This window comes from Macaca thibetana, chromosome 4 (genome assembly GCF_024542745.1).
Source record: "Macaca thibetana thibetana isolate TM-01 chromosome 4, ASM2454274v1, whole genome shotgun sequence".
Lineage (NCBI taxonomy): Eukaryota > Metazoa > Chordata > Mammalia > Primates > Cercopithecidae > Macaca > Macaca thibetana.
Window position 1 is genome coordinate 77,708,365 of NC_065581.1, and position 72,089 is coordinate 77,780,453.

The 72,089-nt window shown below is 36.5% G+C and overlaps 1 long non-coding RNA gene and 1 pseudogene across 1 annotated transcript; both read right to left on the bottom strand.

Moving 5' to 3' along the window:
* Positions 1-15,368: 15,368 nt before the first annotated feature.
* LOC126953913 (uncharacterized) lies at positions 15,369-56,154 on the bottom strand. The gene is made up of 3 exons (XR_007725407.1): positions 55,866-56,154; positions 39,274-39,343; positions 15,369-15,462 (listed from the first exon to the last, which is right to left on the bottom strand). It is a non-coding gene; the product is annotated as an uncharacterized LOC126953913 (long non-coding RNA).
* Positions 56,155-63,203: 7,049 nt separating this feature from the next.
* LOC126953900 (citrate synthase, mitochondrial-like) lies at positions 63,204-64,599 on the bottom strand (annotated as a pseudogene).
* Positions 64,600-72,089: the final 7,490 nt, after the last annotated feature.

The following is a 72,089-nucleotide window of genomic DNA, read 5'->3' on the forward strand; positions in this document are numbered from 1 at the left end:
TATATATCTGAGAACTTCTCAATTTCAAATCAGATTTCATGAAATGGAATATTGATATTTTTCCTTCAAATAAAAGAAAAAACACTTTTTTATAATAAAGCTACAGAAGTAGTAAGTTCTGGTAGAGGAAAAAGGTTTCATCTATAGTTAGTGCCCTCTTGGCTCTTTTTATTACTCGGAGAAGTCTTGTCACAGACTTTTTTTTCAGAATAAAAAAAGATAAACCTTGAAGTGAGGAGCAGAGTACTATGAGAAAAGTTAATTTTAATTTTCTATGTCCCAACATATTGAAGTTCCTGTGAATCTAAAATACCTCAAAGTGTGCTTTGAAATAAATTCTAACATGAATAAAGAAAATGAATGGACATTTGGATTGAATTATGTTATTTTTAGAAAGTGGCTTTTTTCTTCCTGTTATTTCACTGTGGATTTTAGTGGGCAAAACCTGAAGAAAACCCTGTGTGCTGTCACAGAACAGAAGTACTTCTTCACGTCCCACCTCTTCAAAGATATTTTGATACTTTGAAGATAATTCTAGGTTTAGTATATAAATAAAGAGTAAAGTCCTAAGCTGGGCAATAGCATCTTAGTTTGAAGACAGATGAACTCTAGACTGAAATCAAATAGGAAAATAACTAGAAAAATTGTCATTTTCGTTATGTATTTTCTATCAAGAGCATAATTTTTTTCTTTTCTTCAAGGGCTCAATATCATCATGTAATTACATAGTATGGGCATGTACTATAGCTCAATCTACAGAGTAATATTGCTTTATACAATGACATTAGTCTAGAAAAAAATGACTCCATTTAAATAATCAGATCAACCAATATTCACAAAGAATCTTTAGAAGAACAGGAGAATCAAACACTCTTTACTTGTAAATATATGACTCTTGGAAATTAATTAATTAATTTACTCATGTATTTATCAAAAACATATTTATTGCATGTTCACAATAGAACCTGTACTAGGTGCAGGAATATAGGTGGGGAGAGAGGCAATATATAAAAGAAGTAAGTAAAATATAAAATGTGTTAGATGGTGATCAGTGATTTGGAGGAAAATAAATTTGAGAAGGTGGGTGGGGATTCTAGGAGTATGTTGCAATTTTTGAAAGGACGGTCAGAGAAGGTCTTACTGAGAGATGTCAATTGAGTTACCACCTGAAAGAGGGGAGGATGTGTTCACATGGAGTTGTTGTTAAGGAATTTGAATTTCTAAATATGAGTTACAGAAGAGAAGCCTGGATTGGAGATAATGCACATAAATATATTTAGAGAAACTTGTTAGAGTGTCCTGTGTTGTTAAGCGTTTTGTATTTATTTGCAGAAGATACTGATACTCTAGACTAGCAATATAATTCCAGTTTATTCTGAAGGTTTTTCTTTACCAACGTATAGTTGTTGAAGAACTGGTTATAACAATTTAGCCAAAGGCTTCAATCACAGGCCATTTAGATATATTAGGGTAAGTATGACCTCAGATAGCAAGTGTATAATTGTGTTGTGGCTTCAGGTGTAGTCTACACTTCGTAGTCCTGGCAACTTTGTGATGTGTCCTGGTTCACTCAAAATGACAGGAATCTTAAGCAAGGCACTGTGTTACAATTGCTCCTTAGGGACTCCACCTGCAAAATAAAAGGACTAGACTAAATGTTTTTCACAAAGTCACTTTTGGTTCTAATATCCCATGAATATATAATATTTGCTTTGATTGCTTTGTGAAGTGTTTTAAATTGTTAGCACATTGCCTAATTCAGCAGATTTCTCACGAAGAATTTTCTTTGCTTTTGTTAGGAATGGATCTTCTTTATATACTTTGGTTATAGGGCTTTCTCTCATTGAGAGAACAGTAACTTACAAATTTAAGTCTGGACTCAGCAAAAAATAATGCTATATTGGATGACCTCAGAATATTTTATAGAGTGCTTATGAAATTTTCTGTCTTGTTCCCCATGATGTTTAAACCAGAATTAATGCAGACCTATCCTATTTTTAGATCATAGACATTCATTAAATTTAGAAAGATTTTATGATTTTAGGGCCTTGGAGGTAAGTATTATCTTCTGGTTCATTCTAGTTGTTATTATTGTTAAAGTAGTCACCACTTTGTCAACTTCTGAAATTCATAAGGCAGACTATAATCTTTCTGCTTTGTATGTTTCTACTTCTTATCATCACTTTGCAAGTGTATTTCCATCATTTGAAAGTAAAGATGTACACTCTCTGAGCTTTAAAAGTATAGGATTTTTTTGTTAGTTATCTCTGGTTATTGCTTTTCTTTGATATGCTATCAATAAATCAACTGAATGATGATATTCTTCTCTTTCTAACAAGTAGTGCATAACACTGGTTGAATCAGGAGAAGCAACGTTTAGGAAAACATGTGTCCCAAGTAGTATTGTGGTGGCCAGTCACATGCTTTAAATCCTCCCAGGAAGTTTACATTCCAGGAATTATTGAGAACAAGAAAACCATGTCTCTTAAAACACTAATGAAGTCAGGAAGCTCTTTTAACAGGTTGGAGAATGATAAGCGCTTAATAAATACTAGCTGAATTTATTATTGAATGGAATTAATAGCGTACTTTGTATACTTTTATCCACTCTTAATAAAAATGTCAGGACAAACTCTTTTTTACATTAGATGTATTCCTTGTCACTCTATTGAATACATTTTGGTAGAATGTATTCTACCAATTTTAATTGGTATTATTATTTAATTGGGATTACCAATTAAAATTGGTGATTTTAATTTACTTGAAACTTTGTATTCACATAACAATTGTGGTGGTGGCCACAGAATATTTTTCATCCAGAATGAATTCCTGAGATGTAGAATAAATCAAGTGACCTTCCATTTTACTCAAAGCCTGGCAAACTAAGATGAAGAGGTATAGAGACTTCAGGCTTAAATGCTACAAACCTATCTTCTTGGACTTTGCAACCAAAATAGACTTGAAACAATAAAAATGGAAACAGTATAGAATTGCTGTATTGTATTACAAACTCAAGCAGAAATGGGAGGAGAAAACCTTACAGAGAGAATACACTGACGTGCATATACGATGACCTAACAACAATGATGATTACAATAATCAGAAGTAGTATTTGCTGTTTATTAACTGCCAGGCACTATATAAAGCATTTTCAGAGATTATTTCACTTAATCCTCACAACAAACATTGGAAGGTACTATTGTTATCCTCTTCAAAGAAGGTTTAGAGAAAACTTTATTATATCTAAAAACTTTTCTTATGGTTACATAGCTAGGAAGTAGTAAAGCTGGATTCAGGAACCTATGCAGATATCCACTGTAGATTTGTGACATAAAGAAGAGTTCTAAAAAACTAAAAATCAAGAATATAATTAATTATATGAATGAACCCATTTATTAGAGGAAACAACAGAATTGATAGTGTTAAAAAATTTGAATCACTGATGTGGAGGACCCCTTGAAACTATTACTGTTAAACAAAAAGGTGAAGTATAAAGGGACATGCTGATGCAGAGGTCAGATAATGGAGATCCAGCCTAAGAATTACATATGCTTCTGAATAAGTCACAGTTGAGACAGAGGATGAAGAAAGATATTTGAGGTGGAATTTTTGTAAGGGTAAAAAGACCTAGAAATACAAATCAAAAGGACCAGTTAAATTCCAAAAAAAAAAAAAAAGAAAGAAAAAAATCAATGAAAATAGACTTTATCTCATCCTGTAACATTTTGGATTTACAAAGTTTATTTTGTTTTATATTTTACAAAAGGCTTTTACAAGCATCTTGGTATAAAACTCAGGCTGACGTCAAACTTCACCACCCTGACACTAAATATCAGGAAACTATGAAGTAATCTCTACAGAGTCATCTATGAGTGAAGACAAGAGAGAAATATCATTTTCCCATAGGTTCAAAAAAATGTAAAAACTATACCCTCTTTAAAAATTACTTGAAGATATACACTAACTCATCAATACAGGATTTTAAGATAAATGAACTCATTGAGTGAACATTAAGCATTTTCTCCCCTCTATACATCTATTTGAATAAAATAAATCACAATGCTGGAAATAATACATGTGAAAATATGTTCACCATAGCATTATATGTTACAGTCAAAAATTGAAAATAACCAAATATTTCCTATTAAAATAGCATGAGATATTATTCAGTCATTAGATGATGTTGGAAAACACTTTTTCAGTTTTCATGGTGTGTGATCTCAATTATGTATGGACAAATGCATTGAGCAATAATTGAATTAGTTAATTTTAATTATATCTGGGGTGGAGAATATTTGTCTGATTTCTAACTTTTTATTTTTCACATATAAGACAATACATGACAATGAAAAAATAGAAGAAAGGAGTAGGGATTGGTACTCTCAAAATTAGTTTGGGATTTATTTATAAAAAGAAAACTCAGATATTTATATACTGACCACGATTGACATTGCACTGAAACTTTTTCAAACAACCTGCAAAAGTATAAGTAATATAAATCTTTCACAGGCCATAGGTCACATGTCTCAGAGGTCTTTGGAGCAAAGTTAGCTTTGGCTACCAAGCTTGGAAGAAAATGTTCTTCTTTTGAAATATTTGCTGTATTCTTCCCTCTATGCTTCATTTTTTTTCCTTCAAACTGAATTGGAACTTTCACTGTAGTTTCCTTCAACCTTGCAATTTCTTCAAACCGTTTGGAGACTAGCATCTCAAATAACAGTGAGATTCCCAATAGTTAACTTCATAGTAACTTTCTCAAAGGTAAAATGTGCTTTCATCCAAAGTCATTGGGATTGCTCCACTTTCAGCACAAATCTTTCCTTTCAGTGATATTTATATAACATAAAAATTTGCTGTTTTATGCAGAAATATTTTTTCAAATGGACCAGTTTGTACTCCTTTTTCTAAACTACTTATGCAAAAAATATATCATTTGAATGAAGTAAGCCAATGTATCTGCTCTTCCCAGAAATATTGCAAAGGATTTGTTGAAATGATGCACTGTCATTCCAATCCTACTTCACATCCTAAAGGTTCATAAAAGGTAATGACTGGGTGGAGGTCAGCTGCAGAGGAAACCAGACACTGCTTAGCCTTTATGTTGATCTATAGAGCCTTGAAGACATATGTGACGAAACAGAGCAAATTCTGCAACAACAAAAAAAACCTCAGTATTTTCTGAATATCTTAAAATAATTTCTCAGTTTCTATTATTTCAGTGAGCTCTTTATATTTCTTCCCTAATAATACTTTTTGCCGTGAATAGGTTTTTCTCCTTTTTATGTCTTAAGTGTCTGGTTTTGTACTTTGCTGGTAAATGTCACATTTCACTTCTGTCGTATTCCTCTTGACTTCACATCTTCTTTCTTTTCCTCTCTAACCCAGCAATCCTATGTACTAGCAGCTAACAAAAACACTGAAATAGTGACTTGATGCTCTTAATAAAGTCGGCCAAACTATCCCAAGGCAATTAATTTACGATACTGTGTAATTTGTTTACACTTACACCATGTTAAAACAAAAACAAAAAGCAAAACTGAAGCCACATGTGAAGGTCTCTTTGAGGGATTAGGGGCATTTATTTTTAAATATTTGCTTTATTGTCCATGAAAGTAATAAATTGATATCTGTTTTCTCTGGAGTTTTTTCAGACCAAAATATCAATATTACTACCAGTTGTAAAAGTCCTGTGATTTGTATAACACTAAGACTTGAAGTTGATATTGAAGTAATTTGCTTTTTTAAGGCAGAATAGTATAGGGGCTAAATTCATTGACTCAGGACCCAAATTACTTAGGTGTTAATCTGTCTCCCTTTCACTGCTTTCTAGGCGTGTGAACCTGATCCAGTTATTTACGATTCTGTGCCTGTTTGCTTGGTTATACAATGAAGATAACAATAGTTTCCACATGATGGTTAATTAATGTAAGGCACTTAGAAGGTTGCCTGGTACATGGTAAGTTACATGTGTCCAATACATAATTATTATTAAAATTAGGATTTTCTTAGAATGCTCTAGGAATTAAAAGTGAATTAATTAATTAAATGAAATTAATAAAATCTACAGAAGAGTTGTTACTATTTTTTTTTCTTTTTTAGACAGGGTCTCGCTCTGTTACCCAAGCTGGAGCGCAGTGGCATGATCTCAGCTCAATGTAACCTCTGTCTCCTGGTTTCAAGCGATTCTTGTGCCTCAGCCTCCTGAGTAGCTGGAATTACAGGTGCATGCCACTACACCCAGCTAATTTTTGTATTTTTAGTAAAGACGGGGTTTTGTCATGTTGAACAGGCTGGTCTTGAACTCCTGACCTCAAGTGATCCACCTACCTTGGATTGCCAAAGTGCTTGGATTACACACGTGAGCCCCCTACAAAAGAGTTGTTGAGAGTAATACTACTCAAACTTTATGTTGAGAATTAAGTAAAATGTAATACTACAATCATAACAGCTCACACTTTATTGTGTACTAACTAGTTACGGCTTTAAAAAATTTTCTTCTTAAAAAGCGTTTTGATTTTTTTTTACATTGCAGTGATTGATGCACACCCTTCAAATATACAACTTCTAACATGATTGATGCACACCCTTCAAATATACAACTTCTAACAGGCAGAATTAGAGGAGGCGGTGTCATGAACAATGGTTTAATAATATGCAGGCACTGTACCCGTGTATCTAACTATACTGAAATTTGTTGACACTGCAAGTCAGCTACATTTAGGGCAACTCTAGGGGCAGCTAGATAGTCATCCTGATGAGAACAACTGGTTGTTCTAGAGCAAGTTTGTCCAACCCGTGGCCCACGGGCCATGTGCGGCCCAGGACTGCTTTGAATGCAGCCCAATGCAAATTCCTAAACTTTCTTAAAACATTATGATATTTTGTTGAATTTTTTTTTTCTCATCAGCTATGGTTAGTGTTAGTGTATTTTATGTGTGGCCCAAGACAATCCTTCTTCCAATGTGGCCGAGGGAAGCCAAAAGATTGGACATCCCTCTTCTAGAGTATAAATAGGATGTTTAGGTTATGCCTTTGGTCAGTTACTGGTACAAGAAAAGAGTATATATAGCCTGTATCTAACTACAGTAGGTATTCAAGCTTATTATCCTGTCACAAGTCTGTAAAGATGAAGAAGGGATCATTTGAGAGTCATATGGTCAAAATGGCCAGAATGCAACTGTGCTGTTGCACTGTGTAAAATCGGGTCAACTGTCCTGCAGGTCCTTGGGTGTCTATAATATGAGACAATTCTAATAACAATTCTATAGATTTAGTTCATCTTACAATTATTTATCCTCATCTTATATACAGATATATAGAATGCCTTACCTAGTGGATTACTCTTGATAAAAATGGGATTAAAATTTTAAGCCTTCTACTCCTAATTTGTATTTACCTAATATTTTTTACACTTTTTGATGTTTTTCCTTTAATGATCACACTACACCTTAGTTGGAAGTACTTGGAAACTTTAGTAAATATGTGTGTTTTGTTACTGAAGCCTTTTTTGGAAAGATTAGATATTATAATTATTTTGTCTTGTTTGGAATAGAGTCTATTTCATCTGCAAGATCTAGCAAAGGAGGAAGAGAATTGAGAGAAAAAGAGAAAATTAGAGGGGAATGGAGGTGGATCTTAAAGAAAATATAGCAGGAAATTTCTCTTGTCAGTGGTTCCTTCTTTGTTCATTCAACCAACATGAGAAAAAAAAAAAAAACCTATTCAAGAGATGAGTTGTAAACCCTATGGACTGTCCTCAAGGTGGCTGTCACACGTTGAATAACTTGTGATAAATGTTACTGTGGCATCTAACACATTGTCAGAAATGAGTCTTGTTGGCTGGGTGCGGTGGCTCATGCCTGTAATCCCAGCAGTTTAGGAGGCTAAGGTGGGCGGATCACCTGAGGCCAAGAGTTCCAGACCAGCCTGACCAACATGGTGAAACCCCTGTCTCTACTAAAAATGCACGACATTAGCCAGGCGTGGTGGTGGACGCCTGTTAATCCCAGCTACTCAGGAGGCTGAGGCAGGAGAATTACTTGAACCCAGGAGGCAGAGGTTGCAGTGAGTGGAGATCATGCCACTTGCATTCCAGCCTGGGTGACAGAGCAAGACTCTGTCTCAAAAAAAGAAAAAAAAAAAAAAAAAAGAAAAAAGAGATCAGTCTTGTTAAATATAAGATAGAGTTATTGATTTAATCCAGAGAGGAGTTTTTCGGACTTGAACTTTATGAAATCCACGAAAGAGGTTGTTGGGAGTGATGATATCCAAACTTTACATTGAGAATTATATAAAATTTAATACTGTAATCATAATAGACAATAGTTTATTGTGTGCTACTTGCCCCTTATTGTGTGCTAACAACAATTCTGTAAATTTATTTCATCTTATAGTTACTTAAATAGAAACACAGGAAAGAGAGGAGCTTACCTGGGGTCAGGTAGCCAGTCAGTGGCCTCAGGGTAGTAGGTCTTCCTAACCATGATATCTAAAGCATGTCTCAACTGGAACCCTCCCTCTCTGGAACTTGGCATTGTTCTGTATCCTTCATTTAAAACTCGTTTGTTGATTTATTTACTTATTTACTTTTGTCTCCATGATACTATTTTGTAAGTCACACAAGAGCAGAACAGTGCTTAGTACCTAATAGGTTCTCAGTAAAATGTTATTAAGTGAAGGAACATTTAATAATCCTCTATATAATCCTCAAAGTAATCCTGGGTTGTGTCCATTGTGATTGTTAATTGATGTGTCAATTTGGCTGGACTAAGAGAGGCCCAGATAGCCAGTTAAACATTATTTCTGGGTGTATCTATGAGGGCACATCTGGAAGAGATTAGCATTTGAATTAGTAGACTGGGTAAAGAAGATGCCCTTGCCTAAACAGCTGGACATCATCCAATCCACTGAGGGCCTGAAAAGAACAAAAAGCAGAGAAAGGGCAAATTGTCCCTTTTTTCAAGCTATAATATTCATCTTCTCCTGCCTTTGGACATTGGACCTCTTGGTTCTTGGGCCTTCTGACTCCAGAACTTACACCAGTGTTGCTCTCTCTCCCTTTCTGGCTTAACTGATTGAAGAATTTCTTGGCTTCCACAATCCATAAACCAATTCTCCTATTGTTTCTGTTTCTCGAGAACCCTGACTAATACACCCGTGATTTTAGTATTATTTTCTTTCAAATGGGGAAAAGGAAACCGATGAGAGAAAAGAGGAGACCCAAGGACCTAGTATAAACTTTGAATTCAAAGCTAGATTTATTTTTCCTGAAAGCCCATTCGCTTTCCTCCATTTATGCCAATAATCTCTCCCAGGAAACATCCTTGGAACTATGCTAGTAAAATATAGTAATAACAATTGAGGAAGATGAAACCAAAAGTTTGAGCATCAATTAAAACATGTAAAGAACTGGAAGTAACTGATATATTTTTGAAAAGTGTCATTTTTTGTCTGGGTATTAGATCAGTCTTGTTCCTTTGTACTGCCAAACCAGTGATTGACACCATCCTGTGATTTATGCCTCTCAGCTGTGCCTCTGAGACACCAATCATAGAAAAACCACAGAACACACATTTCTCATGCACACATGTTGTGACCAGTTATTTGAATCAAATGACAGATTTATATTTAATGGATTGTTCCTTATACATTTCATACAGTTTCCCTGATATAGAATAAAAGATGAAAAGTATCGGATATATTTTTGGTTACCTTTTCTTTAAACTTTAACTTCTTGACCTTTATTTTCTAGGAGAAGAAATAATTATCTAATATAGTAAAGTGGCAATTTTCTCCCACCCCCGCCACAAAAATGGGACATTTGGCAGTGTCTGGAGACATTTTTGGTTGTCAAAACTAAAGGACATGCTACTGGCATCTAGTGGGTAGAGGCCAGGGATGCTGCTAAACATCCTGCAATACACAGGACAGCCCATCCAACAAAGAATTATCTGTCTCAAATGTCAATAGTGCTGAGATTGAGAAACCTTGATATATTACAGTGATTCTGAATCCATCTTCTATTTTGTCACCTTCTCAACTTTCATATATAGAAATTTGGAAGTTCTTTTTATTAGTACATTAGAAAGTAAAGCATAAAATGAGTCTGGATTCTGATTTTGCTCTTGCTGTTTACTTTCTTCCTGTTTCTTGCCTGATTTTGGAGATAGAATTCAATCCTATGTAACTTCAATTTCTGTATTTAGAACCCAGATTATTTTTCAAGTTTTTGCTATGATTGCTAAATTACATTTAAAAACCCTTACATTAATTTATATCTTGCTGAGAAAGAATTAGACAAAGTGGATGGAAAGAGTTATTATATGGAAATGCCTATTTAACATTCAATGAATAACTCTTTGCTTAGTGAAAACTTAATTTGATAAATTTATAGCATTGAGGAAGTATGGATGTTATTTATTTTACCTGAAGCTTTTTTTGAAGTAATATTCAAGCTGTATTAAAATATGGAACATTTAGTGTGATTCTGTAGTCTCTTTTAAATGGCATTCGGAGATTAAAAATAAAACACATGAATAAACAACCTAATTAAAAATGGGCAAAAGATTGGAACAGAAACCTCACCAAAGAATACATAGGGATGTCAAACAATCATTTGCAAAGATACTCAACATCATATGCCTAAAGGGATTGCAAATGAAAACAATAAGATACAACTACACATTTATTAGAATGACCAAAATTCAAAACACCAACAACATCAAATGCTGGTGAGGACGTAGAACAGGAACCCTCATTCATTACTGGTGGAAATGCAAAATGGTGTGATCACTTGGAAGACAGTGCAGCAGTTCCTTATAAAACAAAACATACCCTTATGATATGATCCAGCAACAACACTCCATGATATTTATCCAAATAAGTCAAACATCTATGTCTACATATTAACTAGTACATGAATGTTTATAGCAACTTTATTCATAAGTACCAAAACCTGGAAGCATCCAACATGTTCTTTGGTAAGTGAATGGATGAATAAACTATGGTACATTCAGACAATAGAAGATTATACAGAGCTAATAAGAAATGAGCTATCAGGCTAGAGAAAGATGTGATAGAATCTTAAATGTGTATTACTAAGTGAAAGAAGCCAATATGAGAAGGCTGCATGCCATATGGCTCAAACTATATGACATTCAGGAATAGGCATATGGTCAACGGAGACAGTAAAAAGATCAGTGTTTTTCAGAGGTTAGGGAGAGGGAGGAATGAATAGGTAGAGCACAGAAGATTGTTTGGACAGTGAGCTGCCCTGTAGAATATTCTAATGGCAGATGTATATCATTATGCAGTTGACCCTTGAACAACATGGATTTGAAATGGACAGATCCACTTATATAGGAATTATTTTTTCAATAAGTATATTGAAAATACTTTTCAGTTTTGTGACAATGTGAAAAAAACTCACAGGGGAACTGTGTGACCTAAAAATAAAACAATTAAGAAAACGTTATTTTATGAATGTATAAAATATATATATGTAGATACCAGTTTATTTTATCATTTAAAATCATTAAATATACACAAATATATTATAAAAAGTTAACATTTATCAAAAAATATGCATACAAACACTTACAGACCATACATGGTGCCATTCTCAGTTAAGAGATAACAGAATTAAAGATGCAGTATTAAATTATAACTGCATAAAATTAACTGTAATAATTTTGTACTTGTGACACTCATCTTGCATGGCCTCCATGATCTCCTCATACTCCTCAATGTTCAGCAGCTTCTCAGGCAGCACCATATTCACAAGGCATAGGACCTTTGTTGGGTGGCCGCCCATCTGCACCTGAAAGCACATCAGGCATGGCACTTACAAAAATTGTTTAATGAGCAAATTCATCTAAAAAAATATGAAACTGCCACAGACAGTGAGAGAGGGATGGGGCCATGAGGCTGAAAATGGGTCAGGGGAAGACCACAGAGGAAAGAATCAACTACATTAAGTAACCATGGAGAAGATCAGAGAGGACCAGGGGCGAGAGAAATGGAACCATGATCCTGGTAAGGATAAGAACAAGGCACTGAGGGCCAGACAACAAAATTCCAAATAGTTTGACCATAAAATATAAACATACTGTGTTTCTAGTGTGCAGAAGGAGTGGAGAAAGGGGATATAAAGGAGAAGGAGAGGCTGTTTTAGAATATATGGGGGTCCTATTCTGTCCTGCTGTGCACTCTATCCCTATTTCAACCCTTTCCTTCTGTGCCTGTGTGGGTGCATGTGTCTGTGTGGGCCTGTGTGTGTATTTCCCCAGTCCGCTCCATTCCCTGACCCTCCACAAATCTCTTCCTTTCACTTTTTTTTTTTTTTTTTTTTTTTTTTTTTTTGAGACAGAGTCTTGCTCTCTCACCCAGGCTGGAGTGCAGTGGCGCAATCTCTGCTCACTGCAACCTCCCGGGTTCAAGTGATTCTCCTGCTTCAGCCTCATGAGTAGTTGGGACTACAGGTGCACACCACCACATCCCCACCAACTTGTAATTGTTTTTATTATCTCTGTTAAAGAAATGCTTTATTAACACAAACACATACACCACAAACTATAAAGAACTAAAAGATTTAAATATCTCTGTCATAGTAATCAGGAGCTAATTCAGCATCCAGGGTTGGTGAAATGCTTGAAAGAGACTACAGTGGATTGGACTGTCATGGTGGAGACAGCATCTTCACAGGTGAAGGGGAACCCAGCTACAACAGCTTTTTAAATTCCCTCTCCTCTTCAAGGATCATAAGAGGCATTCCATGGAAAGGAATGTGCAATCTGTGCTCTTCAAGCAGGTGAAGACTCTCAAAATCCAATTATTCCTGTTCTCTGATGATATGATCTTATAACTAGAAAAATCTAAAGACTCCACCACAAAACTCTTAGATTTGATAAATGAATTCAGTCAATATCAGAATCTAAAATCAATGTACAAAAATCATTTGCATTTCTATACACTAATAATGATCTGGCTGACAACCAAATGAAGAAACCAATCCCATTTAGAATAGCTACAAAAAATTAAAATACCTAGAAGTATATTTAATCAAGGAGGTGAATCTCTATAAGGAAAACTACAAAACACTGATGAGAGAAATTGTAGTTGACAGAGAAAAATGAAAAAACATTCTATGCTCATGGATTAGAAGAATAAAAATCATAACCTGACCATACTTCCCAAAGTAATCTATGGATTCAATGCAATTCCTATCAAAATATCAATGTCATTTTTCACAGAATTAGAAAAAACAATTCTAAAATTCGTATGGAAGCAGAAAAAAAAAAAAAAAGCTGGAGACCTCACACTGCCTAAGTTCAAATTATACTGTAAGGATATAGTAATCAAAACAGCATGATACTATAACAACAGACACATAGATCAATGGAATAGAATAGAGAATCCAGAAATAAAGCCACACATTTACAGCCAACTGATCTTTGACAAAACCAACAAAAACATACACTGGAGAAAGGACACCTTTTTCAATAAAGTACTGGGAAAGAAAAATTGAATCACCATTTGCAAAAGAATGAAACTAGACCCATATTTCTCACCAGGTATACAAGAATCAACTCAAGGTGGATTACATATTTAATTGTAAGACATGGAACTATGAAAATACTAGAAGGACACTAGAAATAAACTCTTGTAAACATTGGTCTAAGGAATAATTTATTACTAAGACCTCAAAAGCACAGGCAACAAGAACAAAAATAGACAAATGGGAGTTAATTAAATGAAAAAGTGTCTGCACAACAAAAGAAATAATCAACAGAGTAAGCAGAGAACCTGTGGAATAAAATAAAATACTTGCAAACTATGCATCTGACAGGGGACTAATATCCAGAATTTAAAAGGAACTCAAGAACAGCAACCAAAACTAAATAATCCCATTAAAAATGGAGAAATGACATGAATAGACATTTTTAAAAAGAAGGCGAACAACCAACAGGCTTACTCAGAATGCCAATCATCAGAGAAATGCAAATCGAAAGCACAATGAGGCCTCAACTTACGTCAGTGAGAATGGCTATCAATAAAAAGACAAAAAGTAAAAGATGTTGGCAAGGATGTGGAGAATAGGAAACTCACATGCCATTGTTGGGAATGTAAACTGGTACAACCTCTATGGAAAAATCTATAAATATTTCTCAAAGAACTAAAAATAGAACTACCATAAGTTCTAACTACCATATTTTTGGTAGTTTACCAAAAACATAAACTACCATAGCCAGCATAGATAGCCAGCAATCTTACTACTGACTATATCCCCAAAGGAAAATAAATCATTTTATCAAAAAGACATCTTAACCTGTATGTTTATTATTGTGCTATTCACAATTACAAAGACATGGATTCAACCTAAGTGTCTGTCAACATATGATTAGATAAAGAAAATGTTATATATATACATATATACGTACATATATACATATGCATATGTATACATGTATAGATCATGAATATGTACATGATTTATATGTATATGGATATATGGATATATACATATAGATACACACCTATATACATATATACAGAGATATATATATCATATATTGCCACTCACAAGTGAGGTTAAATAATGTGTACACATGGATGTAGAGTGTGGAGTGATAGATAATAGAGACTCTGAAGGATGAGGGGGAGGAGGGAGAGTGGATGATGAATTACTAAATGGGCATAATGTACATTAATCAAGTGAAGGATATACTAAAAACCCTGACTTCACCACTACACAAGGTATGCATGTAACAAAATTACACTTGTATCCTGAAGTTTATACTAAATAAATAAATAAAAAGTTGGGGCTAGTCACAATGGCTTACACCTGTAATCCCAGCACTTTAGGAGGCTGAGGTGGGTGGATCGCTGGAGCACAGGAGTTTGAGACCAGCTTGGGCAACAAGGCGAAACCCTGTCTCTACTAAAAATACAAAAAATTATCTGGGCTTGATGGTATGCATGCAGTCCTAGCTATTCGAGAGGCTAAAGTGGGAAAATCACCTGAGCCTAGGAAGTTAAAGTTGCAGTGAATTGTGATCACTCCACTGCACTCTAGCCTGGGCAATGGGAGTAAGACCCAGTGTAAAAAAAAAGACTATTGCTTTTTTGGTGAGCCCAAGTGTTGAGAAAATCCACTTAAAAATGCTGTTTGTGCCTAATCATCTTTGCTTGGGCAGTTTGTGTCTCCAGTAAATTGTGTATCATAGTAAAAAGTACCTTCTAGCCATTCTCATGTATTTTTCATCATGTTTAGTGCAATACTGTAAACCTTGATCAGCACCATGGGATCCATAGAAAGTGCCAGTAGTAATGCTGGAAGTGCTCTCCAGAAGCAAAGCCATGACTTACAATAAATAGTTGAATTGCTTCATACATACTGTAGATTGAGGTCTGTGACTGCGTTTACCCACCATTTCAAGATAAATGAGTCCAGCTTAAGGGCCACTGTGAAAAAAGAAAAGAAAATTTGTGAAGCCCTTGCTGCACTGTGCCATCAGGCACAAAAACCTTGCACTTTTTACAAAATAAATTTTTATCTCATATTCAAAATGCAGCTATTATGTGGGTGCAGGAAAGAAAGGCATACCTAGAGACCCTAATATGATATGAAAAATGAAGTCATTGTATGGCAACTTAAAGCAAAAGAAAGGTGAAGGATCTAAAGCTGGAGAATTTAATGCCAGTGAAGGATGGTTTGATAATTTTAGAAAAAGGTGACTTTAAAAATGTTAAGACAACAGAAGCAGCAGCTTCTTCTGACTAACAGGCAGCAGAGTTTTCAGACACCATTAAGAAAATCATGGAGGATAAAGGATATCTGCCTGAACTGGGTTTTAATGAAGACAACATTGCCCTATTCTGGAAAAATAAATGCCAAGAAGGATATTTATTACTAAGGAAGGGAAGTGAACACCAGGATTTAAGACAGAATGGGACAGGCTAACTCTACTCTTTTAAGCAAATGCGGTTGTGTTTATAATCAGGACTACTCTTATCTATAAAGCTACTAAATCATGAGCCTCCGAGGCAAAAGATAAACACCAGCCTCCAGTCCTTTGGTTGTACCTTGAAAAGGCCTGGACAATGAGAACTCTTTTTATGGATTGATTCTCTCCCTGAAGTTAGAAAGTACATTGCCAGTAAGACACTGCTTGTTAAAGTTCTTTTGATATTGAACAATGCCCCTGATCATTAAAAACCACATGAGCTCAATAATGAAGTCATCGAAGTGGTCTACTTGCTCCCAAATGTGTCTAATTTAGCCTCTAGATCAGGGGGTCATAAGGATCTCTGAAGCTCATTACACATGGTCCTCTATGGAAAGGATTGCCAACGCTATAGAGAAAAGAACTCTGAGAGAGAGAGAGAGAATATAATGAAAGTTTGAAAGGATACACCATCAAAGTTGCCATTGTTGTTGCAGAAGAATCCATAAAAGCCATCAAGCCCCAAACAATAAACTCCTGCTGGGAAAAACTGTGTCCAGATGTTGTGCATGACTTAACAGGATTTATAACAGAGCCAGTAAAGGAAATCGTGAAAGAGATTGTGGAGATGGCAAAAGAGGTTGCAGGGGGTGGGGTGAAGAGTTTCAAGATATGAGTCTTGGAGAAATTCAAGAGTGAATAAACACCACACCAGAAGAGCAAACAGATGATTCCCTGATAGACATGAATACTTCCAAACCAGTGCAGATGATGGGGAAGAAGATGTAAAAAAAAGAAGCAGCACTATAAAACAAGTTGACGTTAGATATCTAGCAGAATGGTTCTGATTATTCAAAACTACCTCTTTTACAGCACAGACCCTTCGATGATACTGGCACTAAATCTGAAGCAAATGATAAAAGGATTGGTGCCATACTGAAACATTTTTAGAAAAATGTCAGAGAGAAATTATGATCGTTTTCCATAAAGTGACACCATATACCTGCCTCCACTGCCTCCCCTTTCACCTCCTCCACATCTTCTACCCCTGCACCTCCTTTGTCCTCCACCTCCTCCTCAGCCTACTCAATGTGGAGGCAATGAGGATGAAGACCTTTATGATGATCCACTTTCACTAAACGAATAGTAAGTGTATTTTCTCTTTCTTATAACTTTCCTCAATAATATTTTATTTTCCCTAGCTTACTTTATTGTAAGAATACAGCATATAATACATATAGCATTCAAAATATGAGTTGACTGTTCATGTTATTGGTAAGGTTTTGGGTCAACAGTAGACTATTAGTAGTTAGGTTTTTGAGGAGTCAAAAGTTGCATGTGAATTCTTCACTGTGCAGGGGCCCCATACGGTACCTAACCCATTGTTGTTCAAGGGTCAACTGTATATTTGGCAAACTCATAGAATGTACAGCACTACAGACTTTGGGTGCTGATGGGATAATGTAGGGTTATCAGTGATCACAAATGTACCATACTGGTGCAGGATGGTAATAGCAGGGGAGGCTGTGCATGTGTGGGAATAGGGGGTATGGGAGAACCCTGTACTTTCTACTTGATTTTTCTGTGAACCTAAAACTGCTCTAAAAAATAAAATCTATTTTATTAAAAAAAGAGTAAAACATAGAGATCATTAAAGACAAGAGAAAAGTCATGTTAATTGAAAGAAATTGAGAGTGTTGAAAGAGGAGGGAATCTAGAATTTGGAAACTCTAGCACAACAAAATGCCTGCTAGACAGGTCTTCATATTCCAGGTGATACATAGGCACTAAGTGACCATAGTGCCCAGCAAGCTCTGACACTGGCTAAAGGGTTTTCAACCCGATCCTTTGAATAATTTTCTACTGTTTGATAGGTCTGTATCTCCAAATTTATAAGTGAAATCAATGAGTAAATTCTACGTGTATGTGTATAATTTTAAAATTGTTTTAAAAAATTGTATAAAATCAGGTAAATTCAATTTATTAGTTCTTACATGTATTAAATGATAAAAATCTATGCATATTTTATATTTTTATAATTGAACTGTTATTATTATTATTTCCTCATGTATAGATTCACCATGATAAAAATGACAAGATATAGATTTTTGGAAAAGCAATGGTTCTTACACCAGGAAGGCTTTTTCAAGCAGATTGCTGGGCCCCATCCCCAGAGTTTCTGATTCAGTAGGTCTGGGGGCGGGACCTAAGGAGTTGCATTTCTAATAACATGTTGCTGAAACTGCTGGTGCAAGATCTCACTTCAAACACTACTGACATGTAATTAGTGTTGAATAAAGTGATTTCTCATTCATGAGTTAATCTTTATCACAACCAATGCACATCATTATTCTCATTTTATGCAAGTAGACTCTGAGCCTCAGAGGGTTAAATAGATGTCCCAAGATCACTCAAATAATGTGTCAAAAAGAACAAGAGGGAAGTCTTTTTTGTACCTACAGTTTTCTGGTATCCTTCCTTTGATATCTAGGATTATCTCTAATATTGCATTTGATTGTGCTTTATTTCAGAAGGTGGAGTTTTGGTCTACGTATTATTTCCTCCATTATTTACAGCAAGTGCTATATTCATGCCTGAGTCAGCATTTTTGTTACTTTTTCATTCATGTGTAAAACATTGTCTGTGAATGGAATAAAACATTTATAATAATAGACAGAATATAAATTTCAGAGACGGAGTGGGTTAAAATTTTTATTACATGTTTTAGACACAGTGGTCCTTGGCCCTGTGTCATATGTTCAATTATTGCTACACTCTCTTTATAACTATGAACTTGAATTTCAGAGACTGAAGCAAAAGAAATTTGGAAGAATGAAAGTGAATTAACATTTATTCAGGACCTACCTGAGATAGACACTTTATTAAGCCTATTATCTCACTTTTAATAAGGATAGAGGGAAATTAGAATACAGGAAGATATGAATATGCAGGCAAAATTAAAATATTATTTGTGACAAACTAAAACAAATTTTAAGTTTCAATATATAAAATATTGTCTATGAATGGAATAAAAGCCTTTATAACAATGGACAGATCCAAATTTCTAATATGCTATGATTCTGATTCAAATTAAGTACTGATGGATCCACACTTTCTGCAATATCACTTTGCAAAGCAAAATTATGCCAGTTGACTCGTGTCTTCAGAGTTTGAGAGTTCTATTTCTTCAAGTCTATAGTTTTAAAATTTTAAAATTATATGTATATTCATATTTATTTCCAGGCATTCTGCCTACTTTTGTTCTGGTCTTTCCATGTTTTTTTTCTTTTTCTTTTTCCCTCCTTCACTGCTTGAGTCCAACACAAATGATTCCCTTTCAACGCACGGTTCTGCTCATTATTTAAGATGGAAATATGGCTAAAAAGGCATTTTTCTCATGCTATTTCTAGGATACCTCAAATTCAGCCTTGCTTCTAGTCCAATTCTGATGGAAAACCCAACCAACAGCTTCTGGAAAACCTAACCAGCATCTCCAGCAAAACAAGTTTATATTCCGTGGCCCATTTACCATCTACTCCAGTAAAAAACAAATTGGTTGGACTGTATTGCCATTATAAGTCTATTGTAGCAGCAAATTTTATGGAATAACTCAACCATAATTACAAAGAAAAACCAACATAGCAATAAAGCAATTTTAAAGGGTATTTCTTATTTAGCCCAGATTTTCTATTCTCGGAAAATGGTCATCCTAAACCCAAGAAGGGTCAGCACTGGCAGGAGACAAACAACACACTGCTGATGTGTTTCTTAAAAAGTCACCATCTTCACAGGAGGACTTGACTCCAGGCTGTAAAAATGTATTCTCAAATTTTATAAGAACAAAAATCTCTCCAGAGTGGTGAGAGTGTAGAATATGTTTTCACAAGATGGATCTTCCAGGAGTATAAATGGATGATTGCCCTTTGTATGCAAGGTTTCCACTTGCCTTAGGAAGGTTTGTAGTTTACATATAGACTCTGGAAACACAGGGATCACTATTAGAACAAGAACTTTAGTCTACAAATAGCATAGCTTATCCTCTGTTTGGTCTGGTGGGGCAGTGAGTGTGTTGGCACCTTTCTCTTTCATCATCTGCTCATCCGAAGTTCACGACTAATTGCTTAAAAAGTATGCAATCACCTTTTTAATGTATTTAATTTTCTTCTTTATTACTCTGACAACCTTTTATTAAATGCCTTTTTTGAGTACAGTTGACATTATAAAAATTTTTTTCATCATGATCCCATTGAGCCTTATGGCTGAAATTTCCTGGTCTATATTAACTTTTAAAATAAACTCACACTGCTTTCCCAATGAAATAGCCATTTCTTTTTGTTTTGACTTGGCATTCATCATATATTCAGTTTTCATATCCATTGTTTTTAATTTTTGCCTTTTAAAAAGTTCTAGCACAGAATTAACTGTGCTGAGATGTAAGGATATGTTTGTTCCAGCAGTATGAAAAATAAAACTAGACCTGTCTTTCAAAAAGGATACCAGTCTCAGATACTTCTTTAAAGCAATGCAAAAACAAACTATTATGACTCAGTCATGGGATTGCTGGATTGTCTGGCTTTGAATTCCTAGTTAGTCTCAGTTGCTTATTTTTTAAAAAATGGGATTATATAAATTGCTATTCAAAGCATTATTTTGATTATTAAATGTGAAAATATTTGTTTTGAGCAAGCCCTCAATAAAGAATAACTCCATCGTGTACAAGTTACTTGGTTCAGTGGCGGTATTGTTTTAATTTATATTTTAAAATTCTATGGCAACAAGAATCACTCAGTATTGCCCTACTTTTCTTTTTATTTCTTTATTTCTCCAGACTTCTGATGTATTTCTGTCATGATGCAATTTGACAAGTAATTAATTTGTTGATGGCTAGGGAGGAAGGCAGTTTCCGAGCCCTCCCTGTATACACGGGTCTTTGGCAGAATTGGTCCCCACTTTGCTTTAAAGGGACAATAAAGGGAAAGCTGGGTCTTCACAACCAGGTATGAAAATATTAGGCGGTGGATTAATTTTGGTTCGTGTACGTTGGTGGGTAAGTGACACTGCCTATCCTCTCAGGGCATAGGATCCACCTATATAGAAATAATTGAGCAGCCCACCCAGTTTGTTGACCTAACCAGACTTTGAGAACAGGACTGAATTTTGTCCAATTTAGGGGACAATGAGTTTTCAGGCCATGAGAACATTTCAGAGTCCAAAAATGTTAAGGGAACTTTGCCATTATTCTGAGTCAATGTCCCATAAATGTATGGGCCATGTATTAGGAGGACGAAAGGGCAGTGTGGTGATTGGAAAAGTAGAAAGAAGGTGTGTCCCTGTTTTTTCCCTCAAACCTCTTTGACTCTGCTGGCTCATCTCCTTTAGAGTCCTGTTCCTCTCCCAGAACATTAAACATGGGGATTTACAGGGTTCCTTCCTTACACCACTGCTCTTCTCACTAAACACACTCTGGAGTGATCTCATCTACTCTCAGAATCTTCATTACCACCTATATCTCCCTTTCAGATATTTCCCCTGACACTCACGTTCTTCATTCCAACTGCTGGTTGTATTATTTCTGTCAATGAGTTTCATGGGCTGTTCAATCTCAGTGCATGTCAAATTAAAATCTTCATGGTACCAACTCAGCAAACTCCCATCTCTGTAGATTCTGTGTTATCACTGTGCATCTGTTCCTCAACTTAGAATTATCTGTGGTTCCCTCCTCCCCTTCAGCTTCCACATTCATTAGGACTTGACAATTTTACTTTTTATTTCTGTGTCTTCTAGTCTATGTCCAACTTCCATGCATTATCTTTTTTTTTTTTTTTTGCTGTATTTACAGTAGCCTTCTAACTAGATCCATTCTCCACACAGCCACCAGAATGGTGGATATGAAATGTAAATCTTATTATGTTTCTTTCAGCCATAAGGAAAAGTTCAAATCCTTAGGGTGACATAAAAAGCCTTCCATGATCTGCTACTGACTGAACACTCATGGTCCATCCTGAGTGCTCCAGTTTTATGCAGCAGCTTCTGGGCCTCTGCACACAGCAAACTACTTTTCTGTGTCATTTGTTGTTCTTGCTATCTCCTTGAACTTTTGTGCCATTCCTTACCTCTCCACCTACATAAATCCTACAGCTTCTTTAAATCTTAGTTGAGATGATCACTTCCTCCAGGAGCCTTCATTGTATTGATTTGCCATTTAAGTTCTGTTATCCTTTGTCATAATTCGAGTTCTTTAGAAGCAACCTATCAGAGGAAAATTCATGGAAAAGTGTTAAGAAGCATTCCCTGGAAAAACCAAGTGGGAAATGAGGAAGCTGGACTAATAGGGAAAAGGAATCAGACAGATAAAATTGTGTTATCAAGCAAAATTCTACAGTAACTTTGGCTCAGTCTCACAGGGAAGCTCTGAAAAGAAAAACATGTAGGTCACATCTCAGAGTTGTCTTGATTGGCATAAAGGAGATGAAATAGTTATAGTTCTGCTTCCTGCAGTTATTGTTAAGGGCTACCCTCCAGGACAATGTAAATTCTCAGCCATTTGTGTAAACAGGTAAATGTGTACTGGCTTGTGTGAGTGAAAGCACATTTCACAAGAGTTGCACAATAATGGTAAAGAGGTCAAGGGAGTAAGACTGGAGCATCTGTTCCTGGATTCAATTCTTGATGGTTCTATAATATTGCTATATCAAAAAAGTGAGGCTTATGTAGCTTATCAGAGCCTGAGAAAACATACTACAAAAGGGACTGTGGGGTATTTCAATAAGAGAGGATGGGGAGGGGCTTTTTATAGGGTTCAGGCTTGTGCTGAATGATTCTCAGGAGGGCTTAGGGAAGTGGCCACCAGGTTTCTGTTGATGCTGTTGAGGAGCAGCAGCAGTTCAGCAATTGGGTACCTCAATGATCTTTGTCTGAGAGGCAAAAGATTGCAGTAGGGCTGAGATGTCATTGGTGGGAAAGCAGCAGTTGACTCAGAAGATGTAGCTATAAAATGTTAGTCATTTTATAGCTACGACGTGGACTTGGAGTTATACTGAAAACATTGTTTTCTATTGACCTTGCTAGGTATAATTGAAAACATTCTATTAGGAGAAGCACAGTTTAATTATGAGCAGGGTTTATTTTCACTTTCTCATCTATCATCACCATCATGAGTTAGTCCATAAATCCTACTATACAGGGAAGATTAAACAACCAACATACTACTCAGCTTCGGGGGTTTATGGTTTAAAGCAATTTCCTCTCGAACAGAAATTCAGACAAGCTTGTAATATGTCTCAGTTGCTTTTTTGAGTGCTAAAACACTCCAATTTATATTAGGTGGTTACTATCAGGAGACTTTGGGCAAAAGGTTGGGACTGACAGTCAGGTTGATGTGGCAGTTTGATGCTCACTTAATACTCTACTACTCTGTGTGCTTGGAGATGGAAAGAAAGCAAATGAAACATTTCTTTTTTCCAGATGGGCCACATTTCCAAAGTTATTTTCACTGGCTTATTGAAGCTGAATGATCATTAAGGTCCCCGCACAAAACAGATACACTCAAATTGAGTAATCGGAAGAAAGTATAATACAGGGGTCAGTTGAAAAGATGTGGGCAAGGAAAACCATATGGGAAGTCAAGAACCCAGAACTAGTGGAGACTGTTATTCCTAGGCCCAAAGGAGTAAGGGAAGGAAGTGGTGATAGAATCTAGAGACAGAGCAGATTGTCTGGAAAAGGCAGCCTGACAGAAAAATGATCTTCATTCATGGGATAGAGCAAGCTGAGGTGGTCCTCCCTCCAAGGAGCCAGGGGCAAAAATGCTCAGGCTTTATTTTGCTTCCTTCCCCCTATGTCTTACTGGTGCTCTCCACTGGCCAATACAACAGGAAACAAGAAGGCAAGGGGACTCTTTGAAAAGGTCCATTCGAATCAGCCTCCTGGAACACAGAGTAGGATGGATCAGGGTGGAAGTGGATCTGAAACGGTAGATGGAAGAAATCTGGCACAGCCCATCTAGAGTGATGATAGAATTTTCTCAGCTGTTATGGATCAGAGGTCTCTGAATCTGCCTTCATCTGAATTGTCATACTTACGTCAACAAAGAGGAGTATGAACCAAATCGGCCCATGGAAAAGTTGGCAGTGAATAACAAAGTTCTGGGATCTGTTGCCTTTGACTATAAACTGTTCTGAAGATTGCTGGAATAGCTTAAAGCTCATCAGATTGCTATATCTCTAATTATAGGTAAAATAGTAGACTTGCAAAAAAAAAAGAAACATAGATTGTACTCATCTGTGAATATGATGACAAGAAATGTACCCATGCATTGCATCTAGTTATTTCAAGAATACATATTTGATTTTGGGCCATTTACAGTTGTTTATTAATATGCCAAGGGATTGCTCTGCAGGTAATTCAATTATGTCATGGCATGTGAATTTGCCTAAAGGTTTTCAACAAATCTTAACATATCTAAGTAGTGTCAAGATCTCTACAAAAAAGACACTTGTGCCCCACACATAGAATTTAGAGAATGCTGTTTTGAGTTGAGAATTACTTGAATGAAAAACATACAAAGAAAAAGCACTTAGCAGTTTTCTCATAGGCAAATTTCATTGTTGAAGTCTCAGAAGTAGTTGAGAATAGCAGGAGGATGGTTGTTGGGGGGAGGGTAGGGAATGCCATTGTGAACAGCTATTCTGGAGATCAGCGGTAGGTAAATTAGGCAAAAGGATCTGGGAGAACACATCTACCTGGAGCGATGTTGTCTGCATCAATATCGACATCACCTCTTTCTCTAACCAGAGAGCAAAGGAGCAAAGGAGCAAAGATTATGCACATGAAAGAATGCTGATAAGCATGAAATGACTCAGGCGTAAGTCTCAGTAATGGAGGGAATTTCTTTGAAGTCTCAGAAGAAATACAGTTGCCAAATTTCTATAAAATGAGTAAAATTCAATTTCAAGGAAAGATTGAAATAATTCAGTTTAGAGAGGTCAAGAAGAGGGAGGAAAAATAAGTGTGACCAAAGCAAGCAATAATATGGAAACCGGAAAATAAATATTACTAAGAATTCAAGAATGTATCAGGCTTCTTTTTAGAAATATGTGGTGCATGAAATACATTATGGAGGCATGACCAAAGGATAGAAAAGCTTTCAACCATGTTAATCCATGTTAGCCTTTGAATGCCATGTGACCCGGGGCAAGTCTTTGCATCCATTTGGTGCCAGTTTTCTTATCTGTGAAGGCCACAGTTGGAATTGGTAATCTTGAGAGATTTTTTAATATTCTTATTTTCATTTTTTACCCTGTAGTCCATGTGGTCAGTAAACATTTTTCTAATGGTAAATATATATTACACTAAATAACCCTGTTTCCTGCCAAAGACTCCAATCTTTATTGATTTATTTAATTACATATAACTCACAAAGAGGAAGTTTGTAAGTGCACAAATCTCAAGTGGAGAGATCAGTGAATTTTTACGTGCATCTGTCTAATCACCACCCGAATCAAGACAAAATGTTTCTAGCACCTCAGAAGGTTTTCCTGTGCCCCTTCCTAGTCAATACCCTCTTGTCTAGTAGTCATCTAGTCTGACTTCTATTTTATTTTATTTATTTATGTATTTATTTTTGAGACAGAGTTTTTCCCTGTTGCCCAGGCAACAGTGGTGATCTTGGCTTACTGCAACCTCTGCCTCCCAGATTCAAGCATTTCTCCTGCCTCAGGCTCTTGAGTAGCTGGGATTACAGGCATGTGCCACCAAGCCTGGTTAATTTTTGTATTTTTGGTAGAGACAGGGTTTCGCCATATTGGCCAGGCTGGTCTCAAACTCCTGACCTTGAGTGATATGCCAGCCTGGGCTTCCCAAAGTGCTGGGATTATAGGTATGAGCCACCCTGCCTGGCCTGACTTCTATTTTAGTAGTTGATTAATTTTATTTGCCTGTTCTTGAATTTTATATACATAAATCACAAAGTATTCAAACACAGTATTCTCTAACTTAGTTGTTAGTGTTATTCAAAATAGATAACCTTTAAGTGTAATTGGTATTAATAATCTTATTATGATGTTGTATAACTTTATGTGCTCTTTACATTTTATACAACTAAGGTGATCTACTCTAATTTTTATTTATTGTACAGCTAATTGTGTGGTTTTCTTTCAGATGGGAATAGTCTCCATTCTCAAATACAACTGTCTAATTATCACTCAAATGTCAAAATCCATTTCAAGTCTACTGCCTCTGGAAAATCTTTTTCTAACTATTTCAGTCCACGTCACTGCCCTGTTTTCTTATCTCTATGTTGTTCTTAGTCTATATTATTTACCATGGATATTAATTATATAGTACTTTATATTTTATCTGTTCCACATATTTGTGGTATCTTCTGTCTAAAAAATTGCATGTGCCAATGAAAAGGCAGTTTCATCTGTTATTTTTTAAAATCCTAGAATAGTAAAAATACCACAGAATAGAAATGGTTGACAATATGTGTGTGTGTGTGTGTGTGTGTGTGTCTGTGTCTGTGTCTGTGTCTGTGTCTTTCTTTCCATTGTATAGTCACTGTATGAAAATGTGAGCACTGGAGTCAAACAGCCTGAGCTTGGATTGAAGCTACCATTTATAAGCAGTGGATTTATGGGTAAGTTACCTGACTATTTTAAGCTTTGATTTGCCATCTGTAAAATGGAGGTCATGGCAAAATTTAACAAACACGTAAAGTGCTCAGGACTTTTTGTCTTAATGAGGCATTTAGTCTTATTATACTCTGTTCCAAAATCACCCTTTATATGTGGTTCTGTCACATTTTCATGAACATGACTCTGGTCTTAGAACTGAGCTAGTGAATTGTGTTTAAGTGCTTGTCTCTCAAAAAATTGTCTTAGAGTGATATATTTCAGATGATCAGTTAAAGAAATAACTCTTTTTCCTACTTTTAGGCCTGTATCAGTTGGTTTTAATACAAGCTACTAACAGGAATTGCCACTACCTTCTGATGTAACATTTACTAACCTCCTGTTAGGTTCCAGATTGGGGTGTGTGCATATGTGTGTGTTTTGGGGGAATGGCATTAGGTTTTTAGTAGATGAAATATGTAATGTGTAACTAGTTAATGGAAATGACCTGAAATATTCCTACTTGAATTTCTAGAATAGTTTTTTCTAAAAGGATTCTTCAGTGAAATTTTTGAAACAAATAAAATTAGAAGTAAAATATTATTAAAATAGTGTAAAATATGTCTTTTTTAAGTGACTTTTAGCCATAGACTTAAGGAAATGAGATATTTATTTGTATTCAAAACTCTATTGCGACTATAATTTGGTTAAAGAACTCCTAGAGGTATATTAATCCAACATATGTTAGAAAATAATGGAAAGCTATTCTTTTGAGGACTGCGATTCAAATGATTTCCAGTCTTGTCTTCATGTATTCTATGTAAATATTGACCATTTAAAGTTAAGCCTTGAAATGCAGGGAGGATGGAGCATGCCATCACGTACTGTTGTGGTTACACTACAGGGTAACAAGCCCGTGCCACAGATCTCCTGCATCAGCCTTCTGTTCAAGTCAACATATCATTAAAAAGAAGATCCCCCAAAACAGCAAAAAATTTTTCATGGACTCCAAGATGAATGTAGCTTTCTTACCATATTAGAACTAATTGAATTCTAACATAATACCCTGTTTCTCTCATCTGTTCCAATTCGTGGGTATTTACATAGCAATTTTGGTCATATTTTGGTAATGATGTAGATTTATGGAGGCTCATAATAGATGACTCATACAAAATCTTTTTTTTTCATTTCTGGAATCCTCTTGGCATGACTTCCAAAACTCAGCCACTAATAGAACATAAATATAGAGTGGCTATGTTTCTATTTCTAGAAAAAAGTGTAGTAAACTATAGTACTTAAGACATGGGGGTGGTTGGATTTGGGTATTTCCAAATCAGCAAAACATACTCATTTGCAACTTTTAAGGGTCATTTTCATTCTGAGTTTATCTTGGTGTTTTGTAATAACATGGCTGACTTTGGCAATTCCATTTATATACACATTCTATATTTTTTCTTTAATTTTTTCCTACTTATTCTTGGAGAAACTCAATTGGGTTCTAAGAACATTTTGGGAAATTTGGAAGTTTAGTGCAAATATATAAAACTTTTAAATATCCTTTTTGTTAAAAGGATTTATTTATTTATCCTGCTGACAAAATTTTAGCACTTGCTGTTTAGTATGTTTGCTAGGTAATATGGTATTAAAATTGGAGTTGAGTTTCATTTTGATATCTTGCAATGAAAATAAAACTTTTAAGTAAAAGGAAGATCAGTTTCAATGTGTGAAATAATACAGAAAGAAAGGAACGTATTAACTTAAATATGTAAGTTCAAATTTGCCATTAAAATGTTTATTCTTAATTTTTTTATCTAAACCTGAAAACAACCATGAATCAGATTCTTTCATTTTTGGAAATGGAAGAAAACTTGCTTTTTTAAAAACTGAGATTTATAATCCCTTCAATATTCACCAAATGCTTAAAACTGAGAGCCTGCTATATGCCAGATGCGTTAAGACCCAAGGATTCAGTGGTAAGCAAAACAGATGTAGACACTGCCCTGGCCTCCTGGAGCATACAAAAGAGAGTCACACATTTTCTTCATGACTTTTTTATCTTGCAATGCAATTTATACATTAATTATATGTAAACGACTATTCGATATAATACTATATACTGAATTCTTAATCATATCACTTACATGATGATGATTCAAGTATATAGTTAATGAAAATATTATGCTTAGTCCTTATCAAATACTATTTACAGAAAAAAATCTGTATAGAAACTCCCAGTACTCTTGAATGTTTACATTTTATTGCTATCAAATAAAGATGCAAGTAATTGCTAAAAATGACATCTATAAATATTCATAAGTGAGACACGATGTTTGTGTATCCTAATTGTATTTTAACCATACACAGTTTAATCAAAAGCAGACTCTAAAATGATAATTAATGTAACTGACATTGCACTAATGCAAGACATTTATAGAAGGTACATTTATTAAGTTAAGCACATTTATAGCACATGTGGATGCTGGATAATTAAAATAACCTCTGCGTGGAAATTTACTTTAGAAACGAACACATTTAATTTTCATGTTTTGAGTAATTGTATTTGAATATTCTTTTCTTCCCAGAAGTGGTTATTTCATTTTTTTATGGGAATTTAATAAGTTTAAATTTCTTATTTTTCCAGATATGTTAAGGAAATAATAGGTACTGTAACTCTGATCAAGTGCTTTATTCCCAGCTCCAAAATGTTTAATAATTTTCATATAATATTGATTGTGTTTGGTTTTGTGTTACATTCCCTAATTTCTATGACTTTTATTAAAAAGATGAGTGTTAGATTTTATGCATATATACTGTGGTGGACTAGTGACATACCACCCCAATCTCTCTTCTGGATTACAGGAATTATTCTTTTAGCTGCTGATAGTGCTGCTGGAAGAAGGTCATCAGCTATCAATCCTCTTTGGGGATGGTACCACATCCCCTGTCTGAAGCAGCCCACATTCAAACATTGGTCACTGTAGAGTAGGAAGACTAGCCAGTCTCTGAAGGGCTTTTTAGCTTCAGAGCACCTGTGGGGTCTGCTGAGACTGTTAGTGTTGGTATTGCAGGGTCACTGTTAAAGTCTGCTCCTTACTTCTTCTTTCCACAGGTATTGCTCCTAAAAGCTATCTCAAATAAACATTCCATCTCAGAGTAGGCTGTCTGAGGAACTCAGGCTTGGAATGTGCCCACTGACTCAAAAGTCAAATGTCATTGTGTATCAACAGTAAATTCAAGCAGCTATTATTGCATTGAAATGTATTCTGGTCAGTTAATTGGTGTAAATATTAATGAAGATAGAGAATTTTTATTTTAGTAATATTTTTTGATTCTTTAAAACAACTTCTTCACTTAATCATGGTTAGCTAATGATTAATTAAAAACAGTATTCTGCAAATAATTGATCTCAACAGAAAAACGAAGCAATTCCATAGAAGTCACATTTTTCTTTGGTGAAAGCCTTAGTACTATTTTGACCTGCTGATTTAGCAGGCTGCAATCTGATTTTAAACAAAGGAAAAAAAGATGAAACAGACGCTTGTTAATCATGCCGGAACTTCTAAAACAGCTGTTGCTATGGGAGATATTGTCCCAGTATTTCTTTTGAATTTTACATGAGGACATTTACTCCCTTTTCCACATCGCAAATTACAGGAGTGATTTAGGTAGTTCTAAGACACCTAACCCTCTTTTCCTCTTTGAATATACAACATTGCTATTTGGCATCCATTTGAATGTAATGCCTTTTCAGCAAAGCAAGGAAAAGTCTATGAACTATAATTACTCCCTGCAAACGTGCTTTATTATTAACACAATTTCTCAAGTAAGCTGTAAAGAATAGAGACTGTGCTAAGGGAGTTAATAAAACAATACCACTATTTCCCTAGCCAGTTTTTCCAGGTGCTGCCCCTCTCAAACAAAATCTATAGTTGCAGAATAGCATAACCCCTACACATATATCAGTGGTGAAAACCGGAGAGGTGAGGCTCGTCCAAGAGAAACAAGATTAAAAATTCAGCAAGAGACAGAAATCTGGACATGCACCAAGCAACTTTTCATCAGCATGTCTGCCTGAGAGGAAACATTTTCCAGTGTCCTCCTTCCTTTTTCTTTGAAAATGAGCTCAACGGCCGTGTTCCCAGGCACTGTAACAAATGAGCTGCTTCAGGCACAGAGAGGCATTAATAAATGATGCTATTTGTTAAAGGTATCTTGACGTCCCGCTCCCTCAAGTCGATGTCAAACCCAGTGAAACAACAGCTCTAACAAATTTCTCTGCGGTCCACATTGGGTCTTGGTTGTGTTTTGTTTTATGGCGCAGGAGGTTCAGGTGGACAGGGCAGATGTGGTGGGGTGAAGGAGCTCTATTATATATGCTGACCTCTGTCAAGGAAATGGCAGAATTTCCGGAGCTCGTTAGCTACTGCCTCTTAGTATTTTCCACTTTCTCTCCAGCTGTGGATGCCATCCGAAGCCCTTGAACAAAGGCGCAGAAGGCCCAGAGCCAGCAGAGGGCGCATCCCTGGGCCCTAAGCCGAGGAGGTTTCCACCTGTCTACAGGAAACAACACTGCTTGCAGTTGCAAGGTTTGTCCTCAACCTACTGTTACATGGCTTGAGCCATTAATCCACCCCTATCACGCAGGAACATTCAGAAGTCAGGGACATTAAAAACACACAGGGCTCAAGTGTTTTGCACTAAGCTTGTTTACAGGAAAAGGAGAGCCTGGTGAGTCATCCTTCTATTTTCAAATGGAAACTACCCAGAATTTGTGAGTGCACTTGCAACTCTACGCATTTAAATCGATCAAACATTAAATATTAATGTGAATGACGCGGGAGCAGAACGCTGTTTACCAGGTGACTATGATAGAATGATTTTAAAGGTATTATGAGAAGGTGGGGAATTAGAAAGATACTTTGCCTTAGCTGTTTTTATTTTTTTATCCACCTGGGTATAGGAGAACTATTCAGTATTTGGTGGGGAGCAGGGTAACAGAAAGGTTACCATCATTAGTGATTCTAAATTAGAGCAAACCCATTGCAAGTGGCAATTCGCCAGTAGACCATGATACAGGCTGTAGCTTAAAACAGGAAAAGGAAGTGGTGCTAAAGGAGGAGAGAGGAAAAGAAGAGCGTTAACAGTGGTGGAGGATTCAAAAGAAGCCTTGCTGCCCTTCTCTGAACACTGTCACTCTCCTTCCAGTGAGGTGCTACACAGTTATTTTAAAGCTATGTCATTCTATACCTTTGCAGAGCCTTGCAGGTTGGTGAAATCAGCTAACTGGGTGAGCTTTTCTGTATATTCATTCAAGTGATGTAAATACTGAACAGAATGGACCTTGTGGTATGTGTCTAGGAGCCTTCCTCTAAGGTGACACTGTTTAATTAATCAGTATTGCTTAACATAATTTGTTTAATAAAATATAAACCCTGCTAATTTGCTTTAATTCAATCCACACATCTTCTGTTGTCTTCAAGACCAAGACTTGCCAAGTGGCTTGCTGAATAAAGACACACTTTATCATTTTCAAGTCAAGAAAGCAGAGAGCTAAAGCACAGACTTCCAAGCTAGCCTGCCTCAGTTTTAATCTTGGCTTAAGTATGTACAGTTACTGTATGTCTTTGAGCAAGTTACTTTTCTTGCCTTAGTTTTCTTATCGGTAAAGTGGGGATGATAATAGTTTACACTTCTGAGGGTTTCTGTGTGGATGAGATGAGTTAGTGACAACTGTATATGCTCAGAAAGCACGGAGTCCACAGTCAGTACTGTCCAAGTGTCTGTTCTTATTGTCATTGTCATAATCATCATAGAGTGATCCTCCCCAAACAGTGATCACATCATGGTCTGTTGGTATTTAACCTATGTTGACACCCAGTGATTACTATTCTACATCTATATGTCCTTGGGTAGATTACCTAGTCTCTCTGAGCCTCAGGGATTCTTTTTCCATATAAAATAGAAATGAGAATATGAATTTGATATTCATTTAGTTAAAAGCAGCATATTGAGTAACTAATATGTTTCTTCCATAATCTAGATACTAGAGACGTTTTATTCAAAGTGAATAAAACAAAATGATATCTAAAAATCATTCTAGAGTTTTCCTGCAAATCTTCCCTGTTGAGGCATCTCTCTTTTAAAAGTGTAGAATATATATATACACACATTTATATATGGGCTAGGAATATATAGTAATATATATATGTAGTAATATATACATATATATATATGGGCTAGGAAATGCTCAGCAGATGTAATACATGCAGTGAATATGAGATATCTAAACTATGTGTTCTTCCAAATACAGCGTTAATTTGCTGAAAGCTTTTTTCTCCAAGTAGCTGAAGTTGTTAACACTTTGGAAAAAGCAAGTGAATCTGCCACATGATTATCTACATCTATATGTCCTTGGGTAGATTACTTAATCTCTCTGAGTCTCAGAGTTTTTTTTTCTTATAAAATAAGAATGAGAATATGAATTTTATATCCATTTAGTCAAAAGCAGCATATCGAGTAATTATGTTTCTTCCATAATCTAAGCACTAGAGATGTTTTATTCAAAGTGAATAAAACAAAGTCTTTGCTGTGATGATAAACATATGTAAAAAGTACATAGTATGTTAAGTGATTTAAAAATGTGCCATATGAATATAAAACAGAAAAGAGGCCAAAGAGTGATACGGAGCAGGAGCAGCAGATATGATAGCTTTTCTAATAGTGGATGCTGGCATGTTTGAAAATTCTTGGTGTCACAGCTGTAACATTATGAATTTTTTCATCAAAACTGAAAGGTGAAGAAATCTCTTTAAAAGTCTTCACTGGCACATGAGGCTTTTCTCCAAGAATCTTCTTTTTGAAGCTACCGCAGAATGGCTTCTGACGTTCTGGAAACCAGAACACGGGCTTTTGTGGGAAAATTGTTCCAATATGCCCCCATCTAGGGAGCATGGCTGGCCGTATCCTCAGGAAAAAGGTATTTTCCCATGTGTTCATGGCTTCAGTATCTCTTCATGACAGAAGAAGATAATTATATTTGTATTTTTCAGTAATTAATTGTTTGCTCTGAAATCACTCAAACTTGTTTTTCTTTTTTAAGATGGAGTCTTACTCTGTTGTCCAGGCTGGAGTGCAGTGGCACCATCTTGGCTCACTGCAACCTCCGTCTCCTGGGTTCAAGTGATTCTCCTGTCTCAGCCTCCCAAGTAGCTGGGACTACAGGCATGCACCACCATGCCTGGCTAATTTTGTTGTTTTTCTTACAGAGGGGATTTTGCCACATTGGCTAGGCTGGTCTTGAACTCCTGACTCAAGTGATCTGCCCTCCTTTGCTTCCCAAACTGCTGAAATTATAGGGATGAGACACTGAGCCTGGAAAACCACTCAAATTTAACACTGGAATTAGAATTACCAATATTTTCTATGTAGATACCTTCATTCTCATCTGGAAACTCTTATAGCTGGAACATCAACAATGCACTGAATTACCAGTATTTCTCCCCTTTAGAACTTTTCCCAGAGAAGTCTTGATGTCCTTGGACCTTTTCAGTTATCATAGCTTAGAAAAAAGCACAGTCTTTAAGAGGCTGTGGTAACTGAAAATTATTTCTGGGCTGTCAAATATGCTTAATAAAAGTTTCAGTAAACTTAGTGACTTCTGTATAGCACATGTAATCTTAATGTGAAAGACATTTTACATTTTTCATCTGGCAAAACCCTGTGCGACACAGTTGGAATTATTCTTCAAGAAGTGTCAGCAGGGTGCTGAAACAAATCATGGGCTAAGCTTTGGTCACAGCTTGTCCATTTTTAGGTTCTCCGGGACCCAAATTGTCTATCACTGTATAGAAGACCCACAAGTGTCTCTTCCCTCAGCACTCTTCTTGCTATTTCACCTTTTGCTCAGTCCTTACTCTTTTCCAGTTGAAGAGCTTTCCATGTATAAATCAAAAGTGGAGGTTGGTCCCAGAGATTGGACCTGAATTAAAATCTGTTTTCTATATTTTCCTTGTCAAATAGGATTGTCTGAATTTCAAATCATGTTAGTTTGCTTACTCTGGCTAAATTTCTTATTTCTTTTGTTGATTAATTTTTGATATTTGATCATAGTTGTACAAATATTTTCAATTATTTCCAAATATGTGATTTAGTTTTTAGGCAATACACTAGGTTTCCCCTCCAAATTTATGAGCCTTGTCAATATTATCCAGAACTTTGATGTCTGAACAGGCCTCCCATGAAGAATGTTCTCCTTGACTTTACTTTTGAATGCACTCTATGAAATAGCATGCTGCGTTTTTAGATTTGTCACTCATACTAAACTCCACATTCACATACTAGTTATGAATATATTTGGACAGATGAATTATACAAAGTAATTGTTTTGAGCTTTATCAAGATTAAAGTTCGCTTGTATAGAGGATGCATTTTAAAATACTCTAAGGTCTTCTTAAATTTGAGCAACATGTGAATAAGTCACTACCACCAATAGCCTATCTATTCAGGTTCAATGCTGTTTTTGTAAGTACTTTCTATTTGGGCTTTCAAAAATGTAAGTGGGATGAGAGAGAGTAAACAGTCGTCATTTGTTCTCTTCCAGGATTAGATTACATGATAGTTGCTTAGTTACAGCTCTACACAGTGTACGTACCTTTATGTGTAAATACAGATTTCAAAATCTCTAAAGGTGTACCCTGGGTCAGAGAGGTTTTTTGCAGCTCCAGAAAATGCGTGCTCTTGGTTTCTCACAAAAAGGCATCAGCCAAACATGTTTGGTGATGGGAATGTAAATAGTGAAACGAATCTACCAACAATAATAAGAAAAGAAAAGAACTTACTTGATTCCTAGAACCCAAGGTACAAAAAGGCAAAGCTAACTGAAAATGCCTCAGGTGGTGCATCATGTCTACCAGGCGCATTTTGTGACACTGTTTGCTTCTCTTTAGTACTTTTGCACTAACTCCATCAAATATTTATAAACAACCTTCTCCCTTTTCGGTACTGCCAGTTCATTCCATTCAAAACTAAGTCATTTGGTGCTAAGTACCCAGTTCTTGCCATGGTACTCCATGGGCCATAGAATGACTGAGTTTGGTCTCAGTAATGCCTCTCTTGCTATTCCATTCCCACCAGTGATGTTGAGAGCTAGAGAGTTGGGGGACAGAGCTAGCAGGGGATTTCCTTTCCGTTCTTGTTCCAGAGTGGCTGCAATGAAGATAAGATAAACAAGCAATGTCTGTGCAAGGCACTGCCCACTTCTGTCTTGGTGGAAAAATGCTTCTGAAAGTCAAGGACAAGGGGGAGAACTGATGCCTACATCTGTTCCTGGTTAATTTCCCTTAATTACCACCAGATCAGCCTTGTACCCTGTCCCTTGTTTGCACTCAGAAAAAAGTTTCTTTTACAAATGTTTAACCTGAAAACTTTGTAGGTATAAAAAAATACCTACAGCACAGTGCAAAGGCTCAACTCTGCCAGCACCCACCAGCCAAGGGCTTTAGGGACTGCTTATAGATGTTTATTTTTAAAGTTTAACCAAATGGCTGAGAAACAACTATTTTGAACCCCACCTATTCTTAAACAGATTGTAACTAGATTACAAGTAAAAACCCTAAGAAGCTGTTTTTAAATTAGTTAAAACTTGTATAATATCCAAGAAATTTATAGAAGTTAATTCTCCATTTCTCTCTCAAATTCCTTAATTTATTTTCATAATTGGAGAAATGAGCAATTTTCCTATTCTGTTAAAATATCTATGAGATAATGATAAAGTGAAAAAAATTAATCAAATGGAAGAATTTGCAGAGGGATATTAGGTTCAGAAATAAATTATTTCAACATGTGAGGTTTTTATTGGGCTGCCAAAGAAAATCCATGGAGTAGGTCACAAGAATAGAATCAGTAGCTAGTAGGCTTAAGTTTCTTGGTTTAGAAAAAGTTAAGATGGTGTTCAGATATTACATTTTCTAAGAAGTTGGGTGGTTTGGAGCAGAATATGTACTTACAATTTTAATTTCAAAAAACAGATTTTGGAAAACTTGATTAGAAATGAATTTAATGATTACTAATCTTTGTCATTAATAATGGCTCACATTATCTTTGACTATATTTTATTCCAATATTTTAAATTTTAAGAACTGGGCTAGAAGGAAGAAAATTGGGTTATAGTCCTGAGTTTTGACACTAACAAACAATGAAACTTTGGGAAAATTCATTTAAATTTTAGAGGCCTCAGTTTTCACTAAATGTGAACATTGCAATGTCTAATTAATGTACTTTCTAGCCTTCCAGCTCTAAAATTTACTCCAAGAAAAGTGAAGATATTTTCACCATCACTTCAGGTGCGTCCTCTGCTTTCTAATCATATTTGGTTAGAAATGGTACCAACTTCTCTGAATGCTCTGTAGTTATTGCAAATTTGTGCTATTCAGATAGTAAACTTTCGCTCCTTAAACAAAAGTTTGAAGGCTGCTGGTTCTATGAACAAGATGCATGAATTTGCATGCTTCAAACTCAAGAGATTTCTCAAGGCTAGCAAGGTTTTACAGGAAAATTTACATTTATTTCTTCTGTAGCCAGGAAATCCTTTCTGCAGGAGTCTGATTTAAGTGATATTTTCGTTGTTGTATATTTTCTAAAATTAAGTTTTGAAAATACAATAAGTTTAGAGGACAGCTAGTAAAACAAAGTGAAAAAGCTTCATTACATTCGTCCTGGCAATCAAATACGAAAAAAGAAGGCACTAAAACCTTGGGATAAATAAGAAGTAGTAGTTTAAAAATAATTAAAATTATTTTTAAAATAATGAACTTAGAGACTAAGAAAAGCTTTTGAGATGTTGTATAGGCTCACCCACCGACAAGCATTTGCACACACATATTTACATACAATCTGAAGAGGTCCAGAAGGGAAAAGAACTCTATTAGGGTATCAGAAAACCAAATAGGCCATCTCTAAATTCCAGTTTTTGAAGTAATTTTTGTTATCTGCATTTGACATTAGAGAGAAAAAACAAAACAAAACAATGACAATGGTTAATTATTCAAATAAGGGAAGAGTTTACTGGCATAGATAAATACAATTAATGGATAACTCTCAAATCATTTTTCTTTGATTTTGTAAAACTCATTTTAGCTTCTTTTGCCTTATGCTGATGTTGAAATCTGGGCTTCTTGAAAATGCACCAGTTGTTAGTTAGCCATATTTGTGGTAAGTTCCTGGAGCAAAGCCAGCCTGAATATTCTGTGGATGGTCTTTAAAGTGTGTGCAATATATGTGGATAATTATGAGCTTTCAACAGGTTTTTATGTATTAATAAGCATTTACTCCAAGGAGAAATCTGAGCACATTAATAAAGGCTGCAGTCAGTCCCACAGAGATGCATATGTTTTACCACAGCATGTGAATAGACTTTGGAAGGTGGCTGCCATTTCTCCTTCCAGATTTTACAGATGAGAATAATCTACAGTTAGAGGCATAGTATTCTGCTTTGAAATGCCACAGGATAGAACAAAAGAAAATGTCTGGCCTTTATCTCTCTCACCCACCTTTTACTTTTCTCTCCATTTTGATGTGGTCACTTTCTCATCTCAAATTCTGGAAACAATTTTAGTTTGGGTCTTACTCAGTGTGTTGTTCTGGAGAAATCATGGGGGCACTCAAATGTAATGGTGAGTCTGATTCTTGTTAGGCTTATATTCAAGCACAGTTTTTAAATAGATGAAACCATTTTTGAGGGTTTGTTTTGATAAACTTATATCAATAATTTCACCGTTACAACAACACTCCTTAGTAGATATTATTAACAGTGGTTATGAAATGCAAATCAGGTCCCCAAGAAGCTAAGTTATCTGAGGCCACTAGGGTTGTAAGTGACAGAGCCAGTCCCACCTAACTGAAAATGTACATTCCCCATATATATATTTAGTTTCAGCTTCTTTCAGTCTTTGGGATATAGTAGATGCTCAGTTACTACTTAGTGAATGCTGTTTGAAGGATATAGGTAACTTCAAAACTGCACTAGCTTCCTGATGTGGCATCTAGCCAAACACATTGCTGTTCATCCTCCTCCATTCCAGACTAGATATTGAGCTTCTGTGCTCTTTGAAGCAGAGTGATGGACTAGACAACTCCAGCTGGAAACTTCATGTCTTGGAACGTATACAATTAAATGACTTCTTCACTAATAAACATCTTATTCTTTGAAGTTGTAGATACAATGATTTAAGACCTCCACATGTGACTTTTAGATAATAACATGTCTTTTAAACAAACAGTAGAAGATAGGTTTAAAATACACCAAAGAGTAGCTGAGCCATTTATATCCTGGCATTGCATAATCCTACTTGCTACTGATGTCTCAAATAATTAAGAAATATTAAATGTTGACATTTTATAAGTACATGTAGTTTTTTCGTACTACTAATTATTTTTTAATCCTGGAAAACTTTAAAGTAATTGCAATCAGCTTTCATGTATTGAGTTTTCAGTGAAAATTTAAAGCAGCCATCTTATGTCTGAGCTTTACAATGGTGTCTATATTAGAAAGTTCTAGAATGACTTCCTGTTATGTTTTTAGGTAAAAACTTCAATAATGCTGTAACTATTTTTAATTTAATAGGCATATTTAACAATGGTCATTTTTTACTATTGCTTCGAATCTTTAATCTTCTGAATTTATTGATGTTTATGTAAATAATGGTGTACACTAAGGAACTTACCAGGCTTGGGGTTCTTGAACATACTGAATCCTTTTACACATTCTTCTTGCCTTGGTTGTTGGCATTCTGCCTGGATTAAAAAGAAAAAGCAAAACCAGAAACCATAAGTGAGAGACTCTTCATAATTCTATAACTATTTAAGTGTTTTTGTGTGTGTGTGTGTGTGTGTGTGTGTGTTTGGTTTCAATTCTTGTTCCTTAGTGAACTGTATAATCTTTGACTGCAGACTGAGTCTATACATTTCCCTTTCTTCTCCCTGTATGACTCACATATTTCCTGTGTTGTGTGCCATGGGAATGCTTGTATCCTATAAGCCTACATGTTTGTGTCAGAATAATAATCGAGTTGGCACAATGGATGAGAGGAGTATTTGAAGGAGCCAATTCTATGCTATGAAGGAGAGCACTATTCTTAACAATATATAGAAGTGACCGTGAATCACATAAATATAGCCTAGTAAACCCAACAAATGCAACCCCAACTTCTTAACTGAACTGAACCACAAATACTCATAGCCACTCCCATGAGGAGGGGAAGTTAGCCAGCAGGGAAACTAAGCAGAAAGAGGTAGAAGGCCTACTAATTGAGGTTAAAATATGCCATGTTTGCAAATTTTATTTAAAAATATGACTATGTGAACACACTGTTAATCCCCACTCCCACGGCCTTGGAGGGATCCTGTGTGTGTGAGGAACCCCGAGGTTTTGGTTTCATTAGTTTCACAGTAAATCCACTTCTCTACTGCCAGACCCACCCTTTTCTCTAATGATGTGTTCTTTTTTCTCTATAAAGACCTTCGTAGTATGTTGTTTGCACCTGTCTTTCAGAGGAAATTAACTTACACTACTTTCTTTATAATACTTAAGTGTGCGAATATACATGCACACATACATATATACCTCAGTTAACTATGTATATACCTCATTTTCTAGTATTGATCTGAGATTTTTGAGCATAGCTACTGTGTAATGCTTATTTTTGCATTCTATGCAATAGTAGGCTTTTTGAATAAATCTTTCTTCATACATATAAATTTATCTGTCATAGATGGGCAAAGACATGGACATTTAAAAAGGCCTTTTGATATAAATTTCATTATCATCTTCCAAAAAGATTATTTCTATGTACACTTCTACCACAGGTACATAAGAATTATTGTTTAATCACATTCTACAAAATACTTGGTATTACTTAGGTTCCAAAATAACCCCATTGTATACATTTATTTGGGATAATTTTTTTTTTTGCTACATTGAGTTTTGCTATTTGGCATCATGCTACATTTTTTATTACTTAAATAATCTTTACATCTCTCAGGGAAGTTTAATAGTTTTATTTATTTATGTTTTACACATTCTTATTAAAATTTTCTGGCTATTTTATATTTTGCTGCTATTGTGAAAAGCATCTTTTTTCTCTTGAATTTTTTATATCATCATTGCTGGCATATAAAAAACTATCAATTTTGTGTATTTACTTAGTAGTTACCTATTAGTTATTTTCACTTGTTAATTGTAATAGTTACTCAGTTAAGACAGATATTATTCCAGGAAAAGATTGTTCTTTCGGTTAAGGGCATTTGGATATCAAGCTTGACCAAAGCTTTTTTAGCTTATATAATCATAATATGATTATTCTTTAAATCTCTTATATGATAAATTATGTTAATATATTTATTCATATTAAGTCATTATTACATTTCTTTTAAATCTTTTCTGGCCCTAGGTTTTTATTTGTTTAATATTCTGCTGAACTAGCTCCTAATTATAATGTAGGCAGGGATGTAGCTACAAGAATGTTTGTTTATTGCAGAAGTATATATGAAAGCAAAGATTTATAAACAACTTGAATGTCCCAAACTAGATATTACTTAAATAAATTAAGGCACATATCCCCAGCAGAGAATGAGCAGACAAAATGATGTTATAAAGCTATATTTCCTAATATGTTTATATTATTTGGTAAAAGAGTAGTAAATATTGAATGAACTCATTAAAAGCACATTTGTAAGTGTTCGAGTAGGTCTGTGACACATTTGTGTGTGAATAAGTGGGTCTGTGTGTGTGTATGCATGTGTATACATACATTTGGAAAGATCTATGCTCTAACTACAGCATGAGGTTTCTCCAGATAAACAGAGATTATATTATTTGTTTCCTTATTATTTTTTAGAAAAATGATGTTATAGATTTTTTGCTAAAAATTGCATACACTCAATATGAGAAGTTCTTCTAATATTCCAACCCAGAAGTGAACATTGCTAACAATAAGTGAACATCATTCCATATATCTCTTATGTATAGTAAACATATAATTAGAAAGATACATGAACAGATACTATGGTTATATTGTATATGTCCCTCCAAAATTCATACATTGGAACTTAATCTCCAAGGCGAGGGCCTTGGGAGGTGATTATGTGGAGCCTCATGGATGGAGTTAATGCCCTTATAGAAGAGGCTTGAGGGAGCCACCTATCACCTTTGATCCCTTCTACCTTGTGAAGACAAAGCTTTTGGCCCCTTGTTCAAGGTGCTGCCTTGGAAGCAGAGACTGAACCTTTGCCAGATACTGAATTTGCTGGTGGCTTGATCTTGGACTTCCCAGCCTCCACAATTGTGGAGCAATAAATTTGTTTATAAATCACTCAGTCTGAGGTGTTATGTAATAGTATCAGGAATAGAGTAAGAGAGTAGAAATACCTTTAAAATTTTAATCATATTCTATATGCTATTTAATTTTTTTGTTCTTTGCATTTAAGAAATGATGATAAATTAAGTAAAACTGAATAGATTGCTCAACATCAGACTCTGGTTCTGCATTAGCACTTCCAGGAAAAAAATCCCCAGACTGGGTGGCTTGAACAACAGAAATTTACTTTCCCACAGTTCTGGAGGCTGGAAGTCTAAGCTCGAAGTGTTGGCAGCTTTGGTTTCTCCTGAGGCCTCTGTCCTTGGCTTGAAGATGGCTGCCTTCTTGTTGTGTCCTCACTTGGTCATCTTTCTGTGTTATCTGTGTCTTAATCTTCTCTTTTTTTTTTTTTTTTTTTGAGACGGAGTCTCGCTCTGTCGCCCGGGCTGGAGTGCAGTAATCTTCTCTTCTTATAAGGACACCAGTCATACTGGACTGGGGCCCACCCTAATGACTCCATTATAACTTAATTACTTATTTAAAGACCCTACCATCAAAACAATCACATTCTGAGATTAGAGGGGGGGAAGGACACACAATTCAGCCCATAACAGGTTCTTTACCAAAATATATTATAATCCCTTAACTTTTGAGTTTCTTTCAAGGGTTAAGAAAGAAGTGATTGTGTAAACATTAGGATGTTGGAATATCTTTCTAAAAATTATAGATTAGTCTTGTATGCTTACACTTCTTCCCACCACCTGTTAGTCATATATGTATATAAACATTGCTTTTACACTGTCAATATTTGTATTGTTTCTCAGTAAGTATAATTCCTATAGTCATTTAAGTTTAGTTCTATATTTGGATTGATTTAGTGTTCACCAACAGTCTTATCACAGTTTCTCCATTTCATTTATTGCCCACTTTCTATCATCAAGTAGAATTTTCAAGGCAGGTCCATAAATATTGCTGTCTTTTGAATTATTTCACATTGGTGGCTATGGGTCTACTGTCTCTCTTCAAAGTTAGATTGACTGGGAGCACCATTTTGGGGTCTCATTTTATTTTCCACAGGTGACAAACTAGTCACTTACCAGTTTGTCCAGCCAACAGATAAACTTTTTCCCCAACAAAATTGAATAAAGTTAATTTTGTTGCTGGAATTCAAAAGTTGGGAGAATTAATACAAAAGTTTGGATTTCTGGATTTTCTTGAAAAAATCAACGATGTAGTAATATGACATCTTGTTAACTACATTTTTCATTTTCTTAACACAAAATTGTCTGTGGCTACCTCATTTTGATAGTGCATGTATGCTCTCCACTTCACTGAATCCAACCTGTTTCAATTACTTTTATATCTCACCCATATAGGCATTAGAGTTGGCATCTCCAGGCTTATAATTTTTTTGACATTGCACTATCATTTCATGGCACTGAGTACTGAACTAGTCGTTTTGCTATGGCTTTTCCAGTCATTTCTTGGTGGGCTTTATTTGCATTTTTTTTTTTTCCTCAGAAAGTTCTCATGCATAATGTTTCCTAAGTTCTCTTATATTTCAGAATGTCTGAGTGTTGCCCTTATTCCTAAACTAACATGTCTGGCTACAATATGTCTTGAATTTTTTTTTTCCTTCAGGATATTCTGTTAGAAATAGATAATTGGTGCTGTTAAGAAGAGTCAGCATGGAGACAAACAATCTCTCAGCAAGGCCATTTTTACTTTCTGTAGATTGAACAATGGCAAGAGCACACTTCAACAAAGGAAAAGCAACATATTTATCCCTTATGCATTTGGGTCATCCTTACTGCTGTGTCCTGCATCCATTGGCTGGAGCTGGACCTCACAGTCTTAAACTGATACCCAATTTGCTAATAACCTAAAACTTTCCTAAATAGGTAAGTGCAAGGGAGAACAAGGAAGGAGAGGAAGTTGCTTATGAAAGGTTTAAGGAAGCAATAACATTTCCAAAAGAGGAAGACACATAAGCTATGAGCTAGGACTTGCCTGGGCCTATTCAGACATGCCTGAGTGAGCCAAAGCAACTAACTGTGCTAAAGTGTAAGAACTAATAGTTGATAGGAGGCTTTAGAGTAAGAAGCTATTATTTCTAGTGTCTATTATTTCATTTTTAAACCAAGACGAGCTTTGAAGAGGAACTTTTCTACTTTCTATATATTCTATATATTTGTTCTAGTATTTTCTGGGTTAATTTCTTGCTGTGGGGAGGTCAGCAACCAACCTGGTTTCCTCTCTTTTATTTGACTTGCTCTTTCTGTCTGGATGGCTGAAAAAAATATTTCCTTCTCCTTGAATCTTAACAACTTAACCAGGATAGGCTGCCAGGTTGATCCTTCTGTCTACATTTATTTCCTAGGTGACAAGGTCTGTCCCCTACTGTGCTTCTCTTTAGTTTCAGAGCCTTTTCTTTTTAATATTTTTATTTTTTGTTTCATTTTCTTGGGTTACAATGATAAGGACATAAAATATCCTGTTACTTTGCCCTCTATAAGTTTAGTTCTAATTTGTTAATATTATCCCAGGCCTTTCCTCAGTCCCATTAATATGACATTCAGCTTGCTTGTCTTTTTTCTTGCTATTTCTAATTTATCAAAGAGACATGTAATGGTTCTAACGATGTTGTTGGAATCTCAATTTATTTCTGTCATCTTCCTTTATATCTACTTCTGTTGTTTTACGAGCTTTCATATTTTTGGCTTCCTATTCTAAGTTCTTGCACACTGTGAAGCAAGTTCAAGGAGTTTATTGTGCTCTTAAATATGGTTTATTTCTGTCTCAAATTTTGCTGTCTCTTTTCTACGCCATGTCACTTTTCCTCTCTGCATTTTTGTTGTAGTTATGCATAACTGCAATGTCATTTCTTTTAGCCTTGCTCATGCTTACTGTGGGCAGTTCCCAAACTCTCTTTTTGCTCTGAAAGTGTGTCTAAGTGAATTCTCTAGGATACTTTTGCCACTAGGTCTCTCCAGTTTGGCCTCTTTCAGAGCTGTACTCTGATGCCTGAGTGTTGCTATCACTGAATTTTTCTCTAGCCTCAAGTATGAGAGTGGAGAAGGCAGAAAACTTAGGCTCCACTTTTTCTTCTTTGAGTTGAGCAAATTTTCTGTATTACAATAAACTCCACCAAACTAGGGATGTGTTCTCTTCCTACTCACTTCAGTTCAGTCTTCTGATTACATTACAGTTAATTGGGGTAGAGGTGACATAATCTTCTGCTTAATTTGTCAGGTTTTGGTGCTCACAGGTTTTTTGTTTGTTTGTTCCTATTTATCTACTCTTCTGTTTTCATTTCTGCAACTTATTGCTGGTGTTTTTCAGAGCCCTCTCTTTTCCTCTCCCCTGCTAGTAGAGCGTAGAATGACAGTCAATGAAATTTTTCTCTTCCTCTATTTAGTACCTTTGGTAGGGGTGCTTGCATAGCTATTTTCCTGACTCTTTTTCCAACAACCCACTTCTTCAGCTTCTCCTCATTTTTAGGAATACCATTAAGACTTTTGAGGCATTGATTAATCATCTACTTTTCCTATCATTTCTTCTGAAAGATGCAGATAAGTTTAAAAACTTCCTGAACCAAGAAAGCAATTTTTATTCATTCGTTTGGCACTTCTTTTCAAAATTTGTTTTTTGTGTTTCTTGTTCCTTTCATCAAGCGTTGGGGTAGGAACATTCTTTTATCAGGCTTATCTCTACTATCTCACCTTGGAAGTCTAAACTATCTTTCCATTTGTTTTTCTTTTTATCTTTTTTTATGAGACAGGCTGTGTTTAATTGTTTAAAATTTTTTTCTACTGTGGATATATACTGCTTTGGTTAATTTTTTAAAAAATTTAAAACATTAATCTATCTTGAAATATATTTTATGTCATTTATTTAGAGTTGTGTAACTACTTTAAAATTTTATATCATTTAGGTGTATATAAATATGTTTATAACACATTATATTATAATTTCTATTTGAACTATTGATAACAATTTTGCCACCAGAGTTATGGCTAGTTTTATATAAAGATGTGGGAAGTTGAAATTATTCTATGTATTCTGAAAATATTTAAACAGCATGATATTTATTTATTAAATTTTATATTGAATTTACTGGTCTCAGTGGTTATTTCAGAGGTACATTTTGATAACTCTTTCATTATTTTTCATGGTTATTAGCATATTTTTGCTCCTTGAAATAATTTTGATAATGTCTTAGATAATCTTATATTTAACCTAGATTTTTCCATTTTTCCACTGTTGTAACCTTATTATCACAGTAATTACATGATATTTCCTTTATAGTAATTTTCTTTCTTATTATTTAATTTCAATTAGTGCATATCGGAATACCTTTCCCCATATTTTTAGCTGGGTAAATGTTGTATTTGATTATATCTTTATAGCCTTTAAAAAACTACATTTTCACCATCGCTTTTTAGCTTTTTGTATTTTAAAGGGGAAATTTGAGGCCAGTATCACTTTTGTGCTTGAGTGTATTACATGTATATATGTTTTGTACCTAGACTTTTATACACTACTTTTTAAAAATAAAAATAGGTATGATATATCATTATTTCTCTCTTTTTCATGGCCCTTTTTTTAAACTCAGGAACTTTTATTTTGTAACATCTTTGATTATTGTTTTTGTCCAATTTATTTACTTTTTTTCTTAGTAACAATTATTTGAATGTTGGTTCCATAGTCTCTGTCTGCCATATCAATTATCTTTCCTCTATCATTTTCCTCTTTTTCCTCAGCTTCTACATATTGAGAGTGCTTCTTAAATGTGTTATTACATTATTATTATATCATCTTTTTCAATTTCCAGCATATATTTTACTATTTGCCACTATCAATGTGGCTTACAGTTTTTTACTATTTTTAAAGTTTTTTGAACCCTACTGTTTTAAAGTTTTTTGAAACTCTCCTATTGTATTTATTTTAAAACTCATTCTAAAGCTTTTACACCTTAACTTTTGCACTTGTTATAGCTTTCTACTCCTGTGTCATAGAGACTACCTTCTTTGTATCTTTTGGGGGATGACAGTCAGAAAAACAATAGTATCACCACAAGAGCATAAACAACAACAGTAGCAACAACAAAAAAACCAACACAAAAACCCCCACAACAACGAAAATCCCTGCAAAGAAAGAAAAAAAAATTGGTTAATTTTTCAGGTATTTTTCTGTGCATTATAGTAGATAATTGTCAGAGGTGAACTTCTCTTTCCTGTCTTCAGATTCTGTATTAATAAGCGTTCTCTAGAGTGTTGGAACTAATAGGATAGATGTATATATGACGGAGAGTTTATTAAGGAGAATCGACCTACACAGTCGCAAGGTGAAGTCCCATAATAAGTTGTCTGCAAGTTGAGGAGCAAGGAAGCCAGTCCAAATTCTTAAAACCTCAAAAGCAGGGAAGCCGACAGTGCAACTTTCAGTATATGGCTGAAGTCCCGAGAGCCCCGGAAAACTACTGGTGTAAGTTCAAGAGTCCAAAAGCTGAAGAATTTGGAGGCTGATGTTCAAGGGCAGGAAGCATCCAGCACGGGAGAAAGATGAAGTCTGGAAGACTTAGCAAGTAAGCTCCTACCACCTTCTTCTGCCTGCTTTATTCTAGCCACTCTGGCAGCTGATTAGATGGTGGCCACCCAGATCGAGGGTGGGAGTGCCTCTCCCAGTCCACTGACACACCTTTTGATGTTAATCTCCTTTGAAAAGACCCTCACAGACACACCCAGGAACAGTACTTTGCATCCTTCAATCCAATCAGGTTGACACTCAATATTAACCATCACAGACTCAAAGGTCTATTTCTTTCTTATCTCATGCATTGCTTTATAAGACTATAAGGATGTTTGTTGGACCTGGTACCCATCTTAATCTCTAGATTGTAGAAAGCCTTCACCTAACTAAGGTAATTATCTTCTGTCAGAATCTACAGAAGATATATAAATCTTCTCTTATCCTCATAACCTGAATCTTTGGAAAAGCTCTATTTTGTAAGATACATACTGCCACCAAGGATCTTTTTCCCTTTGCCTTGGTTTTGCTTCGAGTAGTGTGATGGTCATTATGCTCACACATAGTTGAGCTCCTACCAATCAGTCTACATTTGTTCAAACACCATCCCCAGAAAAGAATAGCGTAATAATACATTATTGTTTTCTGGGGATGGTGTCTGAGCAAATGTAGATTGATTGATGGGAGCTCAACTATGTAAGAAACAGCACAGTGGTGGTAGAGGATTGGATACCCAGACATCATGTCCATGTAGCTGGCCAGAGAAAGGAAGAATGGCAAAAGGCCATGAAAGAAACCCTCCCAACTGAGTCAGTTCCATAAAAGGGTCCTACTTAAAGTCTGACAAACATTCTCACTATATGTCATGAACAGAAATTAGCCTTGTCCCCACATCCAAGTGTAAGAGTGTCTGGGTAGGTAGCCTTTTGTTTTGGGTGGCAATATACCCAGGGAAAGATAAGGATACTGAGAAGGATAGGAGAGAACAGGTCTTTCTGTAGGCAACTGGCTATCTTTGTCGCAACCTAGGTCTTGGTGAGTCTGGGCAGACCGCAGAAGGGATTAAGAAGTATTTTCTGTTATTAACCATAAACTACAGGAAGGACCAGCATGGTCTCAGTCATCATTTTATCTCAGGCTTACTTATTATATTCTTTATATTATGTTCAAATTTCTTCCTCCTCCTCCAGCAATGTTAGGGTGGCTGCTATGTTGAAAAGAGGGCACAAACTGTTAAAGTCTCAAATTGAATGCCTCATCTTTCCACACCCTCCCTTTTGCAGGCCAAATCATTCATTCTCTTCTTTTGGGGCAATAACTAGAAGATTACTCACATGATGATTAGTCAGCCCTTGTTCTCTGATGCCACATCCTACCCCAACCAACTACCATGTATCAAAGAGTCCTAGGACTCCCAGTTTTGTCTTTTCTGTTACCAGCACACTTAATTTCCCACTCACCATCTTCCTTCTTGCCTCCCACTCTGTTCCTACTCAGAGTGTTAATATTATCAACAACAATGACTAGCATTTTTATTGTTCTTTACTTCTTACAAAGTACCTTCTCATATTTTTATCTCATGTGCACCTCACAGTCATCCTGCTATATATTTTCAGTTTTCACTACAGCATGTGTTTTAGAAGGTTGGCAATTAAACAAATCCATGTGAGTAACTGGTAGAAATGTAAGTCCAACCCAGATCTCCTAACCTCACATGTCATGCTCTTTCTATCACAGTATGCTGCAAGCCACACCTCTTGTATATTGTCTCCCAACAGCAGCAGTAGAAAGGATGAAAAGTCCTGGATTAGTGGGTACCTGAGAAGGGAGGTTATAAAGTGCACTAAATTGAAATGGAGGCCATGAGGCCCAAATAGTTGGAGATGATCCTTACTACAAAGTAGGAATGAGCAGTGACTGTTCGTGCTTAAGGGCACATGGACTTCAAAATATTCTTTTCTCTTATCAAAATGTTCCTGGAACTGGACATATTAATAGGACAAACACTGGAGAAGTTCACAAATAATGAACAGCTGCAATAGCAAATCTCTCTTCCTCCAGAGTGTTTTATCAGAGCTCATGTGCTCCTGGCTTAATGCTTAAGGCTTCACCAAGGGAAGCAATTCATGGGTGAAAGCAACCGTGCAGATCAGAGAAGATTAGTTTTCTTTCTTTCCAGTGGTTTGGGACCTCATAGAATAGCCTCAGATAAAAGAGGAAGCTGCAGGCAGAAAGCCATGAACTCCTGAGCCTGACTGTAGAAGACAAGTGAATAAGTGGTAGAAATATAATGATAATATTTTTCCCAAGGGAATTAAACAGCTTTTTAGTGAATAAGAGAAGCACAGTACAAATTAGTTCAGATCAAGTTCTCAGCTTCTAAGCTTGGGTTCCTCAGGTTATTTCTTGACCTTCTTTGAAACCACGGAAATCTGTAATAATACCCTAAGCTTCTGTTTTATTTTAGCCACCACATATCAGATGTAAACATATTTGTCTAATTTAGCCTCAGTCCAGTACATTCCACATTTTATCAGGAAGTTACAGTTTTACTGCTGTGTCCAGAGAGTGGTATGGGGGGTAGTGCAAGTGTATTAGTCCATTCACACACTGCTATAAAGAACTACCTGAGGCTGAGTAATTTATAAAGAAAAGAAGTTTAATTGGCTCACGTTTCCACAGGCTATACAGGAAGCATGACTGGGAGGCCTCAGGAAACTTACAATCGTGGTGGAAGGCAAAGGAGAAGCTGGCACGTCCTACATGGCTGGAACAGGTGGAAGAGAGACAATAAAGGATTAAGTGCCACACACTTTTAAACAACCAGATCTCTTGAGAACTCTATTACGAGAACAGCAAGTCCTCCTCCATGATTCAATCACTTCCCACTAGGTCCCTCTCCCAATACTAGGGATTACAATTTGACATGAGATTTGGGTGGAGACACAGAGCCAAACCATATCAGCAAGGAAAAGGGCTGGGACCTTGGAGATATATATATATATATATACACACACACATATCTTCTATACAATGTGGCATTTAATCATCAGCGTGATTTGCACAGACTAAAGATAGTAGGGCTGGATAATATTTTAAGATGATAATGTACTTGTTTCTGTTACATATTTAGTTATTTATTTATTCAGCCATTCAGCAGATATTTACTGAGTGCATCTATAGTGTGCCAAGCACTGTTTTACCTGCTGGGGATACAACTGTGAACAAGACTAGCAAAACAATTCTTGTCTTCATGAAAATAGAGCATGTACTATACTCAATTCCTCATGAATAGCCAGGAGGAAAGCAGAAAACATCTTTGCTTTCCATTAATCTCAACTATGCTCACAAATGCGAAGCCTGCTGTACCATTGACCCAAATAAGTGTGTTGTTTGGCCTCCACAGTTAAAAATTTTTTAATATTAAAGCTTTTTGAGGTTCTTTCCCTTCCCAGTGTACAGCACTCACTATCAGTCTTTTTTATATTACAACTTGGTTCTCTTATGTATTCTGTCCCTATGGCTCCTATAAGTGTCGGACTCTCAGACATTTGTGCCTAAATCCTAAAAATTGGGGAACTGTGAAATAAGTAAAAGTGACAAAAACATTTTTAAGTCCCAGAGAATTATGTGTAGAAGCCGAGGAGTTAGGGGACCCCAGTCACAAACTGAAATGAGATTCCCCTCCAGCCTGTAGGGGGAGAGGAGCAAATAGTCTGTGAGTGCTGGAGCAGCGGCAACTCTGCTTCCTGGGATGGAGAACCCAGAAGAATCTAGCAAGGAGTTGCTCTGCAGTGCCTTTAGTCAGACTGAGCCATAGATGCTTCATAAGAGAGTCTCATAGTAACAGTGTGAGGAAGCAGCTGATAGGGAGAAAGCCCACGGACATACTGAGGATGACTCATGTGGGTTGAGGATTGATACCTGATGAACACGTAACATTGAACTCCACACTGTGCCTGGGACTAGTCTAAGATTTCTGAGCCACATCCCAACCTGGAGGAGAGAAGACACTTCAAAAATAACTGAGGCTGCATTTTCCAAGCTGGGATAGCACTTGGATTCGGCAATAAAGTTAAGTACTGAATAATCAGGAGAATGGTGCTTCCTGTCCACTACAGTCAGTGGAATGAAATTCACACCTGTTTTGCTAGTTTGTAGGGGAAGCTTCTACCACTTTCCATTAGGGTAGAGGACAGGAGGACTGGAAAATGATCATATTTTAAGATGCAGGATGATTTTTCCTTGTAATCTATCTGTCTTAGTTGTTGTCATTTTTTAAAGGGCTTGGTCTATGATCTATCTTTCCCTTTTAAACTTTTTCTGGCACTTATTTCTTATTCTGTAGGCTACTTCATTCTCATATCTCTTGGTTCAGTCTGACCACATGGAGTATTTTCAAGACCCTACTCTCCATAGATTAGCTACTGAGGCAGCCCCTTGTTTCTACAGCTTCACAGACTCAGCTTCTTTCCATAGATCTCTCTCCTGGCTCCTGTCCTCCTTCTCCCTCATGCTTCCAAGCTTCTTCACGCTGCCCCCTCTTAAATCAGAGAAGTCCAAAGTGCAGTCCCCAGGCCAGCAGCTCAGTAATCCTGGAGTCTTGTTAGACATGCAGTTTCCAGACCCAACTCCAGACCTACTGGATCAGAAATCTGCAGCTGGACCCCAGCCCGCCAGGGGACTTGGAGGCTTTCTTATGTTTGAGAATTCCTGTTCTGAAAGGAAACACTAAGAATGTAGCATCCCGTGACAGGCAGCAAGAAAGGCTGAAGTAAACAAAAGTGTCTTGTGAGGAGTTCTGCTGTCCTTTATAAAAAACAAATACACTGATGTCCATTATTAAATTTTCAAGCTCTCTTGTATAAATTCCAAACAGTTCTCTCCACATCTAAACCAAATTTAAATGTTTTGACATTGTGGGTAACTTTTCAAGAAAATCCTAAAATCTAGAGATTTCACTTTACTTTTAGTCCTGGTGTTTCAATTGATTTTCCATTATGTCATGTGTATTTTCATGGCTATATAAGGTGGATATTATTTGATAGTCTTATTGGCCTGAAAAAAAAAAGAAGAAGAAGAAGAAAAGAAAGGCTTGGCTTTGTAGAAAGCATGTGGAAAGTTAGATGGAAATTCTTATGTGAAGTGTTGCATGATTAGTACAGGTTTTCTTCTGGTAATTATGCATGCTCTTTATGAAACTCCTCTTTTAAAAAGTGCAGGATATTGAGACTTAAAAAATCTGAAACCTGGACAAATTTAATATTTCCAACAAGAGAGCCAGTGATCAGAAATACTTTTTTTAGCTTCTGTGTTTGCATAACATGCAAGATTTGCTGCCTGCTCATTTGCATTTTCACTCAACAGTCTAAAGTGAATGGAGTGTTTCACTTTTTCTCAGCCAGTAACATATTGATTCTGCATCACAAGGGGAAAAATATAAATGTAGGTTTTTCAAAGATGACCTCAACCACAATGTTAGAAAATTGCTAAGTGTTAGAAATCTTAAGTATAGTATTGGCAGAGAACAAAGGTTCACAATTTGGGATGCATAGTGTAAAATCTTTAGATTCTATTTTTAATAGTCAAACCAAATCCAAATGGTGGGGCCAGTTAAATCTCTGTTAAAAAGACAAGACCCTTAAACCTCCAGTGTCATACATTTGGGGGGGGAAAAAAAAAAAAAAAAAAAAAAAAGCAAGGTCAACTATCTATATAGATAGTAAAACACAAATCCTGAACATTCCCAAAATTGAATATAAAATTCCCAGTGGATCAGTTATGGCCACCAAAAACCAATATCCTTCCTGAATTTCCCAAGAATACTGAATCTTATTGGGAAAAAAATGCATTTAATAGAATACTCCCTCTGTAAATGTATTATACAAAAATCTCACTCCTTTTTTATAGGTTCATTATGAAAAAGCTTCACTCCTATGGTATAGATAGTTAATTTCTGATTACTATGTCCTTTTATTTTGTAGCAGTAACCACCCACTCATTAATTTCCATGCTGATGTGAATTGCATTTTAACTTGTGGTGCTGTTTTACATTAGTGTGCCCTGGCTCTGTATTCTCCTTTCATTTCCTTGAGGGAAGTATAGTATTTCGACAGCAAATTATTGTTTTAAAACAAGGGATGGGGTTGTTGTTAAGGCATAGTGAGAAGATTTACTTTATTATCAGACTTGGTTTGTTCTGAAGCAGTGTGTCCAAAAGGAAGCCAAGTAGAAATATCCATGTTTTAATCATGGGAAACCTTGATATTGTTTGTGCATGAATAAATATATTAAAGGAAAACATGCGGAGCGATCACATTTGAGTTTTTCCTTATGATGTTTGCCAACATGAGTAATTATGTATTAGATGTTAAATCAGGTTGAATTTCCAATTTGACATTGTCTCTCTCTTTGTTTTCCCTCATTTCCCTCTTTCTTTCCCACTACCCCCACACCACTTTGTCATCTGATACATTTATTTGAAGGATGTGAGCATCATCAATTAAACAAATGTGTTACTCACCTACTAGCTGAATAACTGTGCTTGGTATAGAAATACGAAATTGAAGAGGAATGGGTCCCCATGAGTAAACAGAAGTGCAGTGCTCAAGGAGCTAACAATTTAGTGGTGGCACAGACATGGACACAAAGAATCATAACACAGTCAGAATGTGCTGTAATAAAACTATAAATTTAGTTTTAGTGGAGCCATTGCATGAAACAAGAGGGAATGTATGCGTTTCTTTATAGAAGAAATAGCTTTGGGCTTGACCTTAAAATCTGAATAATGTTTGAAAGATGAAGATGGAATAAAATTCTGTATCAGATGAAGGTAATAGAGGTGGATAAGTGTGCAGATAGAAATGCAGATGTCATGAATTATGGCTGTGGAAGATGCATTAGTATAAAGAAAAAAGTCAGACTATAATGAAGACTCTAATAAAGGGATTTTAACAAAACCAAAAACAAACTAAGTGAGTGACAGAATGCCTCAATGAGGGAGGGCATGGCTCTGAGATGGTCACTTATACCCTCCTACCAGCTCCTCCTGTATTCCAATGACAATGGGGCTATTCTGGTTGAGAAATATATTGTCTAACCTAGAGGCCAAGAAGCAGAGATGATAATAAAGTGGTGGGTTCCAGGAACTGTGAGCTGTATTAATTTGTTTATAAAAAACCTGACATGGTTTGGCTGTGTCCTCAACCAAAATCTCATCTTGAATTGTAATCCTTATAATCCCCATAATCTTCATGTGTCAGGGGCAGGATGAGGTAGAGGTAATTAGATCATGGGGGTGGTTTCCCCCATGCTGTTCTCGTGATAGTGAGTGAGTCTCAAAAGATCTGATGGTTTTATAAGTGTCTGGCACTTCTCTTGCTTGCACTCCCTCTGTCCTGCTTCCCTGTGAAGAAGGTACTTTCTCTTCGCCTTCCGCCATGATTATAAGTTTTCTGAGGCCTCCCCAGCAATGCACAACTGGGAGTCAATTAAACTTCTTTCCTTTATAAATTACCCAGTTTTGAGTATTTCTTCACAGCGATGTGAGAACAGACTAATACAGTACCAAAGCATCCCAAAATTTCAGGTCACTATTCATTAATCAATTAATCTGTTACTCAGAATGTTGGTTTTATATAGTATTTGTCCGAAGCAGTTTACTTCAGGTTTAACATTTCTCGAGCAAAATAGCCAGATTATTGAACTAGATTTTAGAATTAAATTTACTGGATATTTTGGAATCATGTAAAACCAGCCTATGTAAAAAGCGTCTTCACCAGTGAGTTGGCTGGAGTTATTGTTAAACAAAAGCCATAGCACTCTGTCACGGGGTTGAATTTAGTTTCCTACCACATTTTTTTTCAAGTGAGTCACTAAAACAACATTCTGACCCCACAATATGTTACCAACAAAAGCACTTCTTTATTTTTCTCTGGTTTCTCTTTGCAGCCAAGCAAATATCATATTCATCAGCAAGAAATCCCCAAATACCAAGCAGCATACCAGCATCTGCATGGGCCACGGATTCAGGACAGATTTCAAATCTTGGAAGAGAGACAATATCCTCTTCTTCTGGGGCATGATCTAGAGCAAAAAATGATTTCACTGACCCATGTCAGTCTTAACACTTTGTTTCTCAGAAACAGAAAGGGATCTCCATCAGGTATTATTTGTTGTGGACGTCTGTATATAGAGCATGAAACAGGAAATTGGCCTTTGCAGTATGCAAAAATAAATCTTTGGCCTTGGAATAGCCTTGTCTAAAACTCTGCAAGTGAGCATTTCTGCTGAGGCTTATTCTGAATGTTTCCATGTTAAGATCAGATGAAACCATTTTCCTTTTCCAAGTCAAGATTACTCTTTTAGGGGGCCGGTAAACACTGTTTATCTTTAGCAGTCCACATTGCAATGATAAAATTTTAGCCACTTACCCTTATCTGACGGTCCGAGTCTCCATGTGCATACACATTGATAGAGGAGTAGTTGCCAATTACTGAGTCAGTTATCAATTCACTTTGACTTCAAACGGCAGCAACATAGTTTCATTTACAGTGAGCTCCTGAGCAGCAGCTTAGGACAAGGAGGAGACCAATAGGAATTCCAGGAGAGGGTGCGGCTGCACGCACATCCACAGTCAATGCTTAGAAAGCCTGATGCAGCCAGGAGTAACTTGCACAAGAGCAGATGTGGGCTTTTGTCCTACTTAAAACAATAGCTTTGCTCCCCTCTAATAACAAAATAAGAAATCCCCTGAGTCGTTATATGGAAGAACATAAATTATAATCATATTTTCCATATTTTAATAGTTCACTGTCTAAATCAGGATAGAATTAAAACTCAACATCTGGAGACAACATCCAAGAATATCCTAGATTATCTTTTTCCTGGCAATATTATGCTTGCTATGTCCTTAAAACTTTCCCCACAGCATAAAGAGATCTATGACTTTCTGGAGAATATAGTTTTTATTATTTTCCCTTTAGAAAGAAGAAATTATTAGCCAATGTCGACAATTAAAGATCCTTGGAAGGCTTTTTGGTTCATCCTCTTCTTAAATGACTGGAAGATATGGATTTTCAAGTTCCACAAAACTAAGAATGTCCCACTTGCTTCGCTTTCTTATATTTTAGGGTAGAGCTCTGCCATGTAAATGAGATTGGCTGAGGTTCAAACTTGGTTTCTGTCTATCTAGCATGATCATGTGAGGACCTAAGTCTGTATGGGTGTGTTTATTGCTGCTCTTAGTACATGAAGACAGAGAGATATAAGTTGCAGGAATGATCATTTTACTCCTTTTCTTAAAATGCGTCTTTGGTTCCCCTTTGCCTACAGGAAAACATCACACTTTCTTGGCCCGGTTTTCAAGCCCTTCGAATCTATGCAGTTTCACCCACATCACATCTTCTGCTTAAACTTTTACATAATAATTCTTAAACATGTGATTTCCCTTTCTTTCTGTGTCTTTCCCTTCATTTTGCACCCAACACAACTTCATTAATCCTTTAAGGGTCACTTCAATTTTCTCTCTCCCTGGGAGCCTTCCTTACTTTATTCAAGTAGAATTGGCTAATAGTTTATTTGGCCCACACCCTTAGTTAATATCACTATTCTTACCCTTAAAGAATTACTCTGTATTTATTGGGCCATAGTCTGTTTAATTAACTGATTGCTAGCTGCTTGAGGGTAAAGATTGTCTTACTCATTTTCAATGTCTTTGACATGCACAGTGCCTAGAAAATGGTAGATTATTATTATTATTATTATTATTATTTTTTTTTTTTTTTAAATCAGTGGTACATAGAATGAGACTGATCAGGTTTTCTGACATTTAAGCTATTAAATTTGCTTCATTGGCACATGGTACAATCAATGTTTCTCAATGCTGATGGCTCACTGCCATCACATAGAGGGCTTTGGCAAAGTACCAGTGCCTTAGCCCAAATATTCTGATGATTCTGATGGCTACACTTAATCTCCATAGATTTGGATTTAGTTAGTCTTCAGTGGAGCCCAGTAATAATAGCAGGTACTTATGTAACTCTTACTATGTAAGGCATTATTTCTGACACTGTTTTAAGCACTTTATTTATATTAATTTATAAGCATTTTTTTTTAAAATCTATGGTTGAAAATCACTACAGTCTGATTAAATGTCAAGAAAATATAATCACTGAGATTGAAGTAGAATTCTGATACACAGTGATAGAACTAAACCAGTTTCTTTTAGCAAAGCCAAATAAAAATATTTTTATTTGTTTTTGTTTTTAATTAAAGGAGTAAAGTAGCAATCTCAATGTGTACAGTGTGATGAGTTGTGATTAAACTAAAAATAATTTTCGGTGACTGAAGGAAGAATTGAGATTGACCAAGGAGATGTTAAACATTTCCAGTTTAATGTCCAGTTCTCATGAGACAGCATTTTACTAACCAATTTGCCATAAACATTTGTCTTTGCTCACTGGAGCTTTTCACTTTTGAAACAGAGGGCTAATTTAATATGACCTCTTTGCAATTATTTAAAGGAAGCATAACATCTGGAGAAAAAGAGACAAATGATTTGAGTGAAGCAACATTAAAAGAGGTTTACTAAAAAAAAGGTCCTAAGTTAAAATAGTAAGTTTAGAACATTAAATGGGGATTTTATGCATTGTATTTAATTATGAAGACTATTTTCAAACTAAGTACATTATTAAAATAGTTTGCTTTTGCATGAAAACCTATTTTTCTAGTTTTCTTAAGGAACGTTACTTATATGATTTCAGCCACCTTCAGTACTGTTCATAGCCTGCTCTCTAGTCTTTTTGTCATGGGTAGTAACTATCTAGGGTGAGCGGTGCAGACAGTAAAGGAATTTACCAAGACAGTTGTAGGTAAAGAAAAGCAGATTTATTAGAGAAAGTATGAAAATATGTGGCAAGACTGCAATAGGCAGGACAGCAGAGAAGAGGCTGTCTGCAAAGAGGCAGGGGCTGGAGGGAAGTTTTATAGGGTCCTGCTGGAGGGGGGCTACATGCAAGGTTGTGGTGCCCTCAGGTTATTTGTGGTTAGCCATCTCTCAAAACAATTGTTCATTGTTCTTCCTCACCTGGGGCCCTCTGCCACCTGGGTCCCCTTCCTTGTTATTGCTTATTTATCGGGACTCCACATTCTTGCTGCTTTTTCTTTCTTCCCATCCATCTTTCCCACCTGCCCAGTCATCTGTCATTATCTGTGTATGGAGGGTTAACTTCAGTGAAGTAAGACAGACTTGTCAGTGGGCCTGGAATAAACCTCACCATTATATAATACATAGAGTTTTGTGTATGATTGAATTTTCATGATATTCAGAAACTATTATAACATTACTTTTATGAGTTCAGAAGATAAATTTATAACTTAGATTAAAAAATCCAATGGGTCTAGTCATTGCCTTATATTTTTAATACTGAGTATTAGCTGTTACTGAATGATTATGTATAAATGAGAAGGAGCAGATCAGCATTCAAAAGTTATTCTCTGTATCATATAAACCAGTGGTTCTCAACCAGGGGTGATTTCAACTCACTCCACAGGGACATCTGACAATATATAGAGACATTTGGTGTTTTCACAAATGGGGGGCAGTGCTAGTGGCATTTAAGTGAGAGACTAAGTGTGGCGATAAAAGTCCTGCAATGCACAGGATAATCCCCCACAACAGATTTATCTGGTCTAAAATGTCAATAGTGCTGAGACTGAGAAACTGGGTATAGTACAAGGCTAATGTTCGGTCTGTTGAAAGTAACTGAAATACAGTCATGCACCATATAATGACGTTTTGGTAAACAATGGACTACATAGATAACAGTGATCCTTTCAGATTATAATGGAGCTGAAAAAATTCCTCTCCCCTAGTGATGAAGCCATCATGAAGTCACAAGACAATGCATTACTTTTTCTATGTTTAGATACACAAATATTTGCCATTGTTATAGTTGCCTGCGGTATTCCCTACAGTAACATGCTGAACAGGTGTGTAGCCTAGAAACAACATGGCTATACCATGTAGCCAAGGTGTGTAGTAGGGTAGGGGTCCCCAACCTTCATGCCCCCATTCTGTCAAGACTGGTAGTGGTCTGTGGCCTGTTAGGAACCAGGCCACAAAGCAGGAAACAGGAGGTCAGTGGGCCAGCGAGCAAGCATTGCTACCTGAGCTCTGCCTCCTGTCAGATCAGCAGAAGCGTTAGATTCTCATAGGAGTGTGAACCCTATTGTGAACTGAGCATGTGAGGGATCTAGGTTGCTGCTCCTTATGAGAATCATGGAGGTGGAACAGTTTCATCTCCAAACTATCCCCGCTCCTCCCCCTCCAGGTTTGTGGAAAATTTATCTTCCACGAAACTAGTCCCTGGTGCCCAAAATGTTGGGGACCACTGCTATACAGGTTTATGTAAGTACACTCCATGATCCCATAACAAAGAATTCTCCTAAAGATAAATTTCTCAGAATGTATCCTTGTGGTTAAGCAACTCATAACTATATATACAAACTAAGTTCATTGAAAGTATTAGCCACAGAGATATATTAGTTTCAATGAAGAGTCTACAGTTAATCAAAGTTGAAATTACATAGAAAATTAAGATGTAGAATAATCTATCAGAGATTATGGAGTCTTCTTATTACATAAAAATTTACTGTGCTGACTTTTGCTTAAATAAGTGAGTCCAATTCTTCATAAAATATAGTTTAATAATGCAGAAGCTTTTGTAGTGGTTGTATAAACTGTGGCTGATTTGGTTTGGATTCACATGTGGTTAAGCTACATGTTTTTATGGTTTCACTGGATTTCAGGTTTTAATTTATGAAGTAATATTGGTAAATGGAGGGACAGATATAAGGTGATTAGCCTGCTAATCAGATGTAATGTTGGAACTTTTTTCTCCCCCTTTAAAGTTTTATATAGATTGGACTCTTATACTTTAAATCAAATTACTTATAATCCAAATGATTTACAGAAAAACTCTGCAAGGTGAGGTCAGTATGTGCTTCAGGGCCAGGGCAAAAGACTTTACTCTGCCATTTATTTCCACTGTTTTGTTTGGCCTTGTCCAAAGAACCAGATGGATAAGCAGGACACATATGGTATCTGAACTGGCTGCGGCTCCCAGCAGGCCTGAGCTGTAGACGCTGTGGCCTGCTGCTCTGCTTTTATGTTTGAGTTCAAAATTCTCCTACTCTTTTGTGCAGGGGCAGAGGCCCGGCCCATTGAAGCTCAGCAGGAAACAGCCACTCTGAAATCCAGAATGCTCATCTAGAAGGAAAAGACCTTCAGCAACAAAAGCCCTCTCGTCTATAATCTGCTTCTCTTTTCCTTTGTGCCAATGATTTCCTCTCTCAGGATCAAAGAGCTCTGTGGGGACACAACTCCTGACTCAACCCTTCGAGCAGTTTCTGTTTTGAATCCAGGTTTGGGTCTCTGGGTTGAATTTCCTTCTGGCTAGCCTTGTGACCACTCCTGGAGACAGATAGAGAAACTGCTACAAGGATTTGTAAAGACCAGAAAACAAAGGCCATCTTTTGTTTTGACAGTAGTAGCTCTGAGCCAGATGGGAGGTTGGGCCTAGGACCATTGCCCTGTGATTAGTGATGAAAAAATCCTGGTGCTATCTAGGGCTGAGCCACCTCAGTGAGATGGTGTGGTTCAGGTCACTAATATAATTTGTTCCCTTTTACTTGTATTGTTTTTGAGGGTCATGATAACTTTCAAATCTTACACAGTGGTCCTGCATTTAGGAGGCTGTAGTGGTTTTATAAGTTTATAATTGGCTATAAGCATGGACTTCGGAATCAGAAAGATTAGAACTGAATCTATCATGTTAGCAGAGGAACTTTGAAAGTTATATAATCCCACTAAGCCTCAATTTTCTCATCTGACAAATGGATATAATAGTATCTATATAACGAGGTCAAATGAGATGTTATATTTTGTCGTGGTAAGACTATATACTACAGAGCCAGACTGCTTGGGATTGAATGCTGGCTGACCTTGGACATAATGCTTCATTTTTCTGTGCTCTGTGGAGATAATAATAGGATCAAATTAGAGGGCTGCTGTTAAGATGAAGAGACTACATATGTAGAACACTTAGAACAATGTCAGGCATCTAGTAGTGCTTAAGAAACACTAGCTATTTATTATTGTGTAGGTGAAAATACTTTTCTCAGTAGCAGAGAAACCCTTTTGTGAGTACATATTTATTACATACATGCATAACATTTATAAATGCATTACATAGAAACTCTTTTTAACGCCCTAAATGATTGCATTATTTGGATAATTTCTCAGTCTTCTACTATAATGGGAAGTTATTTCAGATATATATGACCACCTGCAAAGCCAGCTCAGAGTGTCTGGTATTTTTCTTTTTTTCATTGTTAATAAAAACATTTACTTTGCATTTTATACAGAGCAACCTGAAGTCTGCATCATGACCTTACAGTTATTAGGGGCTTATACTGTGTTCATCTCAACAGTGTAGTTCTGGGGATGGTGGATCCACAGAAACACAGGCAGGAATTTGGAAGGAAGAAAGGGGCACAGAAAGAATGTATCTTAATCAGTTCTTCAAGAAAAGGCAGTAGAACATTCTGAGTTTCTGAAAACATGTGCAAATGGGGCTTCTAAGACAAACACTGTATTGTGAGCGCTTGAGGCAGGACAGGAAAAGGAGGTTGATAAGTAAGGGAGCATTTTCTTGAGGCAAAGGATGAAGGGGAAGGCTTACTGTTTTTAATCCTCTCAACTCCAGGACCCAATAATCAGAGGAGACCATGTCCAATCTTGAATCATTTTCTTGCTCCAAAAGAGGAGCTAATACTCCTGGGACCAGACCCTGAAGCTATCATGCTGTCATTCCTGAGTCCCTGTTTATGCCCCACAGCACCTTAGAAGGGCAGGGGAAGGTCAGAGGGTAGTGGCTTGTGTTCTGTGGAAGTAAAATATTTAGTTCACATTAAGCACTGATAAAAACCCATTGACTGGGACCACAGATAAGACAGATCTGTTGAAAGAGGTCTCTGGTGAGGGCCAAGATGGGGAGGTCCCAGACATCCTTATCTTGAGGTGCAACAGGTGTAGAAAGTCTGAATGGGGGTATTAAAGTAATGGGAGACAGAACACTCTGAGACCTTAATTTTAATAGGATAGTTTTGAAAAGAGAAATCAAATCAAACACTAGGTGCCAGTTACAACAAATATCATTACTTTATGCTCACCTGGTAGCATAAAAAATTGCCAAAGCTTGTCCAGCTAACCAATAGATCTTGCTAGGAGGTGTTAGTGTGCAGGAGAGAGGGCTGAGGGACTCGGTACAGCTGACTATCCAACGACATTCCTATGGAAACAGAAAGGGAAGAGTCCTGGCTTGCTGGCTTATTGTGCACTTGGCAGAGTAGAAGCAAAATCTCAGAAGTGACTCCACATTCTCTGCAAACAGCTTTGACCGAGGGAAAGAGGAGCCAGATTCTCACTCTGAGATGGTGCAGGGGCCAGACTTAACCCATTACACATGCATTAGTCGTGGTCATTCTGCAGTTGATGGGCAACTCATACTAGGCAAGTGAAGGGAGTTAGTTAGGTTTTTCATTTTTAAAAATTTTAATTTACATTTTAACCTCAAATCTATTATCAGTGCCTCAGATACAATTTAATTCTAAGTCTTTAAAGCCCCCTTAAAACAAAAGTAGACTTTTTTTTTTTTTTTTTAAGTGTCCTCACTTTCTGGTAGTCACTTTCCCCCCAGTCTCCAGTTTTATCCCAACTTAGAGTCCATGAACTTCATCAGACCATCTAGAAAGACTTGGGCCTTTCTAGAGAGAATCCGAGTGCATGACTTCAGATGAGCTGTGCCAGTACACTCAGTGCCCGAGACACTCTGAACCGAACAGTGTAGTAATTCATTTCCATCATGCCATAGTCCTGGAGCAGTACCCCAGGGTGTGTCTACATTGGGCCAAGTATTCTTGGCTTTGCCATTCTCTAAGAGGCTATTGAGCACAATCTTGTGTAGCTGAGCAACCAAGTTAACATGGGGTCATTATGTGGTGTTTCAGAGCAAACTGTCACTGCAGGTATCTCATGGATCAGTCTTCTTTAATACTGCATGGCCACAGTCTGGAATAACTTCATCTTAGGTTGAGTGTGTTCCAGGTGTAGTCTCATAACTTCTCACATGCCACATCTTTGCCAGTTTCCTTCTGTAGTTGAGTTAGCCAGACAAACAGTTCTTGATTTGCTAGTACATGTAGAGGGCCTGTCAATCCATACATGGCTGTTGCAAAGGACAGATAAGGGCTTGAAGGGGCACTGCCCAACAAGTTGCTGATATGGGCACTTACATCGCTGCCCTCATGGTCACTGTGGATGTTGTGGTACAGGTGCGTGAGCTCAGTGAACTGAGCATCGGTATAGCCTAACATGTTGGTGAAATTGTGGGACCAGTTCAACTTGGAGTCAATGGCCCCAACATTTTTGCCCTCTTAGTAGAGATTTTGGTAGATCTTTGTTGCAACACAGGTAGCTTTGTGATCAGATCCACACAGTCTTCATAAATCAGCTCCCAGAACTTGATATCCTCTGCATATGCTCAGGTAGTATTACTTTCACTGTTGCGGGCTGTATAGGCTGCACTGAGCTGAGACATGGGATGTATATTCGTGGGAAAGTTGTCCAGCATGGTGACCACATGGGAGGGTAGAGCTGCCCTCTTTGACCACTTTTTTGAAAGCCAGGATACCTGTTTCCTCTGTTGGGATATGTTCAGCTACCAGCAGCTGAGATAAGCCCTCCAGCAGAGGTTCTTTCTTACCCTTAGCCTTAGGTGGCAGTTTTTGGCACTCAGGGACACTAAAGCCTCAGAAATGGATGCTTTCATTAGGATCAAGAACTGATGTTTCATATACCAATCCCCTCGTGCCTCTCAGGCCACCACACATCCTGCCCACAGTGGTTTGGCCCACCACCCTCTTGCCACTTTGCTGTCTGAAGATCTTAATTCTGGCCTGCTCCTTGGGTATCAGGTAAGTCAATATGTCTTCCAAATTCCTAGAGGAGGTACTGGCATGCCAGGCAGCAAGAACAAGACAAGATACATCCTTTGTTCCCAAGAACTGGGTGGCAGCAGTGAGTAAAGCCATGGTGGACCAATTCTGGACTCTGATGGCCAGAGAAGGAGGGAGAGAGTTGCGGCAGGAACAGGAGCCTATGTTGCTGCACAAGAGGCCATGCCAACGGGTAGACAAGGTTCCTGTTCTTTAAAATGAGGGTCACCCCAGCACTTTGGGAGGCCAAGACAGGCAGATCATGAGGTCAGGAGATCAAGACTATCCTGGCTAACATGGTGAAACCCCATCTCTATTAAAAAAATACAAAAAAACTAGCTGGGCGAGGTGGCGGGCACCTGTAGTCCCAGCTACTCGGGAGGCTGAGGCAGGAGAGTGGTGTAAACCCGGGAGGCGGAGCTTGCAGTGAGCTGAGATCCAGCCACTGCACTCCAGCCTGGGTGACAGAGCGAGACTCTGTCTCAAAAAAAAAAAAAAAAAAATGAGGCTCACACCTGTAATCCCAGCACTTTGGGAGGCCAAGGGGGGTGGATCACCTGAGGTCAGGAGTTCGAGATCCATCTGGCCAACATGGTGAAACCCTATCTCTACTAAACATACAAAATATTAGACGGGCTTGGTGGCAGGCGCCTGTAATCCCCGCTACTCAGGAGACTGAGGCAGGAGAATCGCTTGAACCCAGGAGGCAGAAGTTGCAGTGAGCCTCTCGTGCCACTGCATTCCAGCCTAGGTGACAGAGTGAGACTCCATCTCAAAAATAAATAAATATGAGTAAAGTTTGAGAAAAGTACAAATACACACAGACACCTTATGATAGAAGTAGATGGAAATTAAGTTTGATGAAAGCAGCAATTGAAGAAAGGCCGTCACAGCTCAGGACTATTAGAAACCCTTGGCTGTAGGTGTGCCTGGAAATTCAAGGTCTGTTTGCCACACGACTGCAAATCATCTGCTATACAATTGGCAACTTATACTGACATTTTCTTCTCTGTTGCCATTGTCTTTATCTATCCCAGGAGGAACCCCCATGTATCGTCCCTCCTAACCCTTTTTTCTCCCCTTGACCCAGCTGTTCATTTCTAATTCTTTTCTGGATTACTCGGGCAGAGAAATTAAGCACATTTACATAATGCATATTTTAAAAAGCACCAAAAGGAAGATCTATTTACTCATACGGTAGACCCAATTCTACCATTTGGTTGTTCAGTCCACAGCGGGGACATTTTCTGGTTAATATTCTGACAGATTAAACAAAGGAAAGGATTGCTGGCTTGTATTTTTACATGTACCTTATGAAATCTATTTGTTTGAAAAAATGAAAAAAAAGGAAATGCAAAAATGATTATGAAAATCAATACACTTCATACCTGTATGCTAGCAAAGTTTCATTTCAGATAAAAAAGCTACATGTTGTTGAATTGATTAAAAATGAATTACTGAGAAAATATACATGTGATGGCTTAATACTCCTTCCTGAGTTTAATTGGGTTTAGGTTATGAACAGATGCTAAAATGAACTGCAAATATTTTAAAGATTATTTGTGTAAAAATACATTTTAGGAGTGTGAACTCAAAAAGATTTCATTTGAAGTTTAGCTGACAGATGTTGCTTTATGTTGCTCCAGTAAGCTAAAGTAAAAAGTGGTTGATATCACAGATGTTTTATAGTTCATTTATCAAAATTTATTCATAAAAAGTTTTACCTTAATCTCATAGAACTGAAATGCTTTAGTTTTTTGTAGGAATATGTAAATTCTTTCAAATCTAATTGTAGCATCAAAATAAAATTAAAGTATGATGAAGATCTGCAGAACTTCAAGACTTCCTTCAAAACAAAAAGCATATTTAAAATTGTTCTGAGTTTTTCAGTTCATTTGGCCTGGGCAGCTTCCTGCATGTCTTGTCATAACTCCCATGTTAAATTTAGTCATATATTCAGAAAATGGAGAAAGGTACTCACCAGTGGCAGGTGAAAACAGGAAATAAAAATATTGACTCGGGATGTTCCCAAGGCCATTAATGAAAGGATTGTAGTTCCTAAGGCCACCATGAATAGGAAAGTGGGCATAATTACCTCATTGGGCACCCACTATATTCCAATTCATGATGCCTATAATTTCTGGTTATGTGAGTAACATGGCAAAATAGCTTGGATTGTAGTGAATTTTTTAAGTGCCTCTTAAAGATCTTCTATTTTTAGGATCACAGCAGAATCTTCACTTTTCCATTTCCTCTCTTTTGGAAACACTTGGGATTTTTTGGAAATGCCTAGTCTTTCATTTTGATGCTTTAGTTCTAAACAAAATGAGCACACACCTAATCACCGATGGTCCTGTTTATCTGGACGACCAAGCTGTTTTGGATCTCATATGACCCCGAACTAGAATTGCTATAAAAATGGACATATACAAAAAATATATATACATAACATATATATGTGTGTATATATAATAAATATATGTGTGTGTATATATATATTTTGTTCAGGTTCTGACTAGAACACTAAGATAAATTATTTGGAAAAAGTTTCTTCAAGAAAAAAGTATTCATCTAGGAATCATCTATCAGAGAGTTACCATGTATGAAGCACTGTGTGCTAAAAGAGAGAAAAATAGTGTTTACATATTATCTTGGAAAGTTAAATTGATGGAATTTGCTGAGAGGTTATGACTTTTGCTTTTAGAAAAATATAAAGGCAATTAGCCATTTATTAGCAGTTTTCAAGGCTTATGGCAATCTGCATCAGGCACTTACACTGAATGCGCTTTGATTATGGTATAAATCATTCAGACTGTGTCCATTTTGTTTGAAAGTATTGTTTATTGAATACATTGCCTACAGATGATATCAGGGAAATAACTTTTGTTATAAACCATAACTGATGGATTAGATGGTAAGGCTTAGTTCCAGAGGAGGGGATTCCAAGGTGGAGTTTCAATTAACGCAAGAGGGTAAGACTTGGAGGTTCTTGTGGGCAAGGCATCTTAGAGGAACAATAAAATCCACCCCTACTCTGGCTCCACTCCTACCAGATAAAGAGATGTTTGGAACATGAGATCCTGGAGGACTTATCTCTTTCTTAGGGCCTGGAAAAATGAGTATGAACACTGCCTGACTACATTGTAAGGCACCACTGTGCCTGAGCACATTGTAAGGCACCAATATATTTGGCTCTCAAAAGGGAGAATAGTTTATTTAGAAGCCAATTGTCCCTGAAGAGTTCTCTCCATTGTGATAAGGGGATTCTAAGAAGTGGGTTGGGCTAGTGGCTGCAGAACTGGTGGACACGGTGTCTGCTTGTGTTACCCCTAGTGGAGGGATGGTCCTGCCTGAGGTCAACCACCAACTTAACACCAGACACCTCCACCCACTTCTCACAACTAGACACCTCAGCGGAGGGAAAAGGCCAGTTCAGAACTAACTGAGTTTATGCTTCACTTGACCAAAAAACTCTGAAGTGGCTGAGGAAAAACAAAAACAAAAATGTGGAATTGACTTAAATTAAGTTTCTGCCATCCAGCAACTAAGCTCAATTATAAAGACAAATATCATTTTACATATCTGATTTTTCTCAGCTAAAAATATTGTGCTGACAAACATTGCTGTAATTTCAGTAAATGTGCTCTATTTCCTATGTGAATGTATAAAATGATTTTGGAACATTTATTTGATACTAGGATCAGCTTCATAGATAGGATTGTAAACTATTTTATAAAGTACCTTTAAAGGATTAATAAGGAGAAATTAATTACCATATGTTGATATGCTCAGAAATGTTTACATAACCTATTAGTTGATTGGAATTTTTTAAATAATGAATGTTTCAAGTGAGAAATCACCAATAGCAGAAGTTCAACAATATCAATTACAAAAACCTTCAGGATTTTGCCTGTCAATTTCTAGAAATGCTCACTTAAGGGAGCAGATTCTATTCTGTGAATGCATTTAGAGTGTTTGGAGCTGATTTTATGACATCCTAACTTTTTTCATAATTGTAAGACCATTGAGAGAACCATTGAATTACATTTTTGAATTAAATATATATATATATGTGTGTGTGTGTGTGTGTATATATATAGCTTTTCTTACTTTTTAAAGCAGTTGAACTTAATCTTTTATTGCTCTAAAAGCATGGCTCAAGTAATTTGTAAGAATTTCCCTTAAGGATGTATTTTTTTACATACCTGGTAATCAACCATTTCTCGAAGGGTTTTGGAGACATCAATGTTCTGAATATGGCTAAGACTTGGGTGGTTTTACCCAATCACAGGACTCCCTATGTTCACTATAGTGCATATCATAGATCTAGGTGTATATCTAGACAAGTTCTACACTCTGAGACCTCAGTGCTTTAGAAGATTGTTTTGGATTTATGTAGCCTAAAGTAACTAATGATTGTGCTGCATAATTTTTATTAGGAATCTGTTACATATCCAGTCATTATCTTTCTTACCTTTATCTCTTTTTATGAGTTGATTTTCAGATACATTCTTTCTTGGTAGGTATTATATTATGCTCATTGCTGAAATTCCTAAAGATTATGTCCTATTGCTTTTCAACTATTATTAACAAATTGGCATATAATGTTATAGGAAACCTAGGATGGGTGGTGTTTCTAACAGCCTGTAACCTAAGCCTGAAAAGACTTGTTATGGAAAGTTTTAAGAAAAGCTTATGTATTTTTCACATATAATAAACTGCAAACATTTAAAGTGTACAATTTGATATACTTTGCAATAGATACATACCTGTGAACCCATCACTATAATGAAGATAATGAACATATTCATTATGTCCCAAAGTTTCCTGTGCCATGGTAATACCTCTTTCCTGCCTTTCCCTGTCACTCTTTTTGTCCCCATGCAACCACTGATCTGTTTTCTGTGACTATAGGTTACTTTACATTTTCTAGAGTTTAATATAAATGGGATTGTATGTACTAAAGTTTTCATATTAATTCTTTCACTGAACATAAATATTTTGAGATTTGTTACATGTATTGATAGTTCGTTTCTTTTAATTGGTTTTCCCCATTGTATGGCTATATGACAATGTGTTTATCCACTCATCTGTTGGTGGTTATTGGAATTATTTCCATTTTATGGCTTTTACTGATAAAGTCATTATATGGATATATGCTTTTATTTTCCTTTGTAAATACCTAAAAGTGGAATGACTGGATCTTACAGTAGGTGTAGGTTACACTTCTTAAGAAATGGCCAAACTGTTTTCTTTCTTTTTTTTAAATTAATTAATTAATTAATTAATTAATTATTATTATTATACTTTAAGTTCTAGGGTACATGTGCATAACGTGCAGGTTTGTTACATATGTATGAATGGGAGAACATTTTTGCAATCTACTCATCTGACAAAGGGCTAATATCCAGAACCTACAAAGAACTCAAACAAATTTACAAGAAAAAAACAAACAACCCCATCAAAAAGTGGGCAAAGGATATGAACAGACATTTCTCAAAAGAAGACATTCATACAGCCAACGGACACATGAAAAAATGCTCATCATCACTGGCCAAACTGTTTTCTAAAGTGGTTGTGGCATTTTATGTTCTATAAGCAGTGCCTGAGAGTTGTATTTACTCCCTATTATTGACAATCACTTGGTATGGTCAGTCTTTTTAGTTTTAGCTGTGTAGTGGTATCTCATTGCACTTCTGATTTATACTTCCTTAATGTTTAATGACATTGAAATACTTTTCCTGTGCTTCTTTGACATGCAGGTATCTTCTTTTATAAAGTATTTGTTTAACTATTTTTCCTATTTTAAAATTTTTACATATATAACTCAGAGATTCCAAGCCCATTCATACATTTGGTTATTCATTAGAAATACTCACAGGACTCAGAAGCAACAGTATTCCTGACTATATTTTTTTAGTGATCCGCAATGGAAAAAGATTCATCAGGTAGTCTGGAGGAATCCCAGCACAGACTTCCAACATTTTCTCTGTCAAGAGGGATCACACAGAAATGCTTTCCTCCACCAGTGAAATGCAGCAATATATGTGCAGTGTTTTGGCCCAGGAAACCTTGTTTGAGACTCAAGAGTCCAGAGTCTCAGGATGTTCCCAGATATTTGGGGCTAGTTATATAACCACCCTTTGCTGGTGTGGCCAGCCACACATAGCAAATTTCCAGAAGGGAAGCACGTATTCACCATCAATCACATTTTCTTGTACAATCAGTGTAGGCAAGCTGGTACAATAACAGTACAGTAACTCATGTAGACAAAACAGCCTTATTAACATAGAGAATATTCTGAAAGCCAAGTCCTCAGATGCCAGCCAAAGACCAATTTTGCAAGCAGACCCATCTAAAGATAGTAACCCCCAAAATGCTATGTTATCTCTCTCTCTCTGTCTACACACACACACACACACACACACACACACACACACAAAATTTTATTTTCACCAAAATCTTATTACTGTGGGATATCCAGAAGAAGTGAGAGTATGGTAAACCAGAGAAAGTCACTATGTTGGAAAAAGTAAATAGCATAAGATACAGGGAAGCACAACATCTGGGAATGTGGTATTTGCCTTGCTGCCATAGCTACTGGGATTTGAGTCAATTGTAATTTATAACAATATGGTAAGGAATCCAGTTTTACCCAAAGGTAGAACTTGCTTGATCTGATGGGAAAGTGAGGCTGAGAATAAGATGAGATTTATAAAAACATAAAACTTTCTTCCGGATTGTTCTTCAGCATGACCTGAAGTCCAGGGGACATATTGAAGGCTAGGTAAGGAATGAATTCAATGGAGGGGGGTTACCACTCTGGTAGCACCTCAAGCCCAGAACAGAAATCTTTGGGATGAACATGCCATGCTCTCTCTGGGAGGCTAGATGGGTGCCTTTGGGGACATGAATCTTTCTACATCAAGCAGTGTTGCCATCTTGAACTTATTTTGATTAGTGCTTGTTGAACTGCTTGTCTTAAATTCTTGTCCCGCCCTCTTTACCTATGAAAGCTTCTTGTCGTATAATAAACAATGACCTCCCCAACATTCTGGTGGTAAAAAGTACTTCCCATGTTGCTGTTTTTTCTTTTTCTTTCTTTTTTTTTTTTCAAGAATGTCCCTCAGGGCAAGCCAATGGGGTATGAAGGAGACTGCGGATGTGTGGAAATTAATAATTCAATCCATGTGGGCAATGTTCTATTGATCTATTTTAATCTGAGGACAGGTTTTAGAGTATATGGTAGAACTGACTACTGGAATCTTTCAGGCAACATTGTATAACTGTTGCTTTTTTTAATTTGGTTTTTGATAGCCATGTAAAGCCTTTCTACTAGGTTCAAGATTAGGCTTCCTGAAAAGAACCTGAAGAATAGGTATCAGACCCATTCTTGTTAATAGGTAAGAGGCACTGGCTTTGAATTTATATTATTATGTGAAAATGAAGGCAGTCAAGAAAGACAGTTTCTAGTCAGGGTCACCCCTCCTTAGTGAGAGGATGTGATGTGAATTTACATTAAAGGTAAAGTTACAGTAAAAGTAGTTAGTTAAGAATGGATAAAGCAACTAATTGAAATTTGTCTTTGATGGAAATAG